Source organism: Seriola aureovittata, chromosome 13 (assembly GCF_021018895.1).
Source record: "Seriola aureovittata isolate HTS-2021-v1 ecotype China chromosome 13, ASM2101889v1, whole genome shotgun sequence".
Lineage (NCBI taxonomy): Eukaryota > Metazoa > Chordata > Actinopteri > Carangiformes > Carangidae > Seriola > Seriola aureovittata.
The window spans coordinates 24,763,671-24,835,065 of NC_079376.1; the positions used below are offsets into that span (position 1 = coordinate 24,763,671).

The 71,395-nt window shown below is 41.7% G+C and overlaps 22 non-coding genes across 22 annotated transcripts; all 22 read left to right on the forward strand.

Moving 5' to 3' along the window:
- Positions 1-26,891: 26,891 nt before the first annotated feature.
- Positions 26,892-26,964, forward strand: trnaa-agc (transfer RNA alanine (anticodon AGC)). The gene has a single exon. It is a non-coding gene; the product is annotated as a tRNA-Ala (tRNA).
- A 581-nt stretch (positions 26,965-27,545) lies between these two features.
- trnas-gcu (transfer RNA serine (anticodon GCU)) lies at positions 27,546-27,627 on the forward strand. Its single transcript has one exon. It is a non-coding gene; the product is annotated as a tRNA-Ser (tRNA).
- A 137-nt stretch (positions 27,628-27,764) lies between these two features.
- trnaa-agc (transfer RNA alanine (anticodon AGC)) lies at positions 27,765-27,837 on the forward strand. The gene has a single exon. It is a non-coding gene; the product is annotated as a tRNA-Ala (tRNA).
- A 259-nt stretch (positions 27,838-28,096) lies between these two features.
- trnaa-agc (transfer RNA alanine (anticodon AGC)) lies at positions 28,097-28,169 on the forward strand. Its single transcript has one exon. It is a non-coding gene; the product is annotated as a tRNA-Ala (tRNA).
- Positions 28,170-28,743: 574 nt separating this feature from the next.
- On the forward strand, positions 28,744-28,825 carry trnas-gcu (transfer RNA serine (anticodon GCU)). The gene has a single exon. It is a non-coding gene; the product is annotated as a tRNA-Ser (tRNA).
- A 1,116-nt stretch (positions 28,826-29,941) lies between these two features.
- Positions 29,942-30,023, forward strand: trnas-gcu (transfer RNA serine (anticodon GCU)). The gene has a single exon. It is a non-coding gene; the product is annotated as a tRNA-Ser (tRNA).
- Positions 30,024-30,160: 137 nt separating this feature from the next.
- trnaa-agc (transfer RNA alanine (anticodon AGC)) lies at positions 30,161-30,233 on the forward strand. Its single transcript has one exon. It is a non-coding gene; the product is annotated as a tRNA-Ala (tRNA).
- A 1,002-nt stretch (positions 30,234-31,235) lies between these two features.
- On the forward strand, positions 31,236-31,317 carry trnas-gcu (transfer RNA serine (anticodon GCU)). Its single transcript has one exon. It is a non-coding gene; the product is annotated as a tRNA-Ser (tRNA).
- A 137-nt stretch (positions 31,318-31,454) lies between these two features.
- trnaa-agc (transfer RNA alanine (anticodon AGC)) lies at positions 31,455-31,527 on the forward strand. The gene has a single exon. It is a non-coding gene; the product is annotated as a tRNA-Ala (tRNA).
- Positions 31,528-35,803: 4,276 nt separating this feature from the next.
- trnas-gcu (transfer RNA serine (anticodon GCU)) lies at positions 35,804-35,885 on the forward strand. The gene has a single exon. It is a non-coding gene; the product is annotated as a tRNA-Ser (tRNA).
- Positions 35,886-36,022: 137 nt separating this feature from the next.
- On the forward strand, positions 36,023-36,095 carry trnaa-agc (transfer RNA alanine (anticodon AGC)). The gene has a single exon. It is a non-coding gene; the product is annotated as a tRNA-Ala (tRNA).
- A 622-nt stretch (positions 36,096-36,717) lies between these two features.
- On the forward strand, positions 36,718-36,799 carry trnas-gcu (transfer RNA serine (anticodon GCU)). Its single transcript has one exon. It is a non-coding gene; the product is annotated as a tRNA-Ser (tRNA).
- Positions 36,800-36,936: 137 nt separating this feature from the next.
- trnaa-agc (transfer RNA alanine (anticodon AGC)) lies at positions 36,937-37,009 on the forward strand. The gene has a single exon. It is a non-coding gene; the product is annotated as a tRNA-Ala (tRNA).
- Positions 37,010-37,581: 572 nt separating this feature from the next.
- Positions 37,582-37,663, forward strand: trnas-gcu (transfer RNA serine (anticodon GCU)). Its single transcript has one exon. It is a non-coding gene; the product is annotated as a tRNA-Ser (tRNA).
- A 137-nt stretch (positions 37,664-37,800) lies between these two features.
- Positions 37,801-37,873, forward strand: trnaa-agc (transfer RNA alanine (anticodon AGC)). Its single transcript has one exon. It is a non-coding gene; the product is annotated as a tRNA-Ala (tRNA).
- Positions 37,874-38,495: 622 nt separating this feature from the next.
- Positions 38,496-38,577, forward strand: trnas-gcu (transfer RNA serine (anticodon GCU)). Its single transcript has one exon. It is a non-coding gene; the product is annotated as a tRNA-Ser (tRNA).
- A 137-nt stretch (positions 38,578-38,714) lies between these two features.
- Positions 38,715-38,787, forward strand: trnaa-agc (transfer RNA alanine (anticodon AGC)). Its single transcript has one exon. It is a non-coding gene; the product is annotated as a tRNA-Ala (tRNA).
- A 572-nt stretch (positions 38,788-39,359) lies between these two features.
- On the forward strand, positions 39,360-39,441 carry trnas-gcu (transfer RNA serine (anticodon GCU)). The gene has a single exon. It is a non-coding gene; the product is annotated as a tRNA-Ser (tRNA).
- A 137-nt stretch (positions 39,442-39,578) lies between these two features.
- Positions 39,579-39,651, forward strand: trnaa-agc (transfer RNA alanine (anticodon AGC)). The gene has a single exon. It is a non-coding gene; the product is annotated as a tRNA-Ala (tRNA).
- Positions 39,652-40,273: 622 nt separating this feature from the next.
- Positions 40,274-40,355, forward strand: trnas-gcu (transfer RNA serine (anticodon GCU)). The gene has a single exon. It is a non-coding gene; the product is annotated as a tRNA-Ser (tRNA).
- Positions 40,356-40,492: 137 nt separating this feature from the next.
- On the forward strand, positions 40,493-40,565 carry trnaa-agc (transfer RNA alanine (anticodon AGC)). The gene has a single exon. It is a non-coding gene; the product is annotated as a tRNA-Ala (tRNA).
- Positions 40,566-41,137: 572 nt separating this feature from the next.
- Positions 41,138-41,219, forward strand: trnas-gcu (transfer RNA serine (anticodon GCU)). The gene has a single exon. It is a non-coding gene; the product is annotated as a tRNA-Ser (tRNA).
- Positions 41,220-71,395: the final 30,176 nt, after the last annotated feature.

Genomic DNA, 71,395 nt, shown 5'->3' on the forward strand with positions numbered 1-71,395 from the left:
ACACCTTGAAAGAACATCAGATTTGGCACAAACATTCACCTGGACTCAAGCATGATGTCAATAGAATTTGGTGATCAAAGGATCATTTTTAGCCATTACTCAAAACTTCACACAGCAACATTTCACACAAACGGTCCATATTTTATGACTCTGGATGAGCAGGGATGTAATCTGAAACTAGTCTGAGGGGAGGAGGCAGACAATCACCAGGAGGTGATTCTAGTTTCGATAAATAATGAAAGAAAAAGTCCAAAAACTGAAAGAGATTTTTCTTCTCTCCTCTGTCATTAATCACCTGACGACCCCTCACATTTTATCTGTGTCCCTGTTTATAAAACTGTATAGAAAGTAGATCAGAACGGCTCCACCTGCAGCAGCTACAACAGTAACATGCTGCTGACACACTGATGCTTCAGTATTAATTATTATAAATCTAATGATGTCATATATAATCATATATCAGATTTTTTCTGTAATACTTTAACTACATTTTGATTCTAAGATTAATGTACTTTGACTTCAGTAGGATTTTTTATGCAGGACTGTTATTTTTACTTTGCTTTATTGGTACTTTTACTGAAGTAAAGGGTGTGAATACATCATGATCCTCATCCTCAACCTCCTCACTGCTCATTTTCCTCCCACAGTCCTCCTCACACTCTCTCATGTAACTGAGAACCCAGGCTGGATTTCCTTTAATGGGTCAAAAAAAAAAAAAAAAAAAAATCCTGAGCTGTCTCAGAGAATCTGTCCTCACACAGAGAGAGAGAGAGAGAGAGAGAGAGAGAGAGAGAGAGAGAGAGAGAGAGAGAGAGAGAGTACACTTCTCTGCCTGCTTACTGTACTATTCCTGCAGGCCTTTTTGTGGCTTTACACTGTGGTTTTGTGGCAGATTTATCTTCAGAAGACTCGGTCTACACCTTGTATATGTCTGGACCTCTGGTCAAATCCTGATTTTATAACTGTGACATCGTCTGACAAAATCACCAAACAGGTAAATTAAAGACAAATACTGAGCTGTGATTTCAGCTGGATTTACTGTAACATGATGTTTAGTCTTATTTCCTCCCTGGGAGATAATCATCTGACCCCCTGCAAAGGTCCTGACCCAGAAGTTGTCAGTCACTGGACCTATTGTGGTCCTGCAACAAAATAACTATGTTTGCCATCGTCACTTAAAGCTTTGTTTTGTCTTCTCTACCTTCCCCACCGTCATCATAAAACACCTCTGACTGCAGTAACCCGCCCAGCCCTGTTTTGACCTCCCTATTACAACAAGGTTTATGTCTCCATCTCCCCAGTGGGACTTTTAAAAGATGCTGTGAGGCTAAATGATGCTCTTATGTGGCAGCCCTGCTGCTGACTGACAGGTATACACGGCTCCACAGCTGCTGCTGCTCAGCGCTCAGAGCCAGGACAGATGTATCCAGCCCATTGGGTGGCGTAAAGTGAATGACACCAACCATCTGTCTGTGACTTCATCAGGAACACATGCTCCGGTCTCAGCTGATCTAGGATAAGTTCTTACAAGGACGGGTTACCTGTTATGGGGATAATGTCCCTGTAACATTTAGCTTAACGCAACCATTGCTTCTTTCACAGACGAGGTATTTATGTGGAAATACATCTGCCTTGTTCAACCTTAGTTAGTGCTAGTTTTATAGATACACTGCTAATTTCCACAGGCTTTGTTTTTCTGCTGAGCTAAGCTAAATGTATTTCACACTCAGAGGAACCTGGGGGACCACTTTCTAATAATCCGCCCTCTACACAGGTTTATGTTACAATGGCTTCATCAATGGTTAATAAAACATTTATTAACGATGATTTTAGTTAAATGTTTATGTCAGTAGATTCTAACCAGCTCACAATAACGACATTAGCATGCTGAGGTTTAGCTGTTTTTCTAGTTAGATGGCCAAAAAAAACATTTCTAGCTTCATGAGACCAGGACAGAAGTTCTTATTATCAGTCCTGAGAATTTCTCCACTAATATATTCAATTGTCCTCTTATTAGCGTGTAATTATATTTTACATTTCTCCTTCAAAATCTTATTCTTTTTAATGTGCTGTGTAAATTACTTTGACTTGACTCAAGCCCCTTTTCCTTTGGCATTCACTCCCGGGTCAAATAAGTAGACTTATCAGTTCCATCTCGTATCAGCAGTGATGTAAACACAACACCTGGGTGAACTCGCAGGTTTTCATCCGTTTTTCTGTGTTGTGATTAAACACACCTGTCACCTTTCCAGCACAGTTTCTGTTGAACCAGAAACACAGCGGCTACACCGCTCTCGGGGATGAAAGAGTGAGCTGCTGCCAAGAAATAAGTTTCAAAAACACACAATAACCGATTGAAGTGTCGTGTGTGTCTTCTCTCAGAAAGGCAAACTCGTCTGGCAGTGTAGAAAGAGTCAATCACATTTTTAGCGGGTTTACGTGTTAATTTTTGTATAAATTGGGTAATAATAGTTCATCTATATGATGTCACAGTTTCACAGTATTTAGCCAACAGTACGTGTTTCCATCAGCAAATGTAAAGTTAATGAAATAGTCGTTAACGTGATAAATGAAGGGCTTTATTATTTAAAACCATGTGGCATGGACCAGAAAAATCACCAGCTAAAGTGATTCTGTCTTACAAAGTTTGTAACCCAAAGGTTTTTGTCATTAATGACTTATAACTGATCTATAAAACTTAAATTAATGATTGATATAATCATTAATGAAATCAATTGTTAACTTATAAACCCTTTGTAAAGGCTGCCTCATCGTTAGTGTTAATCTTCTCACCTGAAAAACCTAGAAGCTGCATACACTTAAATACTGATGGTCATACAAATAATATTACACTACACTCAGCGAGCACTTTATTAGGAACAGCACACTAACACTGGGTAGTTCCTCCTCCTTCCTTCTTCATGTCATGGATCCACCAGATGTTGAAACTTTCCTCTGAGACTCCATGTTGACATGATGCATCACATCATTTCATCCATGCTGCCAATCTCCTGTTCTACCACACCCCAAAGGTGTTCTTCTGGATCCAGGTCTGGAGACTGGGAGGTGGTGGTGGTGGGGGGGTGGGGGGGGGGGGTGGAGGTGGTAAACTGTGAAGCCATAGAAGGATGCTGCTAAAGCTTTCTGTGAGTGTATGTTTCCATCAGTATGAGTATGGTGTTGTGTGTTGCAGCTCACCGCCTGCTGAATCGGTATCATGTATTTATATTAGTTTTATTCATACATGAAGACAAGAGAACATGTGCTGATGCAGATGTTTACATGCAAAACAATGAGGGACATGAACGCTACTTCATTCTCCGATGGAGCCGAGTGACGCGGCGCTGACAGATTGCTCACGGTGCCGTATTCGCGTTTGTCGTGAGCTTTAATGAAAAAGCACATTTTGATTTTCAATATGAAAGGCGATACGTTCAGGCTGTCAGGCAAATTGATGTGTGCAGTCAAGGGAGGCCTATACATTACATGTAAAGGATTGATGTCGCCGGAGGGGGAGGTGTGTATGGGTGTGTATGTGTGTGTGTGTGTAACGTGGGGTAAGCTGTGGACACACACTTTGCGTCCCCAGAGATGTGCGTCCAGCAGTGCTAAAAATCTGACTCAATAATAAACACAGACGAGCCTTTATCCAGCAAAGGAGAAAAGAGCAGAGCCCAGACAACATGATGACAGGTCCGTCCAACTGTTTATACGTCTAAATGCAAAGATAATGTATCCAGATACAGATCGCAAGAGGTCCACGTCTACATGTGAGCTGAGCATAATTCCTCTGACTTGCAGAGCTCCACCTCTTTCTTCTAAAGCCAAACTGCAACACAGTGCCCTGTGCGAAACCCCAAGACTACAAACCACTTGAGATCAGCATTTATAGCAGTACAGCTAACCCCCCCCCCTCTCTGTCTGACTTCACCTCCAGCTGACATGGTCTAAAATCTTTTTTTCTTGACATTAGTGTTACCACATGTCTGTGTACGTGAGGTGCTGGGCCTTTCTTGTTTTACTCCACTGACTAAAGACATATCTTATGATGACATTTGAAAGACACATTCTAACGCCCACAGTTCATTGTCTCACCGGCAGAGGATGAATTATACATTAGAGAAGTAGACAGATCACTCTCCTCACCTTCAGCCTTCAGTCCAGATCCCCCCTCAGTCTGAGAGAGGCTTCCACCGCTCACATGTGTGCAGCCTTCAAGTTCAACTGCAAGTCGGATGAGTGAGAGTCAGTCTCATGTCCGTCCACTGCTACAGTCCTCCCTTTGGATTATTCAGATAATGTGAATGCTCTGGTGCTGGTGCACAGTCCCGTGATTCCCTGTGGGACTCTGGGATCAGTCCTGGTGGGATGTCCAATCCTCAGAAAGGGAGTGAGAAAAATTGTTCTCATCTTCATTATCTGACAGTTGCTGCAGTCATTTCAGCACAAGGTCAGGAAAAATCTTCTTTTTTAAAATTCTTGAAGTCAGTTCTCACTGATTGGAGCGATTTATACTGTATTTATATACCCAGGACCTATGAGGTATGTTTGAAGTGTTGATGATCAATGTGTCCTGCAAGTCATATTCAAAAACTAGAATCACCTCATCATGGTCCTCTGCCTCCTCCACTCAGACTAGTTTCAGGTTACATCCCTGTTTATCCAGAGTCGTAGAAAATATCAACCATTTGTTTGAAATGTTGCTGTGTGAAGCCTTGAGTTAAGGCTTGTGTTTTGTGTTTCTTTGAGGTCATATTGACCTTGACCTTTGACTTTTAACCACCAAAAATCGAATCAGTTCATCCTTGTGTCCCAGTGGATATTTGTGAAATTTTGAAGAAATTCCCTCAAGGCATTAGTGAGATATGGCGTTCACAAGGCCAAAATCATGTTTAATGAGGTCACTGTGACCTCAACTATACAGACTGGAATCAGCCACCATGTGTAAGTCTTCAAATTGTAGAATATAAACTCCCACCGCTTTCCCTAATCCTCTCACCCTTGGCTGACTGGCCCCATGGAGTGCTGGGAGTTTACTCAGAGGACCCGTCAAAACCTGAGGGGCCGGTGTTGTGCCAAGCAAAATGTATACAAACATTATGAAAACCAGACCCTGGCTGTTTGGTCATCCAGCTGGCTGGTGTCATACAGCCTCTGAAACACTGAGCTGACAGGAACAGGCTGGTGTGTGATGCTGAACAAGCTGAGGTGTGAACATGTCAGGCTTGGCAGCACACAACACACACTGTGTCCTTGTCTTTCAATCAAGACCAGCTATTGATTCTTAAGACTATTGGTTCTCAAAACTGCTCTGTGTCCAGCGCTGAACACTTGAAAACTTAAACCTCTTGGGTCCATGAAATATTGACCGATGTCTGTCAGAGGTGAAGGTGGACAGGAGGTAGCCTGACTTTGATGTAGCGAGGTGCTTGTCAGACAGTGAGGGGTTTGCCGCCGCTGCCGCCTCCGTTTTTTTTTCAGTGTAAACACGGGGGAGTTCATGATGGCTCATGTGGCTTGTCTTGCAACCACGGCAACCACAGAGACTACAGCGAGGGAATCGATTCAGGAGCCGAGTTTACTGTACCTGAGTTCCCCCGAGTGAGTGACCTCTTCACCAGCAGAGGTCTATATAAAGAACTGGAGCAGTATCAGCTTCACAGCCTGATATATCTAAAGTATATAAAACTTTCTCGTGTTTAATTGTGTCACACCTGGAACCGTTGCTTCTGTGTTAAGCTACAAACCTCTCTTTAGAGTCCATGATGAGGTGCTGCCGGGTGGATAGTGGATCACAGTAACCTGTGATGAACAGGTGGGTGGGGTCAGAGGTGGATGGGAGCCGCTGCAGCGTTGTGCTCTACTGCCAAAACAGAAAACAACCAGGCCAGGCATCTCCCTGTCTGAAAAGAACCTTCAGGGAGGAGGTCAGGGTGGATGGCTTGTCGAACAGCGTTTCACTTTCTAACCCTGCCGTCTCCCAGACATCTAGACAGGCATCTGCATATTACTATAGCCTATTGTTTTCTAATGAAATTGGTCAGTTGGTCGGGTGTTGGATTTTTTTCCCATTGGCCATTGCTCTTTCAAAATGATTTGGCACAAACAGTTTCTATGATGTCATCAGCGGGCGTTTTCAGTGGATCCACAACACTTTCCGGTGACTTCATTTCCTTATAGAGTGACTGGGCCCTTTATTTACATCGACCCCAGAAGGTAACAGGTCTTTATTATTTTTCTTAACAGGTCAGTAAGAGTATTTTCTCATTTCCTGTTGTTGTCATTTCTGTTGTTTACATGCTATTTATACCTGCAAGTTTCCTTGACTTCTTGACCTTATGTTTAGTTATTCCTCTTCCTCCTTTAGCGCCAGCGGTTCATGTAGTTTATTTGCCATAATGGAGAGGAGGCTCAGTGAACTGGAAATGCTCTTCTGGCAGTTGGTTGACTGCCTGTGTAAATAGGCGTAGCCCTAACACCACGGCTCACACCACTGTTGTGCCAACACAGTTATGAAAATGAAATATGACAATGACAATAGCCTATTAAAATTGGTGACAGCACATTGCACTTTGAGAGTGTTTTCTATGAAATAGTGACATTTATAAATAAGTGTTTCAGTGCCACTATCCAGGAGGTTTATACCAAACATCTGCCTTCACCTTATTATCACGAGTAGCATTAACATAATATCAATATTTCATTTTTTTAAATATCATGGTCATCATCAATAACCAGAATAATGATGTATGATATGATTTGACTCAATATGAACAAAATTGATTTAATTTATTGAATTGAAATAATCTTGTGACATATTTTCTATGTTGACATATGCACTGTTGTATACAGTGTAATAATAATTATCCGTATTGTTATATTTGTTGTATGTTGTAAGTCTGTAATTTATTGTAGCTGCAGCCTGTATTGATCTGGATATTTTAATTTCAATGAGACTTTGAATAAACAGCCCTCTCTCATAGTAATTACATTTCTACACTCTGAAGGAGACGTAATGACAATATGTTGTTAATTTATGCATTTGGCAAGTATATATGTTAAAGTGAACGTATCAGTAAAATGGTGTGACAACCGATAGAGGCAAAAAACCTTTGTTCAAAACTCTGGCTTTTATGGTCTAATTATAATAATTGTTGATTATAAAATAAATTCTACATTCATTTCAGAAAAAAACATCCGCCAACATGCACAACCGGTTGATACATCCACACGCAGCTGTTGACCTTTGACCCAATGCCAGCATCTCGTCAGAAATTTCTGTTTAACTAGTAAACAATGCAAAAGCCTGAAACTAATGCTAGAACACCGGCTGCTCTCCTCGTTGCTGCATTGATGAGCGCACAGACACAAGGTCCAAAGCAACCTAGGAGGATGTTTCAAGTGCAGCTGCTTCAGGACCAGCTCCTGCGGAACCAGGTTGAGATTCAGAAGACGCAGAGCTACACTACAGATCTGTCAGCAGGAAACAAACCTGCATGACTGCCTGAAGTGAGTCCCAGACACTGCGGCAGAGCGTTAAACAGGACGCTGTATGTCAAGGAGGACAAGCAGCAGGAACAGTTTTCTATAAACGTGAAACTCATGTTGCTGCTGTGGAAAGACACAAAAGGCTTCATGGACATTAGAGGGGCTGAAAAAGGTGAAAATATGCTTCAGGTCACAAAGACAAACACACACAAACTGCAGTATGTGGTCACTAGGACAGACAGCATGAACAGAGGAAACTTTGCTACATTTTAAATTTAATTAAATTTAAATAATTCTAATTAAACTGATTTGTGAACATGAGCCACAGAAAAACCCCCTCGATGAGCGCTGACATTCAAAATGACCTCCTTGAATGTGCAGCATCACTTCTATGAGAAATCAGAGCAGAAGTGCACACACTCGCAGCCACTGTGCAATTTTATCTGACGAACACAAAGGCCTCTCAAAGGGGAAACTAATTGCTGTGTGTGTGTGTGTGTGTGTGTGTGTGTGTGTGAGGTCCATGTATGATGGCGCTCTGGGAGTGAAACCGCTGCAGCTGGACCCTGAATTGTGGGTGGGGTTGAGTTTTTTGGGGGGGTGGGGGGTGGGGGGAGCTGGTGCCCTTCCATGCAGGGTGTGCACAGGTTGTCACTCTGGCTGCTCGAATCTTGTGCTTTCAACAGCTTCGGTTGTCTCTGAATCTGATTGGACAATGAAAATCCAATCACAAAGCAGAGTCCAATCGGAAAGCAGGTAGTTCCGTTACCCTCGTTTTGGAGATGGACCGTGGCTCAGGTGTGTTAGCAGACACATGCAGCACATTAAGCGTTTTCTACAGCATCACCAATATATATAATATTTTCAGTTCAAGATAATTAAACCCACCTGAGGAGCTTGTCCTCGTTCAAGACCTAGGTCACAATTTGTAAGTTCAGGGTCGAACACAGTGTGGGAACTTTGAGTGCTGAGTTTTACACGGTTTTCTGCTTTGTACCTACTCACACACACACACACATCATTCGTCCACACATTTTATTCACACTGTCTCTCTCTTCCCTCTTTTCTACACATGTAGAAGTAAGTTTGAATTTCTCCTCCACATTTAATTTACAGGCTGATTTACAACTACACATCTTTTTGACCCTAATTCAAGCTCATATATCCAACTGTGAACACTTAAAGTTTTAAATCCACGGCATCATTTCACGACTGAAGCCCTTTAGCCATGTGTGGGAGTAACAAACTACATTTACTCTCGTTACTATAACAAAGTCGTTTTTTTTTTGTGTACTTGTACTTTTTAAAGGAATTTTTAAAAATCAGTAACGTTACTTGTACTGAAGAATTTCTTAACTCAAGTGTTTTACATTATTTTACATACACATTTAAAGTCAACATCGTTACAAAAGTCACATGATGAAATTATGATGAACTGCAATAAATGAAGAGTCAAATCAGCAGCTGCAGCAGAGAAGAAGCTGTTGTTGTTTTCCCACATATATCTGATCCTGCAGTACAATCTCCACCTGTGGTGACTCCAGCTTTATTGAAGTTTTTCACGGTTCTGCTCAGACTCTCACAGCTCTTGGTTCAGGGTCAGGGGAAGATCCTGGTCTGGTTTAATGCAGAAAGAGTTCAGGGACAGAACACTAGATGTGAACCCTGGTCTGACAGTTGAGAGCTGTGTGCCCGACATTCACCTCAACCACCTCCTTCTTTATTCATGACTGACTGAGGGTTCATTAGTTTCAAATAATAAATCTTTTATAAAGTGAGAATAGAAAGTCACTTTTACTGTGTATTTACAAGAGTAAATGTAAATGCATGGGGTAGTAGTAAGTGAATAACAGTGAAGCCACGCTTTAAACACAAAAATCCAAACAATAATTAGTCACTAATTGTGTCTTGACTATTTTACAGAACTAAGCCATTGAAATATCATTGAATCTAAATCTTTCAATTCACTGAAGGCCGATCTATGTGGGAGAAGAAGCCTGCAGAGTCTGTACTCTACAGACTTTCAGCAGGGACTTTGAAGAAGTTTGACAAGAAGCAACAGATTCCTCCCTGTGCAAAGAGCAGCCAGGAACGCTGCACAGCCAACTGAGTCAGTCAGTCAGTCAGTCAGTCAGTCAGTCAGTCAGTCAGTGCTGGTAATAAGCTGATGTCGGACTTCAGAGGCCGGAGGGTGCAGGATCACTATAGTCTCATGTTTTTCCATTATCAGGTTAACGGCGTGTTTTTAATCCATGCAGGTTCAGAGCTGATGGACAGGGCGGGGGCTCATGGAGCGCAGTGATTGCCTACACAGCGTGCAGCCCTAAAAATAAACCAAGACAACATGGGGGGGGGGGCGAAACCAGATAGGGGAAACCAGTCGGAAGGCCAACACAAATTAATATGAAGATAAATAAGCAGTTAGGGATGGAGGAGGCAGTTCAAGGAGCAGCATGGAGCTGGAATAATATTTTCCAAATGTCCAGTCTGGTCTCCAGCCCTGTGTTATTGCTTTCCCTCTCAGCGGGACGTGAGCGCTCTGTGATCGGGTACACAGACAGGTCTGCTGCACTGTGGCAAAGGAATTTGGCACATTCGAGAGCCATGTTTAGAGACATCTGGACAAAATGAGTCAGCTGCACAGATGCTTTTCTTCTGTCTGTTCTGCTTCATTCACACTGTGGGTAAAACAGTCCACAGCTTTCCAGCCCAGAGAAGTGGACCAATGAACGCTTATTGCAGTCATCTGTGATCCACAGCCAATCAACAATTTACACAAAGGTCATTCATCATTCGTCAGTTCGTCAAATTTTGGACAAAATCTTGAGCAATCGAAAGCAATAGAAGAAGTCGGAGTCTTAGTCTGTCAAAAGAGGGAAATCCAGCAAAACCATACAAAGGATATGAACGTACCAACCCTCACTACCTGGGTATACACAGGATGAACACACAAAATAATAGTCAAGCAAAAGTTTGAGTGTGTTTGAATGATAACTCTTCCGCAGTGAAGCTGCATAGCGTCGTCCAGGAGGCCAGAGAATCACCTCCTCCTCTTGGTGTAGTAAGGCTGCGAACTCCTGAGAGGTGCCGACTGGGATGATCTTGGATGAGGTGGACGGGTGAAGACTGGATGGCTACGGAGATGAGTGGGATCTGGGTTGCAGTGTTGAGTGCCAGGGACAGGCAGAGTGTGTGTTGGGGTATGCCTATGACGTTTTGAACTCTCCTCTATTTCTGAATCAGGGTGTGTGTGTGTGTGTGTGATGTAGGGTGCGTATTTAAGGTGCAGATTGCAACAAAGTCAATGTGTCAACTAAGGTATACGATCCAGTCCTGTGGGGGAAACCTGACTGTGTGTGTTTCATGGCAATTCTAGACATTTCTGAAATCAAAAATGCCAGCTTGCTGGTTGTGCTAGATTTAATGTCAGGGAATCACCGAGGTAATTTTGATACATCATCTGGGAACCATGAATGTAGACAACTTTCTCAATGATGATATTCACACATCCAAATGTCTCAGGTGCAGGTGTGTTGGAAAGTGTCCTTTCGGTCTTGAAAAGAAGAATATCCTGCACAGTTCTCTTGCTCAGCATCACAGTTTACTGATCATCAACATCAACATAACATTTTGTTTTCTCTAGACCTTAGGTCCCAGCCTGCTCAATCTCTCATGGGTGATGCTGGTCCTGAGGTAAGTTTTCATCAGCTTCAGCTAGTACTGATTCATGTGAATCTGCAGTACAGTACCAGCTCTCTGCTGTACTAGAGGCTCTCTGTACCCCAGTCTTTCCTTTCTAAAATTCAGCTGATCTGATGCCCCAAGTCATCAATATTTGAATGATAGGATCGAAAAATTGAAAGCAGAGCTGTGTCTTTCAGAAAGGCTTCACTGTCGGGGTTTAGAGCTGAGACGCTCCTCCTTATGTCACAGTTTGTCTTTGAAACACGTCTGTGATGCTCATTGAGCATCTGAACGAGACCAGTTTTATCTGGTTCTGATTCTCTCTGACCAACAGCAGTGCACAGCTTTCACCCAGTTTACAGCTTTGTCCTGCCTGAAGTAATTCAGTGTCTGAACTAAAGCTTCAACGAAGTCAACAGTGATGAAGACTGTGGTAGATCAGAGAGAGATTTTGTTTTTCCACACTTCAAACACTTTTCGGAGTTTAACAACATCCTCAATGAATTCAAGATCTAATGTTACGTAGAGAGATTAATTCAACATGCCCATCGTTAAATCGCTGGAGTTGTCTTGGTCCACCTTCATACATCCGTCTTTGTATAGTCAGCTATCAGGATGGACGTATGGCCCAGATGTGAACATATATATATATAGTTTGTCTAGTAAGGAGAAGAACTCCTCTGCCTCTGGGACAGCTTCAACTGTATCTACTACAACTACATTTCCACAGTGGGAATCGCAGTGGATGTAAAAGGCATATTTAGCTTGCTCTTTGATTCTACCCTGGGCCCAGAATGTTTACCACTCATGACAGCAGCACCGCCATATGCCTGGCCTGCAAGGTTATTTTTGTATTCTAGACCGTGGCGGTGTATCGTCGTAGGGATCCAGCTATGTCGAGCTACGTTGGTTCCACCTTGTAGACTCTACGGGGCCACAGGGAATTTCAAGTTTAGTGTTAAAGGGGCATTGCCCCCGGTTTTTGCCCCTCTCCAAAACCACCTATGCCTGCTGTTGACGCTATAGATTAAAGGTCAGAGGATCACCAAAGTCAGTAAGATACATACACTCTCAGGGACCTTGAATATGTGCACTAAATTTCACTGCAATCATTCAGAACCAAGATTCCTACCTCTGGGAGTCATGAATCCATATCAAGCCAAAAGGTTGGTGACATATTTCACAAAGAAATGGAACCTTTGACCTGCTGTTGGCTGTATATGTCAAATGAAAGTATTACCAAGTTAGTAGGATCCATCCTGTGTGGAACATGAATGTTGGTACCAAATTTCATGACAACCTATCCAATACCGGTGGAGAAATTTTAAATAAAATCAGAAATTGTCAACCTCATCATGGAGGTTTTTAAGGTCAGGGATCACCAGAGTCACTAGGTTACTTCCTCTGGGGAACATGGATATCTGTACTACATTTTGAATGGAAATCCATCCATTGTTGCTGGAACACTTCAGTCTGGACCAATAGACATTGCCATCCCTAGCGCTAATGACCACCTCTACTTGGTAGACCCGTCTTACAGATGCCTCTGAAAGTTTCCTAGTTCCTCACAGTGTGAGGTTTTAGTGAGGATCTGGGCCCACAAAGCAGAACACAGGAGTGATGGAAGGGAGTAGTGGAGTTGGGCATGCAGGTGTGACAAACTGACGAGACGAGATGGGGGCTGAGCGTAGAAGGCCGGCAGGGGAACGGACCTAAGGCACAGGAATAACAGGGTAAATGAGCAGTTCAGTAAGACAGAGCAAAAAGGTTTACGCTGTAGCGTAATACCGCACGATGACTCAGAACAATCTGGCGACAACTGAAGAGTTGAACCGGGCTTTATACTGCAGGCGGGTGTGGAGTTGATTGTGTGATGAACAGCAGGTGCGCATGGAGACTGGAGGGATCAGGATCTAGGAAGCCACGCCCTGACTGAAAACACACACACACACAGACACACACACACACACATATGCAAACTAGGGACAACCAACCACAAGAGGGACAGTAATACATTAGGTTAAATAACAGGGAAAGAAAAGGACCACAAGGTCCTAATCCTAACACACAGTTTGAATTGATTTAATTGACACACTAGCAACAGGCGTTCCCATGATGTACCCCTCCACGTTCCCTCACAGCCTCTGGTCTCATTACTTTACTTAAAGATAAGTCTTATTTGGATCTGCCATTTGTAGCAGAGGAGGCTATAATTCTTTCATCACTTGATAATGAAACCTACAGCACGACTGCAGGGTGCCACATACAAACATTAAGATCTGTGGAAGTCTGCAATGGTCAAGATGAGGTCTCTTCTACAGAACATGGTTTCAGGGTGATGTATGAGGGAGGGGTTGAGTTTCTTTAATAGGCAGGCATGAAAATTGTTTATCTATTGTTTGTGACAGTTAATTCTGACAAAACTGATTGGTCAGCTGGTGGTCCTGATGGCTTAATGTTCTCTCCCTGTGTTTCCTACCTGTCGCTACTTTTAAATAAAAACTGTCACAAATTAGTATCAGGAAGAATAATGGAAATAATAGAATGGTTTTGATTTCATCATCGTTTGTGGCCTCAGCACTGACGAAATGTTCCACAAGCACAAAGTGAAAATGTTGTTTCAACCTGTCATTCAGTTGTGGGCTGTATGTTCAACAGTGTTTTCATGAACCCACAGTTGTCTACTTTAAATTCTTTGTCCAGAGTAAAACCAGTGTTCAGTTTCACAGATTCTGCTTTTCCTTCTTTATTGGAATATTGTATGTTAAATCTAAGGTGTTGGCCGCGCCACAGCAAAATTATAGGATTTCAACAGTGGTTTTGACCCAGAAAAACAGAAGACAGAAGACATGTGGGATCACACAAAAAATAGCTTCGAATAAACAACCTGTGGCTGAAATAAAATGGGTTAAACAAACTGTGTTTTGACTTCTCCCCTTTTGTTTGTGTAGTGAACAAATACAGAATGTTGGAGTAAAGTACAAAGCGCTCAGGGACCCAGCTTGCGAGGCGCAGCAGGCAAAGGCAGGCAATGCTCGGGGCCCCAGGCTGATAGAGGGGCCCCTGAGGGCTGACAAACTTTTCCGCATAGCCACGTCTCAAAATGCAGCTTCCTCCCCATTAAACAACCAATGGACGATCTGCAATGAGATCTCAGTAGAAAACCTCCTTAAAAGCTACTTTATGTGTTGATGAGCACCGGCCTTACAATGAGGGTTATTTACAATGTGACGATGTTGAAGCTTTTTAGTTAGTTATTTATTTATTTTGTGGTCACGTCCCCTCGTTCCCAGAAGTCATCGGTTACTAAGACGCAGCAAACCAGATCTGATCTTGCTCACCTTGATACTTCGTCCTTATCATTCATCCGTTATCGACACTCACTCGTCACTGCGCCTCATCCGCGTGACAGTCAGTGCAGAAGCTGTGAAAAATATCTTGTGTCTCTTGTCAGTTAAAAAAAAAAAAAGCTTTGCAGTGTAAACATGTGTTTTTCTTTCATTTGATTTCCATTGACATTTATTTGTGTCTGCCTGACACACCCCTGCCCTCCCTCCCCTTTAATCATCACCCGCATCACCCCTCCCTCCATCTTCCTCGCCCAACCTGTTTTGATCCTGAGACGTGTTGTGTGATTGAGAGATTATTTCACGGTTAATGTGGCCTTTTATCAGACATCCTCCCCGGCCTGCTGTCAGCAACACACAGCCGTAGATTCTTGGCTGAGGTTCAGTCACAGACACAAACATCTCATCTCCCCTCACAACAGCACAAGCTTTCCATTTACACTCATCACATCCCAATCATGAGACAGATTAGATTCCTGTTCCTTGTGATTTTAATGGAATCCCGATCAGTTTGGTAGCTGGAGCTGATATTCTAATATACAAGAGCTTTTAATTTGCTGGTAAATGATGCAAACATGACCCGATGCCAAACATATATATTTGCATAAATGTGCTATTTTACTGTAGAGGGGAAATTATTCAGAACTACAGTAAAAGATCAATCAGAACAACATGCTAGATGCCTCGTTATAATGTTATACTCTAGGAAGCTGGGAGTCTAATTAGTCAGCGCTACTGCTGCTGCGTCGCATGGACCAGCAGAGTTTTACGGGGAACAACGCTGGGAAGTTGGAGCGAGATCTTAAAAATGCCTTCAGCAGACTCAGCATCTGTCTTTTCCCTTCAGGCCCAAGCCAGTCTTTCATTCTGAAGCCAGATCTGCAAAATGCACTAAGTTAACCACACCGTAATCAGCCCAAAACTTTCCACCAGAGCAGCGAGCGTCATCTTTCCCCCCCTCGCTCTCGTCTCTCTTCTTGGAAATTCCACCCGTATCCGCCGACTGTGGGACTGCGAGCAAGTACAACAAACACCCCGGCGGGAGAGCGGCGAGGATCTCGCATGTCCTGACTTTTAAACACACAGCCAGCCGAACGTCTGGCATAACCATTGGCCGTGTTTCATCTTCAGGATGTACGGCGAAGCGGGGATGTGAACATGATCCGCGTGCCAAACCAAATAACCACAGCACATGGTCGGCACACAGAGAGACTGAGCATGGAGGCGACTGGAACAGACAGCTGCTGGTTTCGCTGGAGCAGCTTTTGCTTCAATAGCACTTTCTATTTAATCCGAGGATGGAGGTGTGGGCATATTATGCTTGAAGCCGGGGCCAAGAGCTGGGCTCCGGGCCAGTTCAAATACAGATGTCGGCCCCACAGAGTGAGACATTTATTTGTGGACGGGGCCCTGTAGGTGGTGAGCCTTTCCCCGGGCTAACAAGGTGAATCATGGCCAGGAAAGGTGTTTTGAAAAAATCCAAGATGAAGAAAATAAAATAAGAGTCAAGAAACTTATAATGACAGTGTAATTTGATTCATGATGACTGAATTAATACATGAATGGGGACATGCTAAATATTTAAAAAAAGTGTTCCCAAACACTTCTCCTCCTCATCCCTTCAGCCTTTCCACAGTCAGGCACAGACAATGGTGTAAGTAGTGATTCATGACGCTTAAGAGCGACTGATCAAGATTTTTAAGTCAAGTGTGCATAAATTCTCCAGTATAATCCATCAGGCAGACAAAGGAGAGAAAAGCCAAACCTCCTCAAGAGCAGGGGGAGATTTATCTGCTGCTCCCGGGGTTTACTCAAACAAGGAGGGAAACCGTCGCAGCTGCAGCACACAGACGGCGGAGGATATGGGGAGCCATAGGTTTAAGCCAAATAAAACTTTACAAGTTGCCCTGCTGGCTGAGAGAGAGAGAGAGAAAGAGAGACAAGAGAGAACAGTAAACATATACTGGGAAATCAATAACCTTTAGGGTAATAACGTCTTTTTGGACATGTAAATGTCACAGGAAAGATAATATAAAGCCTGGACCCATGCGTCTGTTTTTACACCAGCATACATCACATTTACAGAGAAGATAACAGCAGTCTGGGCTTGTGTATCTCAGTGGCCAGAAGTTGCACACAAGGCAATCCGTTCCCACGATGCTTTTCCTCCGAGTTAACGGAAAAGATAGAGTTTCAAAAATTACCTGCACTCCTCTTTCTGCCGTGACTGTAATCATGGCCTCGTCCCAAAAATGCCCCAGAGGAAGGATTTCACTTCAGTCAGTTTTTTATGCCTCCATTATTTTTTGGACACGATAGCTCAGTAACGCCTTGGTGCAACTCAAATTTGGCACAAACATTCACTTGGACTCAAGAATGAAATGAGTATATTTTGGTGGTCAAAGGTCAATGTCAGTGTGACCTCACAAAACACTTATTTTTGCCGTTACTCAAGACTTCACACAGCAGCTATGAGAAAAATTTCACACAAATGGTTCATATTTTCTCTGACTGGATAAACAGGGATGAAACCTGAAACTAGTCTGAGTGGAGGAGGCAGACGACCACCAGGAGGAGGTGATTCTAGTTTTATTACTTTCTTCTCATCTGTGATGAGTTCATGGCAACACTTCCTGATGCTGAACATAAACATACATTCCTGTAAATTACAAGGTCACTTATGCTCTTAAAGGAGATTAGTGCTCGGCTTTGAATCCAGATGTGTTTGTAAGATAAAGTGTGTGTCATCAGGTCAGACAGTGTGACAGAAATAGTCTGATGATGACCATCTAGTCCTTTGGCGAATGCCTTGTTCATGCACATCAGTTGTTAGTCAACATCATCATAATCATCAGAGTAGCCGTGGTTACTTCGAACTGCATCTGACATCACAGCCCTTTTTTCAGAGACATAACTCAGTCAAATCAGAACACATCTGTTGGCAATAATGACAATATACTGCCTAGCTATAACATGTAGATACTGTGTTTATGTTATACTGTTTTAATCAAGCTTGTTTGATAGACTTTATGTGTTTTTTAATTCTACTTATATAATTAAATGAATTCCAAAAATATACCGCACAAGTTTTTTTTAAAAGATACTTTTACTAAGTTTAATTCCAGCAGCAAAAGCTGAAGCCGACACTGAAGAAGCAAAAACTGCAGTTCCTCTAATGACCACTAGAGTCTGGCTCCAACAGTGAGTCAGTCCCCATAGACTCCCATGTTAAAATGTCCAACTTTACAGCACAAATAAACATGTTTACAGCCTGGTACAAAAATCACGTGACTACTCTCTGGTTCGATTCTTACAACACTAGAATGAACCCAAACGTCTACGTTAGCATGGGTATTAATATGTCAAATTTGCACAGATCAGTTATTGCAGGTAAACTTCCTGCTTTGAGTATTTCACAAGGAACTTAAACGTGGCTAATATAAATAGAAAGACTGTGTGAATATTAACACAACACTTTAATGTTCCTCAGTGACATATACCTCTCACCACACTGGGACCTGCTGCTTCTGCCTCTCCCTCAGCTGTATCTTTACCTGTGCCTGCAGCTTCACCCACCACTGACTGGAATTGTGAACCGACTTGTCCGTTCAGTATCCACCGTGTCCACGTCTTCTTTTTTTTCTAAGTTATATGTTTTGCATTTAGATATTGGGATAGGGACAGTGAGCGAGTGACAGGAAAGTTGGAGAGAGAGAGGGGATGACATAAGATGAGATAAGTGGTACGCACTCTGCCAGTCAACGTCTTCTAATGTAATACCATGCGTCTCCCTCTTTCTCAAGTAGAGGGAATGAGTAGAAAATAGTTTAAAAAGATTTTTTAAAAAAACATACATACAAATAAAATGCCAACGAGAGTCGGCCATTAACATACCTTGGTGGTCTGCCCGAGTAAAGTCTAAATGTGGGAAACCTCACTGTCACCCCTTCAGAACATCATGTCAAACAAAGTGAGTCACTCCAGCTGCACTGTGACAGAGCTATCCAGAAACTACCTCAGATTACTGTGGTTAGCAGTGTGTGCGTTCAGGTAATGATGCTGTTTGTGCGACAGTAATTGTGTGCACAGTGGTTCAAGGTGACAGAAGCGCAAGTTTGGAAGCAGAAGCTTCTGCTAAAAGCTTCCTGGCAGCCTTGCTGTCTGAGGGCGGAGGGTGGGCTACACTAAAGGTTGTGCCTTATTCTGGTTCCTGGCAAAGTAATCGGAGCCAAGAACACATTTCCTGCCAATTGGACACATGGCCTTCAAATACAGTTCAAATAAAATATCCAAGACTTGCATTCAGGTTCTGTTGAGGGGCATGTGTGGATAAGTTTTCTGGGCACCAGCGTAAGCCAGGAGTATATTTTTCATCACCAAGGAAAACATGATGCCAGGTATACTTTTCAATATGAGCACTTCTCATTGTTTTGCTCCAGGGCACTTGGAGAGAACGAGAGACAAATGCTGGCACGGGGAAGCAGACCTCACATTGCTTCTCTTATGAGTTCACTTTTTTTCCTTTTCTCCCTCAAGGTGTCTTAGGATGGAAAATCGTATCCCTCTTATTTTACTAGGACGCCAAACACTGAAAAGCTCACACACATGCACAGCCCTGACAGCACACACTCTTTCTTCAGCACTAACAAAACACAGACTGCTGTCCCTCACACTAACAGGAGCGGTTGGACTTTATTGCTGGCGGATGAAAGTGTGTGTCACATGTAAGACTGCTGACTAATGGCATTAGTGTCTTTGGGCAGATACAGCAAAGATAACTATGAACAATGAGCTTCATGAACACAAGCGCAGGGTAAAGTGCTCTGTCCTGAGACCACATCAGCTGTATGTCTGTGAAAGGTTTGTCGACATAGATGGTAAAATTTACATCACAGCTCTTCAAGAGAGAGTCTGTTTTCTAACCTGGCAAAAATAACTGCTATAGTGAACTTCTACAATGAAGTTAGGCCCTGACATTTGGCCTTATAGCAGCAGGGTTGGGTGATGCTGTCCAGTCTTATGTCTGTCCGTCCGACTATTGTCCCAATTATTAGTGTCCGCTCAAATTAGAGACCTGACCCAAAGGTGACAGCTACGGTATATTTTTGCTTTTTTTGATCTATTACTGACTGTTCACTCACTAAGGTAACACAAAGCAGAAAAATCCTCAATTACAGTGTTAGGGTTGCCCTCTAATAATTGACCAAACATTAGTTGATTTGAAGAGTCTTAGTCGGCCAAGTTCTGATTAGATGGTTGGTTGTAGAAAAAACCTTCACGGCAACTCTGAGGGGACACACGACCTCAAATGTTGAAACACATAGTGATTGATTGATTTACTTTATTGTCCACCTCAGGTGAAATTTGTCTACATGTACATACACTCCACATAACGGAGCACACCATTAAAAACATATGACATATACAACAGAGGCAGATCGGTTACAGAAATCCTGGATTCAGTCATTTTGTGTTCCTTCATAGCGTAGGGAATAAAAGACCTTTTGTATATGCTCCAGCTGGTCCTTGGGGCCCTGAATCGCCGGACAGACAGAAGCAGCTCAAACTCTGTCAGTGTGAGGTACCTGCAGCTGTTTGTTTAGCCTCCCTGTGAACATCAAGTCTGTTACAGTAATTACACACCAGTACAAGGATTTAAAAAGGGCCGGTTGCCAGTAAGTGCCTAAATGAGACCACAGAGGTTGTCGGCGACGTTAAACGTCATCACGTCAATTATTCTGCTGATTGTATTTAGGCTTCAACAATCATAAAAGAACTGTTCATTAGTGAAGATTATCCTGCTGAACAAGAATCATAAACTGTTGTTTGTCACACAGGTTTTGTTTGTTTGTTTGTTTTTATCAATTTCCCATTAACTGTGAAAAACAAACAGATATTATGGCTTTGTGTGAGGAGCCAGCTGAGCTCCAGTAGAGTCTACAAACATGATCAGGGGCTCCTCAGGTTCTTTCGCCTCCTCTATGAGAGACAACAAGCATAACAATGCCTGCTTGCTCCCCGAGGACAGGACACTGAAACCTCAATCTGCAGGATGTGGAGCATGTATGCTGTAGCTGGAACTGAGTGTTAAGCCACTGCAGTGGCGGGATGTTCATGAATTATGATTGTGGAGGAGGCGTTCACTGACTATTCTGAATTAGCTTGTAGCTACTTTATGTGACTTCCAGTACATCCCTAATAGCAGCAGATGGAGAAATGAGATGTGTGAACATCAATCCCCTTTTAATGACATCTAAGTGAATATAAATTGTGGCTTTTATGGTGAAAGGGAAGATCAACAGTGATGGACGGTAAAAACACAAAGGCCTCTAGTGATGTTTTACTCCAAGCATCAACATCCGGGGCTGAAAAATGGAACCAACCCTGGAGAACCAAAACCAGCAGTTCCTCTAATGACCACTAGAGTCTGGCTCTAACCATGAGTCAATCCCCATAGACTCCCATGTTAAAATGTCCAACTTTAAAGGTGAAATCAACATGTTTACAGCCTGGTACATAAATAGTTTTGGTTTCTATAGTTACATTACTCCTTCATGACAAATGTTTATTTTACTCACCTGTTTACATTTTATTAAGGCTTCTTAATAAATATGAATATAATATCATTATAATATATGAATAATTAAGGGAGTGGCCGATTTGATTGGCAGGTAGGTTAGCATATGCTAGCCACAAACCGGCATGTATGAAGTCTCAGCTCCTCACACGCCCTTCCTTTTTGTCAATTTTTTGATCAGCTGGGAGTTAGGGCGGAGTCAGACACTGCCAAGATGGCGACGGTGGAGCAGCTCACTCTGAGCTTCAAAACTACTCCTCAGAAACCTGTGGGTGACATCACAGAGGCTACATCCGTCTTTATTTACAGTGTATGTTTTATTGCCACTTCTTCAGTGCTTTACAGATGCTAGTTATCTCAGCCTTAAGCAGTCAGAAATTAATGAATGGACCAGACTGACAACTGGTGTTGACAACCTTTATTACCATGAGAACACTGACATCATTAATCATTAACTATGACTAATCTTCATACAATATCATTGACAAAGAGTGGTGGCCAAAATGGAGTTTCAAAATATAAACTTTCATGAAAACGCTCCATAGAGACAAAATTACAAATGTCCCTCTTTGAACAGCTGTGCTATACATTTCTCCTCCAACAGCAACAGCCTGGACACAGCTGCTGTCTGCTGACTGTCTGTAGGAGCTCGGACAACAGACAGTGATGCACAACTTAACTGCCATACATAGTTGATCGTCAGGTCTTGTTGATTTTGAATGAGTCTCTGCAGCTAAATGTCTATCTGCAATATCTACTGATTATTAAAATGCACAACACATCATGTAGCAGATTATTTTGGGCAGTAGCAGCTGTCTAGTCCGTACCTTGTGTTGTTTGCAAAGAGGTTACAAACATTTACACGTTTATTTAAATGCTGCAGCTGCAGCTATTATAAAGACTGTGTGAGTGTAACACAGTCCAGTACAACATCAGAACCTCTGAGACCTTCAGCAAACTACAGAATAACATAGGCTGGTGGGCTCAGTCACAAAACATGCGCACGCTCATGCAGACCCTGAATGACAGGATGTTTAATGGCCAATCCCACTATTGCACAGGGGGAAGGACAGACTGGACTGAAGAGGCAGAGAGGCGAAATGCTGCCCCCTATTTACCTCCCACATTTGACCAGTTCTTCCACTTTATCCCATTAAAGAGTACCTAAAACCTAAAACACACTTTTCTCATTTGCATTTCGCCCACCTGCAAGTTGGACATTTTCTGCAAGCTTGCACCATATACGTTGGCTGCTGGATCATATGTCAACCTCACAGCCATATCTGACCAGGCTAGACTGCCCAGTAAACAAATATGAATAAACAGAGGAGCTGTGGTTTTTCTGGATAAGAAACTGTATAATATTTATATTTCTCAACTGATTTCAGTGACTAATTTTACATCAAAATGTTTATGATCTATGTAGAGTAAAAATAAAAGGTTTGTCTCTAGTTGCTTAGAATTGTGATAGTTGAGATGTGAAAGGATTTGATGAAATAGGACTTTATTGATCAAATTCAAGTGTTAAAGCAGGATCAGTGACCTCACTGAGCAGACTCTGCTGATGAAAACCTGACGATGCAATTGAAAGCTCTGGACAAAGCAAGTGTCAAATTATCAAACCGCTAATGATAATGATAATGTTCTTAAGAAAAGCTGATGCATATTGTAGCTTTAGAGACATTGTGTTCGTAAATCATGACGTCCCCTGTAAATTCCAGTCCAGTGTGAACACCTGATGCACCTCTGGCTTGAAAAGCGACAACATCTGTGTAAATGTAGAACCACGAGTTTGTATAACAGATGCATGATGCACATGGAAATATGCACCAACCTGAGAATCTACTCTTCCACTTGCTTTCCTAACTCACCCTGGGGATTTCTGTTACTGCCAAGAGTCTGGAACTGAAAGCTGATAAACTGACCTCTGATGACCCGCTCCCTGCAGTTGATCGTACAACATTGTTTAATGAGTGTTAGGAAGGAGATGTGAGGTATGCTGCAGCAGGTGGGCACCTGTCAGGGCTTATAATAGCACTTGATTAATAGGAGCTTTTTGAACATTTCGCAGCGCAAGTCTCGGGCCAGACTGATTAATGACGTATGAATTCAAATGATTTGAGGGGCCTCAGAGGGGGAAATAGCACTTCCTATAATCAGGGATATTAGGGTCATTATGTCTGATTCCTGCTCGTTTCACATTTGTCTTCAGATGATCTCTTAAATGGCCTTAGATACACACTTATACCCTTGGAAATGAATAATTAACCAATTGCTTTTGCCGCATGTGGAGTGCAATAACTGCGGAATGGACTTTAAAGGAAACTAGGGACACAGTGTCAGACATGTTTAACCAAACAGGTTTAAAGGATAATTCTGGTTTTATTACAGCTCTGTTCTTATTTGTGTGGGCTGGCATCCATTAGTTATGAAAACACTGTTCTCACTACAGTATTTGCTGAGATGTGGAAATGAAAGTTGCTAAAATGAGTTCAGAGCAAGAAACACAAGCAGTTTAGCAGTTAGAACAGGGACGACCGGAGATATACGGAAGGCCATACTTGCATCCTGTTATCTCGAGATAATGAGCCTTGTTTTCTCCTTATAATTACTTTGTTAATCAGAGATCAGATATAGATGCTAACTCCTAGTGCTGTAAACTGAAAATGTCCGGACTACGCATTGAACAACGCATCAGAGAATATTTTAATCAAGGTCTAATTCCGGCAGAAATCACACTGTGTCTTTTAATACTTAATTCGTTGTCTTCATGGTTAACGAATGATGCACGAGAGATGCAGATTATCTGGACTGATATCTGGATCTGTGACGTAGCGCATGAGGTTCAGTCAAAATCAATTTCTCCTGATAATATCTCATTATCTCGGGATGATAAAAAAAATCGTTTTATCCCATTATGTCACAAAAAATATTTTGGAGTATGATCGTTCTCTGCTTCCATAGAGAGAAAGTCAAAAATGACTGCTCTCAGTTTTACCCCTAAATGAGGTGGTTTAGATCAGTGTGAAGATCCTGAGTTACAAGTACTGAGAAAATAAGAGGGCCCACCCACGACCTCACATTTTATTTCCATCCATTCATCCCTGCAGCTCCCCACCCTGGTCAGTGTTGCTGCAGCCTCATCACATTCAAACCCACAGGGAGTTCGGTGTTTCCAGTTTACACAGTCTGCACGTCTTTCAATGTTGTGATGTGCCATAACCTATTTTGTTTAAACTTTTCAAAGCAAACTGGAGACTGTCCTCCCAAGAAGCACGAGCCCCAAACAATATCTGAGTCAGGTTTCACAAAGATAGACTGACTGTGTCTTAGATATAACAAATAGTCAGACTTCAGTTTATTTGTTGCACAAAGCAGTTTAGTTTTTTCATTATCTTAAGCTGGACTGTAGTGCGGTGAATTTTGGGGGAATTTAAAAAAAAAAAAAAAAAATGGCCGATGGAACTGCATCTTACCTCTCAGCTCTGTTTACCCCAGCAGAAAAAGTCTTTTGGAAGAACTCAACACTTACAAGGATGTTTTACTTTGGAAATTCAGCGTGAAACAAAAAATAAATAAAAATCTCCCCTCTCTTTGCTCTCTCCATAACAATTTCAGCAAACCACAAATTATAAGCCATGATTTCCTTTTTTTTGTTATTGGGTAATACTGGTCAGTGCAGGTGTCATTGATTGTTACCATGGCAACATTGACCTTAGGCCTGAGTTAGACGTTTTTGGCTTGGTCAGTCTTTACTTTGCTTACTTGCGTTCAACTAATCTATGAGCACAATTAAGACCGGACCGACACTACAGACCAGTCTGAAACCGACGCCAACATACGTTCAGAACACTTTAGTTTAATCTTTTAATCTTAATCTATATATAAATATATAAACTGCAAAACCGTCTCCTTTCTCAACTGTCTCTTGTCTGGCCTCTCAGGTCAAAGCTCAAGCTCATGGTCAAGGTCTAGCTCCCCCTAGAGGCCTGCAGCACTTCAGTTGTGTTGTCTGAATATGCAGCTCTTTTTTCTGTTGCATTTGTTTTAGTGGTTTTGTGTGTTTTTGTTGTCGCATCCTTTCTGTATTTTACAGCGTGTTTGCTGTTAATTTTGTTTTGTCTTCCTGCAGCACGTTTTTCATTTGCAACCACGTTCCCTCTGTTGTATTTGTTTTGTATTTTCGTATGTGTTTTTGAATCCGCATCATTTATGAATTTTCAGCTTGTTCCTACTATCAGAAGTGTTTCGGGCCCATCTACCACCACCTCTGAGAATGAGAAGAGACCTTCTCAGCAGAAGCCTGCACAAACTAGAAAGGGTGCCCGCTCTGACCCACCCGATGACATGATGTCAATGACGTCATGTGAAAATGGTCGATGGAAAACTGGTCGTGCAAATGTAACAACTTTTATTTTTGAGCAACCACGCCACCCCCCCAACAAGATGCCGCCATGGGTGGCTGTCCACATGTTGCTATCTAAATCCACCAATGAGGCTGGATTGGAAAACACAGGCTTTCTTTTTCTTGGCAACACAATTCTGTTGTTAGACTGGTAAAAATGTCTGAGTGTCTCTGTCACTGTGTGACGAATGAGACGTACGGTGGTCCACATCTCTGTGGGATTGTGTATACATCTTTATTTACTGCGTAGTTGTGTCATATTTCAGGCCAAAGCCTGGGGGTCTTCCCTGATCCAGGTAAGTTCCAGAGCCGGTCATGCATGAAAGATGAGAGCAGATCTGCAGGAATCTGAAACATTCACAAGGCGAGGCCGGGCTCATTTCTCTGCCGTGCATCAGGTGAATGGAGCAACATTAGACTTGTTTAGAGTGGGAACAGTAGATGCGGCAGAGAAAATAAATCCAGCGGCTGTGTGTGAGCGCAGAGACCTGCACGGTGAAGATCACCGGTTGTGACAGTGTGCTCAGTGGCGATGACTGCAGCACAGAATACAGACCTGTCACCAGATGGAAGCACATTTTTCAGCATGGTTGCCTGCGAAGGGTAGTCTCTGTGTGTGTATGTGTGTGCAAGGAAAAACATTTATATAGTTGCCATGGAGACACTGTCAGTGCACATCAGTGATGGCAGCTTCTGGTATTGCTGAACTTCAGTGTGTAGATTATGCTGTAGCCCCGCCACAATGCCATGCAGATATGATTTATGGCCATGCCACAGCAGTGCAGGAATCAAAATAAAGCCTGATAGAGTGATAACTCTGTGTTTTATGTTTAAGTGGTGACGTTAACAGATTTATTGTCAGTGATTCAGGTGCATAAAGACACAGAACAGATATCATTGGTTCCAAGAGGGGCCCTGTGAAGTGGTAAATGAAGGGGAACGAGCAGTTTTAAATCTGCTGAGTGGCAATAGCAACATGCTATCTGTGCGCTAGCTGCCATGTTGTCAAGCACAATCACTGTATAGTGTTTCAGTGCCAAAGGCAGCCATATCAAGGTAGAATAAAATGTAATGTTTCAGCAGTAATAATACCTAATGTAGAAAATATGATGATTAAAAAGTTTTACTGTTTAATAAAATTCTGAAGGATTCAAGCCAGTTGTTGAAATGCTTACTAAAGATTACTCTTTGGTTTTCAGGGTGGAGAAAAAGTATTTTTGATTTGTATTCATTAATGCGACAGCAGGCAGTCGGGATAAAGTTTTCTTTAGTCTGCAATGTTTCCATGTCAGCAAAATCAGATTCTATCCCAAATGTACCTCCTCATTGATACGCTGTGACCTGTACTTGGAAAGAATCTGGTAAAACCAAGGAGTGACAGTGCTCTACAGGGGAATTAGCTCAAATGGTAGAGCGCTCGCTTAGCATGCGAGAGGTAGTGGGATCGATGCCCACATTCTCCAATAAGCCTCTATTCTTGAAGATCAGGTATCATGTGCAAAGCAATGAGTACTCAGGTACCAGAGAGACAATGAAATGTTGTAAATCCAATATGAGGTAAAGATCAATGGTTGTGAGCCATCATCAGGCACATTAAAACTGCTCGTGGGTTTATAGTACTTAAACATGTATCATTTCAGCAAATATTTTGACATTTCCTATGACGATTGACAGTCAAACAGCATAAATATACTGGTCACGTTACATTCCTTTCCCCAAAAGAAATGCACCTATATTGAAGTCTTCTGGAGAATGCTTCACCATTTGAGCACAAATAAGTAGGGATTTAACAAGAAGCGATACTTTGGTATTTTAGTGCCAAAATTCTCATGGTGCTAGAGATGTGATTCTTCTGTAATTGATGAGGGCAGCATAATAACACTACAAGCCTTCTAGTCTGACAGACTAAATTTACTTGGCGTAAGGGCAAAATTTAACTCTCTAATGTTCCTGCACCTACGTAAAAACCTGAGCCGTTTACCCGGAAATGCTCCTGAGTTCATGACCCGGACAGGCTTTTTCCTCTGAAACTTAATAACCAGAGGACGAGGTGGCCGAGTGGTTAAGGCGATGGACTGCTAATCCATTGTGCTCTGCACGCGTGGGTTCGAATCCCATCCTCGTCGGGATACAGTTTTCTTTAGTCCACCATGTTTACATGTCAGCAAGGTCAGATTCTATCCCAAATGTTCCTCCTCATTGATACGCTATGACCTCTACTTGGAAAGAAGCTGGCAATACCAAGGAGTCACAGTACTCTACAGGGGAATTAGCTCAAATGGTAGAGCGCTCGCTTAGCATGCGAGAGGTAGTGGGATCGATGCCCACATTCTCCAGTAAACCTCTATTCTTGAAGATGAGGTATCATGTGCAAAGCAGTGAGTACTCATCCGACCGGCTTTTTCCTCTGAAACTTATTAACCAGAGGACGCTTGGGTTCGAATCCCATCCTCGTCGGGATAGAGTTTTCTTTAGTCCACAATGTTTACATGTCAGCAAGATCAGATTCTATCCCAAATGTACCTCCTCATTCATACGCTATGACCTGTACTTGGAAAGAACCTCGGAAAACCAAGTAACCGACAGTACCCTACAGGGGAATTAGCTCAAATGGTAGAGCGCTCGCTTAGCATGCGAGAGGTAGTGGGATCGATGCCCACATTCTCCAATAAGCCTCTATTCTTGAAGATGAGGTTTCATGTGCAAAGCAGTGAGTACTCAGGTAACAGAGAGACAATGAAATGCTATCATGTAAGTCCAGTATGAGGTAAAGATCAACAGTTTTGAAGGGTCATCACGCACGTTAACACTGCTCAGGGGTTTATGGTACTGTAAAAACTTACCTTTTCGTCAAATGTTTTGACATTTCCTATGAATGTCAAACAGCATCAATATGCTGGTCACGTTACATTCCTTTCCCCAAAAGAAATGCACCTATATTGAAGTCTTCTGGAGAATGCTTCACCATTTGAGCTCAAATAAGGGATTTAACAAGAAGCGATACTTTGTTATTTTAGTGCCAAAATTCTCTTGGTGCTAGAGATGTGATTCTTTTGTAATTGATGAGGTCAGCATAATAACGCTACAAGCCTTCTAGTCTGACAAACTAGATTTACTTGGCGTAAGGGCTAAATTTAACTCTCTAATGTTCCTGCACCTACGTAAAAACCTGAGCCGTTTACCCGGAAATGCTCCTGAGTTCATGACGCAGACGGCCTTTTTCCTCTAAAACTCAATCAGAGGACGAGGTGGCCGAGTGGTTAAGGCGATGGACTGCTAATCCATTGTGCTTTGCACGTGTGGGTTCGAATCCCATCCTCGTCGAGATACAATTTTCTTTCGTCCACCATGTTTACATGTCAGCAAGGTCAGATTCTATCCCAAACGTTCCTCCTCATTGATACGCTATGACCTCTACTTGGAAAGAAGCTGGCAATACCAAGGAGCTACAGTCCTCTGTAGGGGAATTAGCTCAAATGGTAGAGCGCTCGCTTAGCATGCGAGAGCTAGTGGGATCGATGCCCACATTCTCCAGTAAACCTCTATTCTTGAAGATGAGGTATCATGTGCAAAGCAGTGAGTACTCAGCCGACCGGCTTTTTCCTCTGAAACTTATTAACCAGAGGACGCTTGGGTTCTAATCCCATCCTCGTCGGTATAGAGTTTTCTTTAGTCCACAATGTTTACATGTCAGCAAGATCAGATTCTATCCCAAATGTACCTCCTCAATCATACGCTATGACCTGTACTTGGAAAGAACCTCGGAAAACCAAGTAACCGATAGTACCCTACAGGGGAATTAGCACAAATGGTAGAGCGCTCGCTTAGCATGCGAGAGGTAGTGGGATCGATGCCCACATTCTCCATTAAGCCTCTATTCTTGAAGATGAGGTTTCATGTGCAAAGCAGTGAGTACTCAGGTAACAGAGAGACAATGAAATGCTATCATGTAAGTCCAGTATGAGGTAAAGATCAACAGTTTTGAAGGGTCATCACGCACGTTAACACTGCTCAGGGGTTTATGGTACTGTAAAAACTTACCTTTTCGTCAAATGTTTTGACATTTCCTATGAATGTCAAACAGCATCAATATGCTGGTCACGTTACATTCCTTTCCCCAAAAGAAATGCACCTATATTGAAGTCTTCTGGAGAATGCTTCACCATTTGAGCTCAAATAAGGGATTTAACAAGAAGCGATACTTTGTTATTTTAGTGCCAAAATTCTCTTGGTGCTAGAGATGTGATTCTTCTGTAATTGATGAGGTCAGCATAATAACGCTGCAAGCCTTCTAGTCTGACAAACTAGATTTACTTGGCGTAAGGGCTAAATTTAACTCTCTAATGTTCCTGCACCTACGTAAAAACCTGAGCCGTTTACCCGGAAATGCTCCTGAGTTCATGACGCGGACGGCCTTTTTCCTCTGAAACTCAATCAGAGGACGAGGTGGCCGAGTGGTTAAGGCGATGGACTGCTAATCCATTGTGCTCTGCACGCGTGGGTTCGAATCCCATCCTCGTCGGGATACAATTTTCTTTCGTCCACCATGTTTACATGTCAGCAAGGTCAGATTCTATCCCAAACGTTCCTCCTCATTTATACGCTATGACCTCTACTTGGAAAGAAGCTGGCAATACCAAGGAGCTACAGTCCTCTGCAGGGGAATTAGCTCAAATGGTAGAGCGCTCGCTTAGCATGCGAGAGGTAGTGGGATCGATGCCCACATTCTCCAGTAAACCTCTATTCTTGAAGATGAGGTATCACGTGCAAAGCAGTGAGTACTCAGCCGACCGGCCTTTTCCTCTGAAACTTATTAACCAGAGGACGCGTGGGTTCTAATCCCATCCTCGTCGGTATAGAGTTTTCTTTAGTCCACAATGTTTACATGTCAGCAAGATCAGATTCTATCCCAAATGTACCTCCTCAATCATACGCTATGAACTGTACTTGGAAAGAACCTCGGAAAACCAAGTAACCGATAGTACGCTACAGGGGAATTAGCTCAAATGGTAGAGAGCTCGCTTAGCATGCGAGAGGTAGTGGGATCGATGCCCACATTCTCCATTAAGCCTCTATTCTTGAAGATGAGGTTTCATGTGCAAAGCAGTGAGTACTCAGGTAACAGAGAGACAATGAAATGCTATCATGTAAGTCCAGTATGAGGTAAAGATCAACGGTTTTGAAGGGTCATCACGCACGTTAACACTGCTCAGGGGTTTATGGTACTGTAAAAACTTACCTTTTCGTCAAATGTTTTGACATTTCCTATGAATGTCAAACAGCATCAATATGCTGGTCACGTTACATTCCTTTCCCCAAAAGAAATGCACCTATATTGAAGTCTTCTGGAGAATGCTTCACCATTTGAGCTCAAATAAGTAGGGATTTAACAAGAAGCGATACTTTGTTATTTTAGTGCCAAAATTCTCTTGGTGCTAGAGATGTGATTCTTCTGTAACTGATGAGGGCAGCATAGTAACGCTACAAGCCTTCTAGTCTGACAGACTAGATTTACTTGGCGTAAGGGCTAAATTTAACTCTCAAATGTTCCCACACCTATGTAAAAACCTGAGCCATTTACCTGGAAATGCTTCTGAGTTGATGACCCGGACAGTCCCGGCTCAAAGCCCGACTCTGTAGCCATGTAAACTCTTAGCTCTAAGCTGCTAGCCACAAACTCATGGCTCTTAGTCATGTTTGCACTTTTCGCGTCTTTTATTTTTTGGTTTTCTTAGACGAGGTGGCCGAGTAGTTAAGGCGATGGACTGCTAATCCATTGTGCATGGCACGTGTGGGTTCGAATCCCATCCTCGTCGGGATAGAGTGTTCTTTAGTCCACCATGTTTACATGTCAGCAAGATCAGATTCTATCCCAAATGTTCCTCCTCATTGATACGCTATGACCTGTACTTGGAAAGAACCTGGCAAAACCAAGGAGTCACAGTGCTCTACAGGGGAATTAGCTCAAATGGTAGAGCGCTCGCTTAGCATGCGAGAGGTAGTGGGATCGATGCCCACATTCTCCAGTAAGCCTCTATTCTTGAAGACATGGCATTGTGTGCAAAGCAGTGAGTCTTTACAGACAAGTGAGTACTCAGGTACCAGAGAGACAATAAAATGCCATCCTATGAGGTAAAGATCAATGGTTTTGACATTCCTAGGAAAAATGAGAAAGAAAAGAAGTGAACATTTTATATCCATGACTACTTGATGGATGCATTTCTTGCTGCCTGAAGACAGGTAGAAAGCTTTTCATGTTTTTAAATGTTTTGGACAGCCCATGGACGGAATTTGAACCTGCGACTTTTAAAATGCTCTATTTCGATCTGTATCAAAATCCTTAAATTTTTTATCTACATGCAAGGATCATCTGGCATCTTTTTAGAAATGTTGATATTTTCATGTTAATAAATAATTTCTTATACATATTTCTTTATATTTCATATACATATATTTCCTTTAGTGTAATGATTCTTTTTTTTCTTTTCCCACCTACCTGAAGAAAAGGACTGCACACTGCAAAGGGTTCATCGCATGACCTGGGTACCAGATCTTTGCATTGCTGACCGTCATTCTGAAAATTTTCTTCATGGATATCAGAGACCACTTCCCATATTTACAACTGGAAATTCCTCTTATATGCATGTTTGATTTTCTATGTTTCATATTTCTTTGTCTGTTATTTGTGTCTGTTATTTAACTTGTAAATGGCATACCATGTTACTATGATTGAGTGTTGTCACCATCATCATTATTATATGCATCATATTGTTATTATTATTGCTGTTGTTGTTGTTGTGCTGTTTTCAACAAACTGTCATTAAAAACACTGGTTGTAAATTGCTCTACACAAGTTTTATTTCTTTACAGAAACAGAATCAATGACAGACTTTTGAACAATGTCATTAAAAGAGAACATGAATCATATAATTAAAGCAGAACACAAAAACTTCAAATACAAATCTTTTTCCATATTTTACATTAAAAAGGATAATTTTTTAAACAATTTACAATAAAACTATTATTTACAATTAACTATTTACAAAACATTTTACATTATTATCATTATTATTGTTTAGAAAACTTTCTCATTTCCTCCAGCCATTGGTCTTTTGGCTGTGATTTAGTAATTGGGCAATACACCCTGCCATGCCACTGGCTGTGTCCAGTCTCGGCATTGCGGAACTGCCCACACTTCTTGCATGTGTTTGCCTCGACAGTTCGTCTATACGGCCTCTTTAGGGTGGCCCCGGTTTGCACTGTGGCAGGTGAACTGGATTGTGGGTTGGTGCCCTGACCAGCTGCCCCAGGAAGGACTAACTGAACCACTCCAGCTGGTGTGACAACCTGAGGTGCAAGAAACGGTCCTGGTGCTGGGGGTGTAGCAAGCAACTGCCCCATCACTTGTTCCCTTGGCAAGATGGGATGTGGGCGTGCCTGCCTCTGTTGTGCCTGGCCTGCTGTACTCGTTGGCAGCCAGTACTGATGTTCCTCCCTTGCCTGCATGGGTTCATCCGGGAGTACTCTCGCCTCCTGAAGAGGCTGTGCAGACCAAGGGAGGGCTGGAGGCAATGCAGTACCCTGGAGCAGCACAGCGAGCCCCTCCCTCTTGCTCTTGCTGTTGTGCCACATGAGTGTGTTTTGATTGACCTCAAACAACTGTATGTCTGTCCCCTGCATCACCAGAGCATTCCCAACCACAAGCTGTCTGATTCTATGGTAGTCCCTAAGAATTAAGGACCACCTTGAATCAGTGGTCTTGCCTCTCCTCAGTGGGCTTGGATGCAGATCACATAGTCTTATAAAAATGTTCTGCGCCAACGGACTGCAGTCGGGCCACTGGGCAGAGGCACTACTTGCACCTAATGTGCAACGGGTGGCGCTCTCCACACCGGGGGTCTTTGAGGGCTTCTTCAGTAACCTAAACCGGCCACTCAGAAGTCTGTCCCAATGGCGAGCTTCATAAACCACCCGCTGCTTGTCACCTTCATCCAGAGCCTGCCACAGTGAAATTATTGTGTCTGCCTGCTGGTTGCTGAGACACAGGGAGGTCAGATCCCGAAGCTCCACCAAGTACTCTGCAAGGCTGTCCACGTGCTGGCACCCAGGGATATTCTGTTCATCAACAGCCTGTGCAAATGATTAAAAAGTTTAGATAGCAATGTAAAACCTTCACTGACACTGAATTTTAATGACACTTGTGTTGTGGATTTAAGAACTACGTAAAAATATGTACTCAAAAATAGTTAAGAGTTAGGCTCATGTTCATATTCATACATTCTCAAATTAACACACTAATGCTTACCATATCTTCATCTTCAGCTTGAATATAAACTCCAGCTACAGAAGATAAAGTACAGGGCAGAGCCAGGGTGGATGGACCGGGAGCCAGGGTGGATGAGCGGGAGCCAGGGTGGATAGACCGGGAGTTGTGGAGGAGATGCTGGAGGCCAGACCTGATGTGACAGTGGAGGGACCTTGAGTCGGAGAGGCTTGAGCATGAGGGACCTCCAGCACTGTGGGATCATCTGAGATATCAGAGAATCCCTCATCTTCCTCTATTTTGTCCTCCACATCATGCTGCTCGATGAGCTGAGCCGTCTCCTCTGAATCAGGGTGCATATCCTGCAGCACCTGACCAGTCTGCTGGAACAGATACTGCACCCCGATGAGCTCTCCTGAAACAATATGCATAAAGTGATTCATTTACAAATGTTTATAAAATGAATAAAGGATTTTAAAACTGAGTTACATTACCAATAAGTTCACAAGTGCTTACCAGTGTAACAGGAGGGTGGGCAGAACTGTGGTGCCACATTCCTGCCAAACAGCTTCTGGTAATTTTTGTTCACGCAGTGAAGCAGGTCACCAGAATAGCTGCGTAGGGGAGATGGTCCAGAGGATAGGGCTGCAGCACCACGGTCCTGGTTCCACCTGTGTAGTCCTTCCAACAGGTAAATCTGGAAATTCACACTGTTGGCACTGGTCCCTAGTAATACATTATTAAAAATGTAATCATGAAATATTCTTGGATTACACAACACAAAACATGAACGAAGATGTCTAACAGAAACAAACCTGGTATGAAGCGGTTTAAGTGGAGGTGAAAAGACTCCAAAGATGTAGAGCCTCTGGCACATCTGTAGATGGGAAGGTGCACTCCTCCCTTTGTGAGCTCCCCTGTCTTGGTGTAGAGGGCAACACCTGGCAGGTCCTGGATGCACTTAACATGCTTTTTCTGGACCCTCCAGATGTGCTCCATCCTCTCACTGTTGAACAGGGGAACTCCAAGGGAGTCGTTGCCACTGCTTCCCATGCACAGCCGGAGCAGCTCCTCCAGCAGCTGATCAGTGGTCTCCTCACCACGGGTCCTCCTCCGGCAGTGGAGAGCCAGCTCCTCCCTCGAAAGGTATTTGCGGATGTCGCCATCAGCAGGGAGAGACAAGCCCTGGGACTGAAGCTGTAGTTTTTTAGCCTCGCACAACTGAGCTAAATCAGCAGCACCATGTTTACATTTCAGCAAGATCGGATTCTTTCCCAAATGTTCATCCTCATTGATACGCTGTGACCTGTACTTGGAAAGAACCTAGCAAAACCATGGAATCACCATACTCTACAGGGGAATTAGCTCAAATGGTAGAGGGCTCGCTTAGCATGCGAGAGGTAGTGGGATCGATGCCCACATTCTCCAGTAAGCCTCTGTTCTTGACGACAAAGCATCGTTTGCAAAGCAGTGAGTCTTTACACACCAGCCCAGTGGACAAATAAATGAGTACTCAGGTACTTGAGAGACAATGAAATGCCATCCTATGAGGTAAAGATCAATGGTTTTGAAGGGTCATCACGCACGGTAACACTGCTCAGGGGTTTATGGTACTGTAAAAATGTATCATTTTTGCAAACATTTTGATATTTCTTATGAAGATTGAGAGTCAAACAGCATAAATATACTGGTCACGTTACATTCCTTTCCCCAAAAGAAATGCACCTGTATTGAAGTCTTCTGCAGAATGCTTCACCGTTTGAGCTCAAATAAATATGGATTTAACAAGATCCGATAATTTGGTATTTTAGTGCCAAAATTCTCTTGATGCTAGAGATGTGATTCTTCTGTAATTGATGAGGGCAGCATAATAACGCTACAAGCCTTCTAGTCTGACAGACTAGAGTTAGTTGGCGTAAGGGCTAAATTAAGCTCTCAAATGATCCTGCACCTACGTAAAAACCTGAGCTGTTTACCCGGAAACGCTCCTGAGTTCATGACCCGCGCCGGCTTTTTCCTTTGAAACTTATTAACCAGAGGACGAGGTGGCCGAGTGGTTAAGGCGATGGACTGCTAATCCATTGTGCTCTGCACGCGTGGGTTCGAATCCCATCCTCGTCGGGATAGAGTTTTCTTTAGTTTACCATGTTTACATTTCAGCAAGATCGGATTCTTTCCCAAATGTTCATCCTCATTGATACGCTGTGACCTGTAATTGGAAAGAACCTGGCAAAACCATGGAATCACCATACTCTACAGGGGAATTAGCTCAAATGGTAGAGCGCTCGCTTAGCATGCGAGAGGTAGTGGGATCGATGCCCACATTCTCCAGTAAACCTCTATTCTTGAAGAGGAGGCATCGTGTGCAAAGCAGTGAGTCTTTACACACCAGCCCAGTGGACAAATAAATGAGTACTCAGGTACTAGAGAGACAATGAAATGCCACCCTATGAGTCCAGTATGAGGTAAAGATCAATGGTTTTGAAGGGTCATCACGCACGTTAACTGTGCTCAGTAGTTTATGGTACTGTAAAAATGTATAATTTTTGCAAACATTTTGATATTTCTTATGAAGATTGAGAGTCAAACAGCATAAATATACTGGTCACGTTACATTCCTTTCCCCAAAAGAAATGCACCTGTATTGAAGTCTTCTGCAGAATGCTTCACCGTTTGAGCTCAAATAAATATGGATTTAACAAGATCCGATAATTTGGTATTTTAGTGCCAAAATTCTCTTGATGCTAGAGATGTGATTCTTCTGTAATTGATGAGGGCAGCATAATAACGCTACAAGCCTTCTAGTCTGACAGACTAGAGTTAGTTGGCGTAAGGGCTAAATTAAGCTCTCAAATGATCCTGCACCTACGTAAAAACCTGAGCTGTTTACCCGGAAACGCTCCTGAGTTCATGACCCGCGCCGGCTTTTTCCTTTGAAACTTATTAACCAGAGGACGAGGTGGCCGAGTGGTTAAGGCGATGGACTGCTAATCCATTGTGCTCTGCACGCGTGGGTTCGAATCCCATCCTCGTCGGGATAGAGTTTTCTTTAGTTCACCATGTTTACATTTCAGCAAGATCGGATTCTTTCCCAAATGTTCATCCTCATTGATACGCTGTGACCTGTACTTGGAAAGAACCTGGCAAAACCATGGAATCACCATACTCTACAGGGGAATTAGCTCAAATGGTAGAGCGCTCGCTTAGCATGCGAGAGGTAGTGGGATCGATGCCCATATTCTCCAGTAAATCTCTATTCTTGAAGAGGACGCATTGTGTGCAAAGCAGTGAGTCATTACACACCAGCCCAGTGGACAAATAAATGAGTAATCAGGTACTAAAGAGACAATGAAATACCATCCTATGAGGTAAAGATCAATTGTTTGGAAGGGTCATCACGCACGTTAACACTGCTAAGGGGTTTATATTTCCTATGAAGATTGAGAGTCAAACAGCATAAATATACTGGTCACATTACATTCCTTTCCCCAAAAGAAATACACCTGTATTGAAGTCTTGTGGAGAATGCTTCACCATTTGAGCTCAAATAAGTAGCGATTTAACAAAAAGCGATACTATGGTATTTTAGTGCCAAAATTCTCTTGGTGCTAGAGATGTGATTCTTTTGCAATTGATGAGGGCAGCATTATAACGCTACAAGCCTTCTAGTCTGACAGACTGGACTTACTTGGCGTAAGGGCTAAATTAAGCTCTCAAATGTTTCTGCACCTACGTAAAAACCTGAGCCGTTTACCTGGAAACGCTCCTGAGTTCATGACCCTCGCCTGCTTTTTCCTTTGAAACTTATTAACCAGAGGATGAGGTGGCCGAGTGGTTAAGGCGATGGACTGCTAATCCATTGTGCTCTGCACGCGTGGGTTCGAATCCCATCCTCGTCGGGATAGAGTTTTCTTTAGTCCACCATGTTTACATGTCAGCAAGATCAGATTCTATCCCAAATGTTCCTCCTCATTGATACACTGTGACGTGTAATTGGAAAGAACCTGGCAAAACCATGGAATCACCATACTCTACAGGGGAATTAGCTCAAATGGTAGAGCGCTCGCTTAGCATGCGAGAGGTAGTGGGATCGATGCCCACATTCTCCAGTAAACCTCTATTCTTGAAGAGGAGGCATCGTGTGCAAAGCAGTGAGTCTTTACACACCAGCCCTGTGGACAAATAAATGAGTACTCAGGTACTAGAGAGACAATGAAATGCCATCCTATGAGTCCAGTATGAGGTAAAGATCAATGGTTTTGAAGGGTCATCACGCACGTTAACTGTGCTCAGTGGTTTATGGTACTGTAAAAATGTATCATTTTTGCAAACACTTTGATATTTCTTATGAAGATTGACAGTCAAACAGCATAAATATACTGGTCACGTTACATTCCTTTCCCCAAAAGAAATGCACCTGTATTGAAGTCTTCTGCAGAATGCTTCACCGTTTGAGCTCAAATAAATATGGATTTAACAAGATCCGATAATTTGGTATTTTAGTGCCAAAATTCTCTTGATGCTAGAGATGTGATTCTTCTGTAATTGATGAGGGCAGCATAATAACGCTACAAGCCTTCTAGTCTGACAGACTAGAGTTAGTTGGCGTAAGGGCTAAATTAAGCTCTCAAATGATCCTGCACCTACGTAAAAACCTGAGCTGTTTACCCGGAAACGCTCCTGAGTTCATGACCCGCGCCGGCTTTTTCCTTTGAAACTTATTAACCAGAGGACGAGGTGGCCGAGTGGTTAAGGCGATGGACTGCTAATCCATTGTGCTCTGCACGCGTGGGTTCGAATCCCATCCTCGTCGGGATAGAGTTTTCTTTAGTTCACCATGTTTACATTTCAGCAAGATCGGATTCTTTCCCAAATGTTCATCCTCATTGATACGCTGTGACCTGTACTTGGAAAGAACCTGGCAAAACCATGGAATCAGCATACTCTACAGGGGAATTAGCTCAAATGGTAGAGCGCTCGCTTAGCATGCGAGAGGTAGTGGGATCGATGCCCATATTCTCCAGTAAATCTCTATTCTTGAAGAGGACGCATTGTGTGCAAAGCAGTGAGTCATTACACACCAGCCCAGTGGACAAATAAATGAGTAATCAGGTACTAAAGAGACAATGAAATACCATCCTATGAGGTAAAGATCAATTGTTTGGAAGGGTCATCACGCACGTTAACACTGCTAAGGGGTTTATATTTCCTATGAAGATTGAGAGTCAAACAGCATAAATATACTGGTCACATTACATTCCTTTCCCCAAAAGAAATACACCTGTATTGAAGTCTTGTGGAGAATGCTTCACCATTTGAGCTCAAATAAGTAGCGATTTAACAAAAAGCGATACTATGGTATTTTAGTGCCAAAATTCTCTTGGTGCTAGAGATGTGATTCTTTTGCAATTGATGAGGGCAGCATTATAACGCTACAAGCCTTCTAGTCTGACAGACTGGACTTACTTGGCGTAAGGGCTAAATTAAGCTCTCAAATGTTTCTGCACCTACGTAAAAACCTGAGCCGTTTACCTGGAAACGCTCCTGAGTTCATGACCCTCGCCTGCTTTTTCCTTTGAAACTTATTAACCAGAGGATGAGGTGGCCGAGTGGTTAAGGCGATGGACTGCTAATCCATTGTGCTCTGCACGCGTGGGTTCGAATCCCATCCTCGTCGGGATAGAGTTTTCTTTAGTCCACCATGTTTACATGTCAGCAAGATCAGATTCTATCCCAAATGTTCCTCCTCATTGATACACTGTGACGTGTAATTGGAAAGAACCTGGCAAAACCATGGAATCACCATACTCTACAGGGGAATTAGCTCAAATGGTAGAGCGCTCGCTTAGCATGCGAGAGGTAGTGGGATCGATGCCCACATTCTCCAGTAAACCTCTATTCTTGAAGAGGAGGCATCGTGTGCAAAGCAGTGAGTCTTTACACACCAGCCCAGTGGACAAATAAATGAGTACTCAGGTACTAGAGAGACAATGAAATGCCATCCTATGAGTCCAGTATGAGGTAAAGATCAATGGTTTTGAAGGGTCATCACGCACGTTAACTGTGCTCAGTGGTTTATGGTACTGTAAAAATTTATCATTTTTGCAAACACTTTGATATTTCTTATGAAGATTGACAGTCAAACAGCATAAATATACTGGTCAAGTTACATTCCTTTCCCCAAAAGAAATGCACCTGTATTGAAGTCTTCTGGAGAATGCTTCACCGTTTGAGCTCAAATAAATATGGATTTAACAAGATCCGATAATTTGGTATTTTAGTGCCAAAATTCTCTTGATGCTAGAGATGTGATTCTTCTGTAATTGATGAGGGCAGCATAATAACGCTACAAGCCTTCTAGTCTGACAGACTAGAGTTAGTTGGCGTAAGGGCTAAATTAAGCTCTCAAATGATCCTGCACCTACGTAAAAACCTGAGCTGTTTACCCGGAAACGCTCCTGAGTTCATGACCCGCGCCGGCTTTTTCCTTTGAAACTTATTAAACAGAGGACGAGGTGGCCGAGTGGTTAAGGCGATGGACTGCTAATCCATTGTGCTCTGCACGCGTGGGTTCGAATCCCATCCTCGTCGGGATAGAGTTTTCTTTAGTCCACCATGTTTACATTTCAGCAAGATCGGATTCTTTCCCAAATGTTCATCCTCATTGATACGCTGTGACCTGTACTTGGAAAGAACCTGGCAAAACCATGGAATCAGCATACTCTACAGGGGAATTAGCTCAAATGGTAGAGCGCTCGCTTAGCATGCGAGAGGTAGTGGGATCGATGCCCATATTCTCCAGTAAATCTCTATTCTTGAAGAGGAGGCATCGTGTGCAAAGCAGTGAGTCTTTACACACCAGCCCAGTGGACAAATAAATGAGTAATCAGGTACTAAAGAGACAATGAAATACCATCCTATGAGGTAAAGATCAATTGTTTGGAAGCGTCATCACGCACGTTAACACTGCTCAGGGGTTTATATTTCCTATGAAGATTGAGAGTCAAACAGCATAAATATACTGGTCACATTACATTCCTTTCCCCAAAAGAAATGCACCTGTATTGAAGTCTTGTGGAGAATGCTTCACCATTTGAGCTCAAATAAGTAGCAATTTAACAAAAAGCGATACTATGGTATTTTAGTGCCAAAATTCTCTTGGTGCTAGAGATGTGATTCTTTTGCAATTGATGAGGGCAGCATTATAACGCTACAAGCCTTCTAGTCTGACAGACTGGACTTACTTGGCGTAAGGGCTAAATTTAACTCTCAAATGTTTCTGCACCTACGTAAAAACCTGAGCCGTTTACCTGGAAACGCTCCTGAGTTCATGACCCTCGCCTGCTTTTTCCTTTGAAACTTATTAACCAGAGGACGAGGTGGCCGAGTGGTTAAGGCGATGGACTGCTAATCCATTGTGCTCTGCACGCGTGGGTTCGAATCCCATCCTCGTCGGGATAGAGTTTTCTTTAGTCCACCATGTTTACATGTCAGCAAGATCAGATTCTATCCCAAATGTTCCTCCTCATTGATACGCTATGACCTGTACTTGGAAAGAAACTGGCAAAACCAAGGATTCACAGTACTCTACTGGGGAATTAGCTCAAATGGTAGAGCGCTCACTTAGCATGCGAGAGGTAGTGGGATCGATGTCCACATTCTCCAGTAAACCTCCGTTCTTGAAGATGAGGCATCATGTGCAAAGCAGTGAGTCTTTACACACAAGTGAGTACTCAGGTACCAGAGAGACAATGAAATGCCATAAGTCCAGTTTGAGGTTAAGATCAATGGCTGTGAAAGGTATGTTAACACTACTCAGGGCTTTATGGTACTCCACAATCAACTGTGAAAATGTTTCATTTTGGCAGTTATTTTGTCATTTCCTATGACAATTGACAGTCAAACAGCATAAATATGCTGGTCACGTTACATGTGTTTCCCCAAAACAAATGCACTTGTATTAAGGGCAGTTGTTTGAACACTTACTTAAGATTACTTGTCGGATTTCAGGGTGGAGAAAAGTGCATTTTGATTTGTAGTCATTATTAGTCATGTGACAGCAGGAAGATATATACCTTGTTATTCAATCATTATCCCCAATTATCAAAAACAGAAAAGAGGAATCTGAAGTCTTCTGGAGAGTGCTTTACCATTTGAGTTAATATCCCAGTGAGTGCTCAAAAGAGTAGGGATTTAACAAGAACCGATACTTTAAAGCTACAAGCCTTCTAGTCAGACATCAAACTTAAAGAGAAGAAGGAGGCAGGTAAAGTGAACAATGAAAACAACACGTAGAAAGCACGGCTGCAGCAAAAAGGTCCGCCATGAAGTGCGGAAAAGAAAACACATGCACACGTTATTTACTGTTGTGTACTCAGTCCGCTCACACGCCCCTGAACACCAGTGTGAGAAAGTAGTCAGCTTAGTTTAGAATGACCATTAATACTTAAGACTCTGTGGTATATAAAAGTCTCCCCTCAGGCAGAAATCAGGGAGACGCTGATGATTTTTTTTTTCTTTTAAATTCTAACTGTATCATGACCCTTATGCAAGATTCATAATATATGTATGTGGTTCTCTTGTTAAAACAATTCATGCACACATTGTATTTTTAGGCTAGTCAGTGAAACCACTGCATTACAGTTGCACTTATTAACAATTTTGTGCAAAAAACATCAATAATACCCCTTCACGAAAATCACGGTATGAAAAGAAAGTGGTCAATGTAACTACACTGACGGCACAGAGTTGTCACTTATGACAAAACTGTTATAAGTGCTGGTGTTGGTTGAAAGCTGAAGAGGCACAGATGTGGAAGTAGAGTAAAATACTGTACTGAAACAGATTGATTGTGATGTACGGTCTAAAAAAACAAAACAAAAACAATTAACAATACAATGCAATTACCTGGAAATGGCACAGCTCTGGTTTGCTCTTAGTAGCACTTAAGCTTTGCTGTCAGAGATTTTATATCTGGAGTTAATTTGATATCAGTTGGTGATGTGTTCCACAGCTAACAGCTCTTTAGATGAAATATATTCATTTTGAATTGTGGCAAGTTATTTGTTAGTTGTAATTAAGTTCTGGTATCCTAATGAGGACGACCCCTCCCACACAAAGATGGACATAGCCTCCGTGATGTTACCCACCGGTTTCGCAGGCTCTGAGTGAGCTGCTCCACCATTGCCATCTAGTCCCTGACTCCACCTACCTCCCGGCTAATCCAAAATGGACAAAGATGGAGCGTGTGCGTGTGTGGGGCTTTCAGAAGGCATAGAGGACCACCCACTGGTGGTCTTACTCTCTCTCAGTCTGGCCTGCTGCAGCCTCCTTCCTTTGTTTGGTTTGTTGCAGCAACAGCTAACGGTACAACTGTTAAAACCAAGAGCCAGAAAACCTCAAGATTTAGTAAAACAAAGTTATGTTTTGTCAAGGTTGCTAGGCGACAGGGGCAGTGCTTTGTGACGCAACAGTAAGGATGGACACAGCTGGTGAAATCCTTTGTAGGCCAGACCGTCTCATTTCAGTTCAGCCATCGCTGTCAATGAAGGCGTGGAAGATGCGGCCCCTGAATTGAGACCCAGCTTGTATTTCCATCATCATCCACGTCATGCACACCTGGCACGTGCACACACCTTTTCCTGGGCTGCTTTTTTAAAATAAATGAATACATGTATTCCTGTTTGTGCAGAGCTTCCCTGTCAAACAAATACACTGATTGAATAAAAAATCTAAATATCAGGTCAGGAGATTACGCTCTGGCGAGTGACGATGCCCTTTTAGCTTCTTAGCTAATGTTATAAGTTAATTGACTAAGGTTAGCTCTCTCCCTTTCTCACTCTTTCAGTCCTATTAAAGAAAATAAATGTTCTCTATCATGATTTATCACGGAGGGCATACAGGCTAATGTACTGGACTTAAGGGGAGACACTACAGGTGAATGTCGTAATATTTGTATCTAATAATGTTATCACTATCACCACGTTTATATGCAAACGAGGCATTATCTAATTACAATGCACCAATTTGCACACATTTGCCACGGCACTGCAGGTTCTCTTGGGCGTGTTCGGTGAACTTAGGGGAAAAATGTACGAATGCAAACAGATAGATGGTCGTAAAACACACCACCTGAATGTGTATTTGGACGTTTTGTTTCCATTAGTGTTTTTCCCTGTAGTGTCCTGTCTTAAACAGTAACTGCATCATTTTAATTGTAGGCTCTTAATTGAATAACTATTCACTCTGTTGGTTTGTTGTATGTTAATGGATCGTTATCAGTGACAACAGATACATGGTACAGACAGTCAGATGTGAGAGGAAGGAATTGCAGGTACACAGTGTAACTGAGTCATTGTCGTCACATGCAAATATAAAGTATTAGGTGCAATTCTTGAAAATCCTTAGTTCTTATGTCTCTCTCCCTGCTGCAGTCAGTTATTCTCAATATATACTAGAAACTAGCAGACTGTTAATTTTGTAGATATGTGTATTAAACATTTGTGTGAGTGTAGGGGCATTAATAAAATAAAACGGTAAGTAAGTCAGACATGCTACTATATTTAACTTTGTGTTTTAAAACAATTTTTTTAATAAATAATTATGAGAGGTGGCCTTTTTCTCACTGGAGCCCCTGCCCCCCGAAATGCCTGCGAACGTCCCTGATCCACACACTTCTAACATGACTTTTACTTCCTCATCTACATTCACACGTGACCATGCAGTTGGTTTGTTACCTCATTTATGTTGAATAAATAACTTCCTGTAGGATACATCAGTGTGCAGCCTCCTGCTTTGTTGCCAGCCTTGAGCCGGGTGGTAACTGTCTGTAGTTGTAATGCAGAAGAGTAACAAACAATAATCAAACAGGAGATGTGCACATCAAAAGACACCACTTCACCTCCACTTCTGAACACAAGGCTGAGTGTGTTTTATTTTGCTGTACTTCAGCTCTTCTCAGACTCTCCATTACTGATGGAGTGATGGATCTGAGCGCTAAGTGAGGGACTGCTGCGTAGCCGTAAAACAAGGAGAGACAATCTTCGAGGCCGTCGTTCGTCATGGAAACGTGATGAAACTCCAGCACAAAAAAAAAGATAAACACAGATGAATGAACAGGACGTACCACTCTGATGCAGTAAATCCAGCCTGATCACTGTCAGTGTGGTTACTGTCCATAGTTTTTAAATGAGGCTTTAAATCGCTGTGTGGAGCTGGTCTGAGAAATTCAAAGCAGTAGAGAGAGGTGAGGAAATGAGACTACAATTGTGTAGATGTAGTTTTCCAAGCATGTAATGTATTCATCGCTACATAAATCCTAATGATTGTCAGACATACATTCTGAATCTGAACCACATCATCACGTCTTGAGGCTGTGTATTATTTTCTACTGTATTTATGACCATTTGATGGTTACAGTGTTGATCCATTATTCAGTGTGTGGTGAATCTTTCAGCACACACACACAGCCTGTATGATGTTTACTACAGTCAGCAGCTTTGATTGACAGCTCCACACGAGGATGACAGAAACATGAGGTTGAGAAGTTACATTTATCACATGCGCCTCTCTTCTTAAACATTCATTCTTTCTAATTCACGGTGGTACGCTTTGTAATAAACGTGGAACCACAGGGATGAGGAAATCTGTTAAACTCACACACACACACACACACACACACACACACGCACATAAAGCCAATCAACACAAACATATTGAATTGACGACCTCTCATCCAACAATCCTGTGGTTCCCGCTCTTGGCAGCGGCGGCGGTGCAGGCCCTGGTCCCAGGTGTTCTCCGGGGTCGCCACAGAGGTAGCTAATAGGTGCTACATGTTGTTAGGATTGGCAGACCCTCTTCCCCAGGATCTGAGGATTTCCCACCAACACTCTCACCCCCTACCACAATCACCCAACCAGGCTGAGTAAACCTGAGCAAAGGAGGGAAAAAAAAAGAAAAAAAAAAAAACAACCCTCAGTTACAGTCCAGCCTCCATCTCCACCGCTCAGCCACCGGGCCCCTAGGCGTGTCCCTATTTCCATTATGGGCCCCCCAACTCCACCTCCACCATTCCTTTTTTTTGTATAATTACAAGCACACACACACACACACACACACACACACACACACACACTTATATATATATGTTTGTTCCCAACCCATCTTTGAAGAAGCCCCATAGGCAGATATGTGTGTTCACATATGATTGTATTTCTTCTGTCTCATACTTACCTTATCTATATGAACCCTAGGAAATGTTTTGTGATGGTGACTCTGTTGAAGGCCACAAACCGAATAAAGTTCTTCTTTTTAATACAAATGTTGCTGGAGTTTTTGGACTTTTCTCTTCTCCATGCTCCTTGGAAGTAGGTGAAGTTGTACTAGGATCACATCTCAGGATCCCCAAGGAGGAGCTGGAAGACGTTGTTGGAGAGAGGGACGTCTGGACTGCTTTACTTGATCTGCCGCCAACGCGACCTGACCTCCGATAACCATCAGACAATGGATGGATGTAAAACTGGACACCTGTGGCGTCAGCTCAACTGAAGTTATCAACTGCGCAGTCACAGCTGCAGCTTGATTTTGACCATTTAATGCTTTATCGAGCAAGTGATGTGACTCAACAAGGACGATCTCGCCACTGAGACAGGTGCACACGAGCTTCACTGTGGGCGGTGATGGTGCACATGAAAGGAACTGCCTACAGGTTGATTTCACATGTTGGAGCAACCTGTCACTGCATTAATCAAACACATTATATTTAAAAACAAATCACTATATTTCATGTTCATTTCATCAATAAACTTTAAGTTCAATAGACATTTGTCCCCTGGCTGTTTCATCTGCAGCATCATCTCCTGTGTGCTGACCCGTCCATTACCAGCTTTAATGTCTGATTTAGAGAAGAGACTGGATGTGACTGTATATACAGTCATAACTCATAACGAGACACATTCATCAAACATGTGGTGGCTCTTTGCTCTCGTGGCTGGAAATCCATTCATCATCCCATATTCACCGGGGGAGGTCATGTCAGGAAGACCTAATTTGGGTATTGATTTATGCACCGCATGCCTAATGAATGCTCTAACCTTGGCAACATATTGAAGCAGGCACAATCAGCGCCACGCAGCGGAGGGTGAATAATGCATTAACAGCTGATCAAAACAAACAGCGCTAAAAACCTGCTGTGCCAAGAGGCTGGGACCTTTGTTTCATTAGCATGCTCGCAGATGGCAAAAAAATTGCCATGTATCTTAAATGACCAATAGATTTAGAAAGCATGGACAATATCTAATATTACACTGAATCAGAAGAACTAATCGTATCATAGAAACACATTAATACCCACAGTCCTCTGCAAACATTTGACACAAGAAGGCTGATTTTTCTGATGTGTGAGGACCAGAGGGGAAACATTAGATATAAATTGAAGATTAATTAAAATCATTTCAAAGTAATATTTATTTTTTTTTTTTTTTTTTTTTGGGGGGGTGGGGGGTGGGGGGGGGCAGTTTTTGGCCTATTGAGATAGGGCCAGGAAAGTTAGGGGAGAGGGAGAGGGGATGACATGCAGCAAAAGGCCAGAGCCTAAAGCTCCATATTTATATTTTCTTCTTCTGTGTTTTATTTGAAGTGTTGATCCATAAGAAGATATATTTGTGGTTTTAAGAACCAAAAACCATCTCAATATAGTTTTACATCTCCTCTCAGGCTTCTCTCTGGAGCTCTAGTAACAACTGGTCGGTGAGCCAATAAGAAGAGAGGAGGCTCTGAGCCTTTCTTCTGATTGGCTGACTGTTTTCTGAGGGATCCAGTAAAACTAAAGCAGATTTTAGGTAAACACTCAGAGAAGCCAAATCCTGCAAGGTTGGATGTAGGTCCAGGTGGGTGGGGTTTGGGGGGTGGCTAAGAGTGGTGGCTGGTTTGTTGTGACATCACAAAGTTCCAGAAGTCCTGACGGCTGCTTTTAAGGCTCAGTTTCTGAATACAGGCTGTGTGCATTTTTCTGTGGACTCATGCTTTAATACTTTCACAGTATTAATAAAGAACCTAGACCTGATTTATAATCAAACAACACTTGGACATCTACCTATATATATCTATATATATCCATATCTATATGGACCGTTAATAATTTCGGACATGTTTTGTACATTATGTAACTTGGAGAATTTTGCTTTTTTTTCTTTACAGTTAGTCCAAATCTCTTTTTAAGAAACAGCTCTCTGCAGTGGCAGCTGGTCATTATTTATCTGTGTGGGGATACAGGCACTGAAGTTGTCTGTCTTCACATTAAAAATCTTGTTTAACTGGTGCACAACTCAATCACCAGTAAAGGGAGGTTTCCTTTAAACTAAACCAAGAATTAATCCTAAAATAAATTCTTACATGTGAGCGGTCATCTGAATTGTACTAGACAACCTCCTTTAAATCCTATCAGGGAAAAAGAACCCGTGGTTGTTTGTGCTATATGTGTGTGTGTGTGTGTGTGTGTGTGTGTGTGTGCGCACTGTCATTTGTGTGTCCATGTGTGTCCACTTCTCTCTTGCATCGCGTTGAGTCCCTGCAGCTCCTGGACAACTGTTTGTTGGCTGGATCAGACCTGTTTATCCAGATCTCAGCTGGCCATCTCCTCGCTCTGCTTTAACCCACAGTTTCACACTGAGTCTTCCGCAGCCTCCAGCTCTGCTACAGTCCACTTTACTCAAGCAGTGTGTATCCACGGTTATGGATTAAAGTGACCTACATCTCAGTTTGTGCAGGACAGTCCTCCATTTTGACAGCGTCTGCCACAACCTGCAAGAAAAGACATGTCAGAGTGTAATGACCTCATTTGAAAGGCCTGATCCAGGCTACAGCCGTGGTGAAAATTATAGTCAACCCTGAATTCCAAGCACGTAATTCAGAGTGGTCAGACAGTCCATTTACTACAACATTAGGAAACATTTGGCCTTATAGCCTTTGGAATTGTTATGTTTTTTGTTGATAAAAGCTTTTTGATGCTCTCAGTAAAACCATCATTCATTGGTTAATGCAGGTCATGTAACCACTGAAACTTCAGCACAGGTGAAGCTCCTCATTTTTAAATTTGTTTGATGAAGCAATTTAATTTCATCAAAAGCTGTCAATAACTGTTTCTGGGGAACATTTTTGTGTTTGTGTTGTTTCACTATAGTTTTTTTTTGTTGCCCAGTAACCTTGGACATTTTATTAAAATAATCGTATTATAAAAATTGGTTCATTTGCATTTCATTCTGAAGATATTGTGAATTATGTACTTGAGTGTTAATAATTTTGACCTGGACTGTATTTTTATTTTAGAAAGTTCCCTTTATTGCTATTTATTTATTTATTTATTTATTTATTTTATTTATTTTCTCCACACAACTTTAGTTTTTAAACCAGATTTTAGTAAAAGCCTCCCTGCTTCCTGATCTCCTATTTGCTCTGTTTGCTATTAATCCTTATTTTATAATATCATCATTATTATTCCTATCAAGTGGGGTTAAGTTTCCATCTTATCTTACATTAATTATTCCTATTCCTCTTCTTATCTTCATTCTTTCAATTTTCATATGAATTCCTCATTGCATGTGAAAAACACTTTGAGCTGCATGTCTTGTATGAAAGGTGATATATAGATACAGTTTATTCTTTTATTATATCATGATCATAATTCTTCTTCTTCCTCTTATTTACCACTGTGAGCAGCACTCCTGGCTTGAATAGTCAGTCAGTTTCTACACTATGTGTAGACATTTCCTACACAATAGAGGACACGGCTCTATTCTGAATCTCCATTCCCTGTGAATGTTACCCTCAATGTAAGTACAGCTCATGCATTTGTTATGGAGTGAATTTAAACTGGCAATAAAATGGAAAAACATCCCAGAGTCAATGTAACATCAGAAAGACGTTTGACTCTAAGGAATCAAGTTTCCCACAATCCTCCAGTCAACTTGCTTAAACCCTGGTGTTTTCATAATCTGGTCATTTCAAATGGCAATTCAATAATAAGCTGTTAATAAGCCATTGATTTGACTCAGTGCTTCATCGGCCGTGTACATCATCTCCAAAATAGATTTTCTCATTTATTCACTCACCATAGCCTTGTACTGTTAACACCTCTCAGCCAGAGCTGGAGGTATATTGTTTTTGGGTTGTCCGTCCATCCCTCTGTCCCATTCTCATGGGATGGGAAAAAAATGTCCATTTGGACTGAAGGACAAAGCGGTTAGATTTGACCTTACATTCTTTAGAATGCAATTTGTCAGGATCGGCCAGAAGGAATTCCTTTACTTATGGCACACTCTGACACATTTTTGGCCATAACTCACTCAATTCATTCACTAATTATGACACCATTTAATTCCATAATGATAAAATGAAGTGAAGACATTTTATATCCAAAAGGTCAAAATGTTGTAACTCCACGAGAGGGAGATTCTAGTCTTTTTTGTGTCTTCATTTTCAGTTTGTTGTGGTGTTTATTATTCATCAGTGTATCAGTTAAAACTGTGTACACCTCACATTCAGTAATTAAGATAATTAAAGAGACTTGCTTCCATAAAACAAATATCATAAACTGACCTCCCTCATGTTATTCTGCTTTATTATTATGTACAGTAATATTTCATAATCCCCTCAGAATCATTTCAGCATTTTAAATTCCTAACCTGTGCTGCAGGATATAATGCTTTCCTTTGAACATTCAGCTACCATGACCTCTGCTAGTGTGGTTATTTAAACACTGTGCTGCTGCTGCTGTTTGTGGACTGTACAGTTTCTCAGTCTTCAGTCACCTCTGGTTTTGGCTCTGCAGTCTCTCCTGGCCTTTGGGGAAGTGCACTTTAAAGAGAGGGGCTCCAGCAGATGTGGTGGTTTGTGGTTGGTCAGCATTTTCATGGTAGTGTTGGGCAGCCAGGTAGAAACCTGAGGTACAGTAGAGAGAACATCAACAGACCAAAAGCTCGTACAGTAGGTTATAAGGTCCTGGTACAAAAAGTGACATTTACCCAGAGAGTTTCAGTGTTGGTCATACAATGAACAATTATATGCTCACAACAGGAGAGGACTGTGGACAGTTTTCATATTCATACTGGAACTCTACTTTAAGCAGCAACGATTGAACACGACGGCCATATACATTCCAACACGTTGCTGTAGTAATGGAAATCACTAAGCAACATTTAACTCTAACAACGGCTATTTCAGTTCTTAAGGTAACCAAGGTCGCCCTGAACATTGCTACAATATATCTCTCAAAGGACCTGAGAGCTCTTGATATTTACTTTAGAGACAATTTTATATGAGATGAGGAGTTCGTTTAAATCCGTCTGTTACTTCAGCACCACGGACAGCGTCATGGTTTCATCAACACACAGCACAGTCAGGTTGAGGGCTGGAGAGAGAGAGGATGGAGGTTAGCAACAGTTTGTGTTAACAAAGGGGTTAACATTGCCCCCCCCCCAAAAATTACCTCCTGGAACATGATCCTGGCCTCGCTACTTACTGTGCTCACCTCTCAGCATCTCGAGCGCTGCTGGCAAAGGATGAACAAACTGGACAACTTAGCAGATATATTTGTTAATTAGCATTAAGAAATGTGCTCATAATCCATGAAACTACTAATGGTATAATTGAGTATAAATTGAATGAAAGAGTTAAATATGACAAAAAAGTATAATTACTTATTATTATAAAATCAGCCTCTGACAGTAATGTTAATGATGTTGTAACTTTATGGTCTGAGCAAGTAGCTGCTATGTGCTAATCAAAAGTATACACTGTTACTAAGCAAAGGAATTCCTGCAGTTTGATCATTTCTTTCTGTCTTTCTTGTAACAACAAAGCTAATGTTAACTGAGCTAGCTCTGCAGCATAAACTTCCAAAAAAAGCAACATGAAAAAACAGTTACAGGCATCAAACCTACTGCTCTCGTTATTTAGTTGGCTTCAAATGAGGCTGAACATTCAAACAGTTTCTCTTGACTGTCTTTTGACAATATTACATTAGTCCAATGTGGCTCAAACCTGTGGATACAATGGACTAACAAAGATGGATGAATCCTCTGTGACATCACACACAGGTTTCTGAAGAGCGGTTTTGAAGTTCAGAGTGAGCTGCTCCACAGTCACCATCTTGGCAGTGTCTGACTCTGTCCTTAAGTCCCAGCTAATCCAAAAATGGTCAAAAGGGTGGGGCATGTCTGACTTCAGTGCATGTTGGCTTGTGGCAAATATACAAAAGCTGAGAAAGGCCCTACTTGAACTTTTTTTTTTTTATCCTGTCATCTCGAGATAACGGAGATAACAGAATAATGACCCCGTTATAGTAAGATAATTATTCTGTTATCTTAACATAACGGGATAAAAAAAATATTCATGTATGGCCTTTCTTGGCTTCCATAGCGGATCCCTTCTGCTCTGTCAGAGAGGAGAGTGTTAGGTTAGGTAGCCAAGCTGAGCTGTTGGATGAGCGGTGTGTTCATTTTGCTGATTCAGTTGCTGAGTAAATGTAACCGTCTTCCTCTTCTATTCACTCTCTTCAAGCTAAATGCTCCACCATGTTCACCAGCTCGTCTCTATCGGTGTCTGCTGTTTGGGTTTATCAGAGCGACTTCACTGTAGACAGCTGCTGGAAACCAGGTCGACGAGGTCTGAACCAAAACAGTTAATGTGCTATAAAATCCAGCTGCAGAGTTGGATGATCTTTTTATGAGTAATCATTAATAGCATTAGTGCAGTTTTCAACATGCATTGTCCGTGCGACGTCCTGTGTTTGTCCTCTGCGAGGGTGTGAGACGAGGTGTGTGTATAAACACTAACGTTTCCTGCAGCCTGTCAAATTACACCTGCCTTGATTTCAGCTTAAAATAAAAGTGTTGCGCTCGGAGATTACTTGTGAAGCTCACTGAAATCGAAATTGCTTTGTTGCGTTGGCTGATGTGGACGTTTTAGAAGGTAAGTAATCAAAACCAACATAACCTTCCCCCCTCTTCCCATTTCTTCCCCAGAATTATCAATGAATTATTTATCAGGGGAACTGCTGACTCCGAAACTTCAAAGACAATTTTTTTTTTTTTTGTTTTGGAAGCGGCACCAGTCAAGCCTCATTAATTAATCAGCCGAGTCGAGGTTCATCGTCAGTGGCATGAAGGGTGCTTAGAACTCGCCACTTCTACCAGTCAGGTTAATCAATGGAGTCTGACATATTGACTACACGGTTTTCAAAGAGTACCACAGAAAGTGTATGGGCTGCCCGAGGCTCTCTCACATCAACACATATTTTGCAGTAATTTTGATTTTTTTTAATTTATTTTAGCTCTAAACACTCAGAACCAAGTGTGAAGTTATGCACCCATACATATATCAGATACAGTGGCTTCAGAAAGTATTCAGACTTCACTTTTTTTACACACTTTATTGTTGTAGATTTTAAAAGTATAAAAGTGCATTTTTCCTCATCAAGCTGCTCTCAGTAACCCATAATGACGAACTGAAAACATGTTTATAAAAGTTTTTGCAAATTTATAAAAAAAACTAAAAGAAATCTTTCATTTACAATAGTCTTCAGACTCTTTCTGTGGCTACTGTTTGCTTTGATTATCCTTGAGAACTTGACTGCAGTCCGCCTGTGAAGAACTGAATTATTTGGACATAGTTTAGAAAGGCACACCATGAAACCATGAAGTCCAGTGAACTCTCTGTAGACCTCTGTGATAAATTGTACAGCTTAGACCAGGGTATAAAACCATTTGGAAGGCTCTGAGTTTTCCCAGCAGCGCAGTGGCCTCAATAACAGTGAAATGGAAGAAGTTGAGACCCGCCAGGACTTTTCTTAGAGCTGGTTGTCCAGTCAAACCGTGTAAACAGGCGAGAAACCACTATTATCATCCAATCAGGAGAGACTCATTTGTGTTAATGAATAAACTTTTATTTTCTGGTGCAAAACAAGAGAGGAAAAGTGAGAGATGTGAGTCTTTGGCGATTAGACCCTATTGTGACGTCATCATATGTGAAAAGGGGGTTTAAACACTGGTGGTGATCCTGGAGATAGGAAGAGGAGAAGATGGAGGTCTGGATGTGATGAGAAGTGATGACTGCAGGTAGGAGGGGTGGAGGAGGCATAACGCACTGAAATGACGGCTGACAGCAGGAGGGAGGAGAAGAGATTTTAAAGTAAGACATGGACAATATGATTGTCTCGTTGAGATCGTTGCGAGATCTGATTGGTTTCTGAACACCTGAAGTCAGCTGATTACAAGGAGTTGGGTGAGAGAGGGAGAAAACGAGAAGACTACTGTATATGAAATAGTGGTCAGGGCCTTTATTTACCTCCACGTCAGAAGGTAGCAGGCCATTGTTTATTTTGAATTCCTTCTGTTTGATAAGTATTATTGGTCATATTTTAGTACAAAGCCTCGTTTTGATCCGCTCCCATTTGCCCTGTTAAACCTTAATACAAACTCATCACTTCCTGTAAGCATTCCAAATAAAAAAACAAAAAACAAAACAAAGTTGAGTGAGGTACCGCCACAGGCCGGCAGCCATCCCAAGAGGGATAAACAGGTTGCTCTCAGTTGATCATCTGATGAACCAATCGCCTGACAGTGAGCCGGTGGCTCTTTTGACAAGTCATTCTGGCCATGACAAAGAGAGAGAGAGTCTCATTACCTTCTGAGAAAAGCAAAAAAGAAGATCTGGCAAAGCCAAAGGGGACGGCCGTCCATGAGGCTACAAGGAGACAAATGAGGAAAAACACTGATATTGAGCGACACTATTCTCCTCACCTCTGCAGAAAGAATATGCAGCACAGACACACGGGAATGTTAAAGGATAGATTAAATCCTGGGTACCACGCTGGCATGGGCATCCTCCGACACCTGTAGACAGCACAAATCCAGATCCATCAGACCAGTTCTTCAGCTGTCCAGTGTTGGTGAATCTGTGTCCACTGCGGCCTGGCTGATTGGATAATTGCATGAAAAAGCAGCTGTACAGATGCTCCTATGTGCTATGTTCTTTTCAAGGTGTCTGTCTATACGTCCGTCCCATTCCTGTGGACAAGATGTGGACAGAACTTCTTCAAATTTGGCACAAATATTAACTAGAACTCAAGGTCAAACTGATTAGATTTTGGTGGTCCAAGGTCAAATGTCAAGGTCTTGTTGACCTCACAAAACACTTTTTAGCCATTGCTCAAGACTTCACACAGTAATTATGATGTAATTTAACACAAATGGTTCATATTGTATACGACTCTGGATAAACAGGGATGTAATGTGAAACTAGAGAGGACTGGGGATGGACTCAGATTATAAGATCCTGTAAAACAGGAGAAATAATGAAGCAGAGCAAACTGGCTGCCGTTCGTCTGGTCGGTCCTAACAGAATTTATTACATACATATTGTCAAATTATTTTCTTATTTTTCTCACTCATCACACATCCTCCAAAAATAAACAAATCCCATAAAAAAATAAAATGTAAAATAGGAGACTAGTCTCCCTTTACATCTCATCAATACTACAACTCATAATGAAGGGACAGTAACCCTCCTCTATATATAGCATATTAGTTCTGTCTCATTAGTCACCCACATTCCTGTTGTACTCACTTTTAACCCACTGGTTCTACATGTTCCCAGGCAACACAACAGCTAACAGTGTCATATGAGCATTCAATAGATATCTATAAGCTTGGCCTCAGACCAGTACAGCATGGATTTTCATAAACAGAACATTCATTAGCACTCGGGTTGTCAATAAACATAAAAACTGGGGTTCTACATCGGTCAGGGAGCGGCTAAATGCTAAATGCTAAATGCTAAATGAAAATACTGTTCGCCATTACTCACACTCACAACACGGCCTCCTCCAATGTCATGGAGCCGGAAGAGCCCGCGTGAGGCAGCACACAGTACCACCACTGCACAAGCGGCACATTGTAAACATATCATAAGAACACAGGAGACAGCATTTCACTGTGCTTATTTACAGATACAGTTTGTGCACATCACTAACCAGTAAAACAGGAGAAATAAAATAATGAAGCAGAGGAAACACGCTGCTGTTCGTCGGGTCGGTCTGGCCAGAATGGCAACGACAGCAGAGCAGAGGGCAGTCCTGTTTTGCAGGACTGCCCTCTGCTGCCTGGAGTAGTGTGTATATATATATAGAGTATATATATATATATATATAATATATATATATATATTATATATATATATACTCTATATATTATTACATTTTTTGTTAACACAAAAGCCTTGAAGGACTTAATTAAATCACTGTATATATTATAATGTGACCAAAATATTTTGTGTTGGTCACAGAGGCATACAACTGCAAGGTGGTAATTGTAGTTATGTTAAGGAAACTGTAACTCAGACTTTAAAAATCCTTACTTAAGGTGTTTTGTGCAACTAGCCTCTGTTTCCTCAAATAATCTGCAGTGTGATTTTCCTTTGTCTTACATTGTGTTCTGAAAAAGGTCAAATGGATCAGCAGTGTAGTTTTCTGCTCAGATAGATTAGAAACTTGAGTTAATATGTTTTTGTTTTTTTTCCAGATCAGGGAAGTGTCGAGTTATTGAATCAACAAATACCTAATAAAAAGCCATGAAAACCTCCAGGCAGGCTGAGGAAGTCAAATTGAGTTTTTAGCACCATAGCGATTTATTTCCCAGTGATTAAGGGAAAAAAAGTGAGAGGAAACAGCCTGATTTGTTCACATCTGATATAGACAAATCCATCCAAATACTTGAAAATGAATGATTCATTTTTAGTCAGTGCAGCTGGAAGCAGAAATGTAAATGCTGCCTGGTTACTGTACATCATTTTAATTAAGACGTCTCAGTTATTTAAGAGTTGGTATGTAAAGTCTCTGCTTTTATCAGCCTTGACCTGTGGGTTCTGCTCTCTGGTGCTTCAGTACGTCTTCGAAGTTGTATACCAACATTTCAACAAATAAACAAATCATATTATAAATGGGAGGCCTTCATCCACCTTCTGTCCCAGTTACGAAGCCCAAACCAATGAGTGGGCTAGCTAACCTTTACTCTGGCTGGGCAACAAAAAAATAAAAAAATCTGCTTGGATAACTCATTTCTGAAGCAAGCTAGAATTAGAGGAGAATAATGATTTAGGAAACAGATTAAAATATAACATTTAAATTCTGATGTGTTTGGGTCTCTCTGAGGTTTCCCCCACTGGCAGAGTCAGAATCAATATCAATGTCTTTGTGCGGATTGAGATGAAAACAATAAAGAGTTGTTTGTACATTCAATGGTCGATATATAATGACATTGATTTAACCATTACATTAGATTTAAGTTAAGAAATAACAGTGTTTGTGGATGGAGTATAAACACAAGTGACATTTCATTGCTCATTGTAACTGCACATCACTGCATCCCACTACTGGTCTATGAAGCTCTAAACACATCTCTGATCTACTTGTACGATATGAAACACCCAGACCCATCAGCTGATCCAGGACAGGTTCACTCAGTGTTCCCAGAACCAGAACCAAACAAGGTGAAGCAGCTTTTAGTTCCTCTGCTCCTCACCTGTGGAACCAGCTTCCTGAACACCTGAGATCTGCTGAAACCGTCTGATGTTTTTTAGCCCTGATTTAAATGAGCACAGTTTACTGCATCTTACCAATAGATCTCTGCTATTTTAATCTCATGCCATGTTTGCATGTGTTTGTTTTTAATGTCTTTTATCACTACAGCTCTTCTTTTAAAGTGGTTTCCTGAGTTTCTTACCTGATATTAGGAAAACTTGATATGACTTATTCAAATATTTTTTATTTTTTCAAATTCGTTTTTTTTAACATCATCGTAATGTTGTATTTTTAATGTATTTCCAATAATTGCTTGCTTGTGATTTTTTTTTTTTTTTTTTTTTTAGAAGAACATAAACATCCTCTGTTGTTTCTGCTGACCCGTGAAAACAGAGTTGCTCCAGTGTCTGGAAGATCCAGAGGCACAGACACCCTCAAGGCGCAGCCGAGCACGGAGCTCCAAATACAGTATATTGATCATCTGAGTGGCCTATAGAATCTCAGTGCTCCAACAACCCGAGGTATTGAATTAATTAGGGCTGTGTGAGGGGGGAAAGTGCTGCATCAACATAATTATTGAAGAAACAATTATGTTAACAGCTCTGTTACTGTGAGCACACTGACTCTGCGTTTCATTTTTCATGGACACTCTGCAAAGCGCCACAGTTTACACTTCCACAATAATCAGACACGTATAATGACCGACTCCAGTCTGTTAAAAGATAATTAAAATCTGCGCAGCTCAGCTAGAAGACACTTTGAGCTGTGTGAACAGTTTGGGAAGTTTTAGGATCCTTGCAACATGTGAGTTGCTCCAGGCCAGAATGAAACACAGTCGTATTTAATGTTATTTAATGTTAATTACATTAATTATTGTTGTAAAGCAGCTTAGTCAAAGTTTTGCCGCTCGTCTGTTTATCTTATGTTACTTTCACTTACCCTAAAACACTGTTTGTCTTACTGTATAGTCATGTACACAATATACACAGAGGTGTTTTGTTGGCATGCAGCCAGAGCGACATGTGCAGCTGTCACAGTTTATCTCACACACACCTGCAGAGAGGATACATGAACCTAAAACCAGGACCATGTGCCACAGGAAAACCCAGAGTCTGCAGGTTTTCAGTCCAGCCTGTCACCTGAACAGCTGAATTCTTCTTCTGTATTTCCAGAGGAGCTGAAAACACCTTAAAATGTTCACTTAAATAGTGAAGGATTTCCGTTTATCTTAGTCTTCAACTTCGAGGAATCACTTAAAGTCAGTTAAATGTTGCACAAAAGATCTTAGTGACTAAACTTCACAACACAAGTTCCCATCAAGACAACAGGAGGATGAAATAGTGGCACGCGTCTTTAAAATCACCTGCTTCCCGACTGATAACAGCAAGTGCTAATGGCAGCGAATGAACAATCTCCATGGAAACAGTAGAATATCTCTTTCACTGCTGCAAATGCAGAGAATAACACTTCAATTTCTCCTTAGCTGATGGAGTTACTTAGGTTTGCTTAGTTTAACCTCGACTTTTTTTCTTAACTAAGCAAACCTTTTAAGAGATTCTGTGCAACACCCTTAAGTAACTCCATCAGCTACGGAGAAATGAAAGTGTTACTCTTAAGTAGAAAACTTAAGGTGTTTTGAGCAACCGGTTGCTGCTTTTTTCTGTTATTAAAACTGTTTAGTTTTATTAAAACTGTAGATTTTTTAAAATCTTTTTATCTCATGTATTCAGGAACCAAGAAGTAACCTGTGCACTGTTTGTTTACCCGGTAAAGTGTTTGTTAAGGGAACTTCATGCTCATCGTGATCACAGGGACTCACCTACATTAATCCTGCTGCCTCCACTCACAAACCAGCTCCTCTAACCCCTCGACCTCGGCGGCCTGCAGCACAGATCCAGGTTAGTGGGTTAGCCAGATAATTTAGGGATGAACTCAGGTTTTTTCTGTATCGTGTCGCTGGCCCAGAGATGCTCACAGCTGTGATGAGCGTTCTATCATCTGCTGCATCCAGTCACACTGCATCACCTTAACTTAGGAATTCAGAGCATGCGGCCGCATTCTCATCACTCCCTTATCTATCAAGTTATCCTGATACCAAGGGAGGGGGATGAGATGCAGCTCGTCAGACATTTCCTTAATGTTAATGCATCAAAAACATAATAACTAGAGAATGTGCTCAGTACAGAGCTCTGAGACTTCTGACTTGGACTGGAACAACAAAAACCCATCAGGAGACACCATCACATAGGCCACAGCCTGTGTCACACTGTGCAAGAATCATACTGCAAACAGAGGAGAAATTAATTATAATGAACAATAGAACAATTCATGAAATAGAACAACTGGCACATTACACTGTAGTTCTGTTTTCACCTTCCTCTGTATGAGTCAGCAGCTATAGAGAGACAGTACTGCACATATTTGAATTCTAGTAGTTTTTCTTCCTTCACTGGATCTTACAGTAATAAAACTGTGTAGATCTGAGCTGATCTGACTACTTTACCTGTGAGCTGAGGGCGAATTAATAATACTTTGACTATGTTCAATCTTAGTTCAACCTCCAAAATACAGTCAGATAATCTGTGAACACTGCTTGTTTGTTTACAACTGTCTGATCGCCTGCTTGTTTCTTGCCTCAGTGGACCGTGTTGCTGTTATCATCATCACCGTGCTGCCAGAGCTCAGGAATCACGTCTCCCTCCTCCAAACTGAAGCAGGGAGTTTTCGCTGAAGGCCAGATGTCATCATGTGAGCAGCAGCGGCTCGCACGGACTCGCCTCAGTGAGCGGGCCGAGCAGCGTGATGTTAAAATCTGCTTAAAATGAATAAATGAACTTTACAGCCTTCAAACGTTTTTTTTTTCCTTCAGTTTGTAAAGCGCAGCTCGTCCCCTGGAGTGGAGTTAATATTTAAATGTGACGCGTTGCTCTGCAGAGTGATATTCACGGGACGTGCCAGATGGATACGATTACAACTTCTGTTAGTCGAACTACACAAAAAGAGAATATTGAAATCATTTCCATATCATAGCTTTCCAGCACAACTTATTACTCATACTATTCAGGTATTAGAGGGATTTTCAGACAGTAGCGTAGTTCTCTTTGTGAGCTTTTACAGAGAGCTGAGTTTCAGCTGACATGGCTGTCAGAGGCATGTGTATGTTGTGAAGAATTATCTGACATGACTGATGATTTAGAGACAGTGTCTGCAGCTTGGTGGGCTCCCTCTGAGGCGGCGTCAGCTCACACTGATTTAAAAATCAACCGGCAGAATGAAAATCGATAATCCGCCACGCTGAACTTTCACTGACACCTTTATTTATTTATTTGTCACAAACGTATGTTATCTCTGTGTCGTCCTTTAGACAGTTGTTTAGAGAAGTTCCCCTTGTTGTTGTGTTCAGAGACGCTCTGAGAGCTGACACTTGAGAACTGGTTGTCAAAAAGGTTTTTTATTTTTTTTCAGAAAAGCTGACAGAGAAAAGTCAAACGCTAAACAGACGACAGAACGGAAGAGGAAATAATAACCAAGCCACTGACACATGAGAAGTTACAGTGTCCATTAACATGTTTAATTAGTACAGTAGATAACTGTTTACATCAAACTGTCAACACAAAATCATTTCTATTACACTATTCCCTAAACAATGCTGCTCAGATCTCCATCTTCATGTTCCATCAAGCATCAACCTCTGGGGCTGAGAGATGAAGCCAACACTTTAGTGCCAAAACCTGCAGTTACTCTAACGACCACTAGAGTCTGGCTCCAACAGTGAGTCAGTCCCCATAGACTCCCATGTTAAAATGTCCAACTTTACAGCAGAAATAAACATGTTTACAGCCTGGTACAAAAACTGTTTTGGTCTCTATAAATAATTTCCTCCTTCATGACACCTGTTTATATAACTCACCTGTTTACATTTTATTAAGGCTTAAAGTTTTTTATAATTGAGGGCGTGGCCTCTTTGAGTGACAGGTGGGTGAGCGTATGCTTACCACAAACCATCATGCACTAAGTCTCAGCTCCACACACGCCCCAACTCTTTGTCCATTTTTGGATTAGCTGGGAGTTAGTGGCGGAGTCAGACACTGCCAAGGTGGCGACAATGAAGCAGCTCACTCTGAGCTTCAAAAACCGCTCTACAAAAACCTGTGGGTGACGTCACAGAGGCTACGTCCATCTTTATTTACAGTTCATGGTCCCCATCTCCAAAAACTTAATCCATCACTCAAACTTGAAACTTGGAACTAAATAATAATAACAATATAGATTATTTTAAATCTTCCCAACACCAGTGGATACACGTACACACTCACACACAGTCTAAGGGCTAAAGGGTCAAAAACACACCTTCTCTGCCTCTGTCTGCCAACAGGCCTCAGAACTGGAGACAGCCGCCGAGGAGAGATATAGATTCAGGCTGATTGACAGTGGCTAACCCCTGGGCAAGCTCTGGTTTACAGCCAGCAGTCTCTGAGAGAGACCTTTTCCATCTCCATGAGCTGCCGAGGCTGGTCTGCACATAGAGCTGTCCTTCTCATGAAACACTCAAACTGTATTTCAGACAACTCACGTGGAAGAGACATATGACAATATCAATATACAGCATTAACGCGTCCTGCATTACACCTGTCCTGGGTTTTGCCGCTCGGGTTGGATACATGTTCCCCTGCCTTGTTAGTGGAGATTGTACTTGAGGATTGAATGTAGGAAAACTAAGCATGATGTTAAGTGAGTCAGTGCAATAACAATGCAGAGATTTACATTATACTGTGTTCGAGCAATAACAACTACAATCACCTCCTGGTTGTTTCCTCCACCAACCAGTTACAGGAAATATGGTCACAGTCTCTCCTTCCTGAGTTACAATGACTAGAAGTGTTTTTGCTGAACGTTATGATGTCACAGTGAAGTTGACCTTTGACCTTCTGGATATAAAATATCATCACTTCATTTTATCACAATTTAACTAATTTGTGTTAAGTAGTATCATAATTACTTATGTGAGGTCACAGTGACCTCTGACCTTTGACCACCAAATTCTAATTAGTTCATTCTTGAGTCCAAATTAATGTTTGTGCCAGATTACATCTCTGAAGCCAAAACTGATCCTGATCCTCTCAGTAAACCCAGACCAGTACTGGACTGAGAAAGAAATTCAGCCTTGGACTGCTCATGATGCCATTACTCCACTATATCTTTACACAGAAAGTAGTTGTTTGCTGCTGTATTATATATATATATAATCTAAAAATCTCCTTTGCAGAACCTTTAACTAGATTTGTTTTAGGAAACCAATGCACCATCCACATGACCAATAAACCTGAACGCTTTACCTGAAATATACTCTCAGCACATTGAAGGTGTCTTTGTAGTTCACATATTATAGTGAAACACACGTAAACCCTCAACATCCGAAAAGCAGAAAAATAAGGTTAGCTGTTATTGATCTATAAAAAAAAATGGTGGGTGAGGGAACTTTTCAAAACGGGTTGCTTGCAACTGCATTATCAGGTGACAACAATACACCTTAACAGCAAATATATGAGAGTAAAAAAAATAGAAACTTGTCATTCTGATGGATTACCTGCCTAAACTGAAAATGAAATGAGATGAATGGATGGATGTGGAGATGCTGCCTGGAGGGTCTGAATCAGAAAACATATGATATGCTAACCTAAAGAATAAATTTTACCCTGGGATATGTGCCTGACTTATACCTGATGTCTGCCTGGATATGATCCAACCCCACAGCGCCCCTGAAGAATAAATTCATGAACTTGTGATGCCAGCAGACAGAAGAGGGGAAAAGCACAAGTTCAGGTTTGAGGACCAGCAGATCTTTTTGCATTGTAGCTGTCAAAAAAAACAAAATAATTTTTTTTTTCTTTTACAGTCAGACCAAAAATGAAAACACAGATGGAATACAGCAACCACAAACTCCTCCACCCATCACCAGCGCTCTCTCTCTAGTGTGCCGAGTGCTGCATTAGCTGATTGTTAGCCTCTGCTGCGGCTGAGGAGGCTTTTTAAAGCTGACAGAGCACCATTTGGGAAAAGAAAAAAGAAGCCCTTTAAAGAGATTTCAAAAGCTCTAAAACTGTGCATAGAATCTGTAACAATGTGCTGCTGCACCATCATGAGAGTGGGTTCTCGCACATTATCTCATTAGAGTGAGAAGTGCTGCTCTATGCTGTAAAGTCCCATATGTATCTCATGCAAGTGTACCCTATTATAGTGATGTGATTCCCTGCCACCTCTGCTTCACGTCACAGAGAGCTGCGAGAAATATTCCGGCTTCACCGTCCCGCTGCCGGGAAACGCTTCTGGCTCCCTGATTATGCTGTTTGCTTCAGACATGGCTGCTTAAGTAATTCCTGCCCTCTGAAGGCTGATAATGATGAACATGCTTTCAGCCCGCGCGGGAATCTCAACGGTATTTGCAATCTAAACACTTCATCTGCTCAACAGAAAAAAAAAAAAAAAAAAAGAAGATGATTAATGGCTCCACTCTTGAACGTTGTGCAGAGGCAGGTGGATGTGCATGAAGAGAAATGACACCTGCAGAGCCCCGCGCTCGCTGCGAGGTAGAGCTTCTTCACGCCACATCGAGGCGGTTCACGGATTAGACTGTGGTGGTGTGAGAAATCCAGTTCATCAGCTCTGCCTCCATTCCTCTGGACTGTGCAAAGCCTGGTAATAATGATAAAAGATGCTTAGCCCATGTACTGTGTCGTACTTCATCTGGTGGTCAAGGACCGCCGGGAATTCATATGACAGCAGATGGTTGAGATCTATGTTAGATGACCGGGGAATGAACACACACACACACCACATCCATGTAATGTACAGTTTGGTATTCATATGAGCTACATTAGGCTCACAGAAGGGCGAGGTCACGCAATTGTGAATTCCAGTTTATGTTCTTATTTCTCATCTCGTATTAATCCCCTCATTTATATATTTAAACCTTGAAGATCATTGAAGGGAAACCTGAACCACAGTGATGTCGAGATGCACCGAAATACACAGTTAAAATTCAAAAGAGGACAATACTCAGTGAAATCACCTCCACACTGAGGTGAGGTTTAGTTTTTGGTGCACAAAAACTAAAGTGAGATTTTCCAGGTTGAGAGTAACTTTGAAGGACTTTGAAGTATTAGACAATTAGTAGACTTTGGTATGGTCCCGTGGTCCAGTCCAGCATAGATGTTATATCGGGGGATGAATGTCCAACAAGCGCTTTATTGATGAAAAGTTATAGGTGTTAATCAGAGAGGACCAACCAGCTTTGTTCTACAGAGTAAAGTTGTGAGTGTCGGAGGGATCTCTGCTAATGAATCTGAGGCAGAGTGATAAACTGAGTCCGGGGGTTTGAGGGAGGAAGCTGCAGCACGTCTGTAGATAATGCCATCATAATCTAAGACTGATAGAAAGACTGCCTCAACTGTACTTTTCCCACAATGCAAATGGAAGCTGGATCTGTTTCTGAGTTTTTGCTGCAGTTTGGTGATGAGATTTTAAAATATGATGTTTAAACGTAAATGAGTCATCAAGCAACATACTCCAATTAATGCTGTGAAGTTTTATATAGACATTCATGTCTCGAGAGGATGAACCCTAATGACCTGGTGATCTTCTCCTCGGGCACCGCCTTTAACTACAAATGATTGGTTTTCAGTAAAATGTCGCAATAACTATTGAATATATTGTCATGAAATTTTGTACACACGTTCATTTTCTCCAGAGGATGAACTGTAATGCATTAAATGCTCTTCTCTCTCAGAACACAGGTCTGTCTATCTGTCCTTTTTGGGGAAGTTTCTCCTGATCCAGTTTGAGGGTCTAAGGACAGAGGATGTCTTAACGCTGCACATATTGCTCAGCACTTTGAGGTTAATTTGTGATTTGTGATATTGGGCTGGATACACAGAGTCTGCCTTGACTTGACCAGACAGCTCAAAGGTAAGTTAGGTCAGAGTTAGAGAGTGGTGCAGATTTAAGAGAGGCTGATACCCACTGCAGTGTCTAATGAGACAGGAATGTTAAGTACACAACTCTAGTGTGTAGCCATGTACCCCTGTGACATGTCTTTGGAAAGCTAAGAGTCATGTGTTTCCACTGTTGCAAACATTTCAAGATACAGTCATACCAACGGGTACAATCAACGCCTCTGTCAGACCAACAACTAACACACAAACTATTAAAAAATTATTCAGGCAACTCACCTTTGAAGTCTCATACTCCACCGATTGTTAAAACTCAGAAAAGGGACAAGACAAAAAGGGTCTTGTAATGTTGGCAAAGGTCCAGTTAATCCAGTCCAGTAAAGTGAGCCAACTTGTATCAAGATACAGCTTAATCATACTGTACTTAAAGACATTTTTACTTAAATTAGAATTATTTTTCCTTGTTTTTAGTCCATAATTTGCTACAATTAAGGAAAAACAAGAATTATTTACTTACATTTAGTATATTTACCTTATTATTGGACTGCATTAACTTCAATTTCAAGTAATTTAATCTAAAAATAAGCATTTTCAGTTTATTTTAACACTTTTGAATAAGTATCTGGGACTGCTTAATTCTAGATTTTAAAATCTTATTTCAAGATTTCTTATCAAGTAAAATTAACTTGCTGCATGGACAGATAATTTCACTAGTTTTAAGTAGATTTCTCCTCAAATTTAGTGCTTATATCTTATATTCAGTCTAGCCTTTTTTGCAGTGTACACACGGACCGCTGCTGCAATATTTCAAATGACCTGGTGGATTTCCACAATTTTCATTCATGCGTCTTGAACGCATGAATGAAAGTTTTGATACTTAACATAATATTGATTAGTACATATTTGTTTTAATGAAATGTCACAAAGGGACTTTTCATTTCCAATGTTCCTTGTGGGTACAATGACATCATTTTCATCAGTCTAAGGAAACAATAGGTTTTCAAAGGGAGAATGTTTTTTTTATTTGTTTTTTTCCCCCCTAAAGCTGGCCATCCGGTCTTCTTTAAATAGTTTGGTTAAACTGTTTAACAGAGCTCTGACATGACGCTCTGTGACCTTGTGTTATCAATATTTGAACAATCAACCTCTTTGCTGAGCCACATCACACGCTTGGCCGGCAGCAAGAGAAATGAAGTGAGCGACTTCAGGCTCAGACAAGCTGCTCAAACCTATTCTTGGATCTGATATGAATAGAAAATATTGTTGCAATAAAAATCATTTGGTTTTGCTTTACACAGAACTGTGGCAATATTTTTACTTCCAATATGAATTGAATGCTGTGTTCATTATTCAGCCTAAGACCAAAGGTTACACACATTAGCCTCTGAGAGTATGAATGTATCCTGGTTGTGGGAATACAGTGTGCTCAGTGAATGCCATTAGATTAGGACATCTTTTGCTCAGTGGTGATAATCTGTCCTGAGGGTGGTATTTAGACAAAGTGCCAAAATTTGTCCAAAAAGGAAAAGATTAATTTCTTTATATGTATAATTCAGTTGGTGGCAAGAAGCAGAAAAAGGGTTTACTGTCCTAGAGACAGTGAAATCAGCACCATGTGTGATGCAGGAAATACAGAACATGTGCAGAAAGCAAACACAAGCCCATCATTCGGAGAATGATACTGGCCGATGAAAAAGTAAACTCATGTCACAGTGATTTTACGTGGACTGACCTCTCCAAAATAAAACTAAATATAGGACTGTATAGAGAAGGTGAAAATCATTAGAATCTCATAAACTTTGAGAAAGGAAAAGAAACTTGAAGGAAATTTAACAGGTGATAAATCTAGTGTTTATAATAAATGTTCCTATATTCCTTCTTTATGAAGTCTCTGATAAGCCATGTGACAAAGTGGATGAGAACACATCATTTGTCCCCAATGTTGCCAGAACGTTACTTGTTTCCACCATAGTTTAATCATTAACCAAGAATTTGCAGATGCACAACTATCCCGGGTTTGTTTGTGTATTGTGTTTTGTTTGGTTACAGTTCACACATCATCATTACTTCTGGCTAAAATAAAACACGGTCAACTATTGTTAAGTTAAGGTATTGTTTATTGGTACAGTTCCACAAATTAATGGTTTTCTTTGTTACTTACCATGCACCATACGCTCCAGGGAGTAAAGGAGGAAGTGCCTAAACACTTCCTGTATTTATACACTGGGCACATCATCAGTGATATCGATGGGGTAAACAGAGAGTGGGGGGAAGTGAGTAGGGAAAGTGGACTAATTGAGTGTTTCTTTAGTGAATATTTAGTTTGAGTCATTTATGAAAGGAGGTAAAGGGGCCGTTTAGGAAGCTTATTGAAAAGCATTAACTTTGTCATACCCCTGTTTTCAAGAAATATGGATGGCAGATACGGTACAGTCCAGGTTGGCTCCAGTTGCTAGAAGGAGCTATTTAAGCAGTTGGTTGTAGGTGCTGGCAAGGGGAGAGCATGAGTGTATCTGTGTGCAAGTTTAGTTTAAATTAAGTTCAAGTTCTTAATGTAAATAAATCACACCTTGGAAAATGGTGCTGATGTTCATCTATTCTTTGCTCTACTCTTTGGGTGATGACAATGATTGTTGCCAAAACCTATCATGGTGGTATTAGTCCCACATTGTTGTTTTAGTCTGTTCTCAGGCGGGCTTACTGCCAGCTGTCAGATATTCCTCTGAGAACATCACTTCCAGGCCAGGTTCCAGGTGTCGATCCAGTCCAGGACCCAACTGCTGGCTAAGTTCTCTCAGGGCACGGGTCCAAACCAAAGGAAAAAAAAAACCAGATAAATCTTTGCTTTTCAGCTCTGGTCCTTTTCTTTGTTCACACTATCTTTTCACAAACATTTCACAACATGTGGACTTGAGGAGCGAGGAATTGAACCACCAGTCTTCTGATGTGAGGGCGACCTGCCCTTGAGCAACGCTTCCTACACAGAACACAATCAGAAGATAGATTAAAGATAGATTTAGCTTTCGAATTCATTTTGAAATCCCATTGGATGGCCCACACCAGACACTGACTGGAACTGGGCTGTACTAGAACCTTTTCAGGTGGCCTCATTCTGGTAATTTGGTCCACACCATAGTCTGATTGACTGGTTTCACACCAGCCTGAACAGACTGCACCAAGCACACAGGAATTCATTGGAACCGAATCAAACAGGTTAGGTGTGAAAGCCCTAGATCGTTTGTTCCAGATCTTTGCTAGCCTGGTTTCCATCACAGTGTTGTGCTAAATAGAAGCGATTATTTTAGAAAAGTTGACAGAAAACAATAGTGAATGGTCTGTATTTCCTTTGAGAGATGTCATGTGAATAAAGCTGGGTTTTCTCCTCTCATGATATCTCATGACAACAGATTTTCCAGCATCTGCCTCTCGGTTCGGAACTGACTCCCTGGGGCCTGATGTGGCAGACTTGAGTCCAAAAGAAGTGTTTCTAAGGATGTAATTCATCTAAATCATACACAGGCGATCAAGAATATCTTATATTATATGAGGTTAGAAAAAATGAGGCACACACTGCGATTCCAGATTCCATAAAATCTGGAGACCTTTTCTGAGATGTTTAGCAGAAGAGGTGGAGTTCCACAAGAAACCTTAGTGCAAATGTTATAGGATAACGGTCTTGTCTAAGTATCGGACATCCGACTCTGATGGACCCTGAGAACCAGGATTGTCTCTCTTGAACTGAGCTATACATTTTTTTGCGACCTTTGAGAGTTTTTTCGTGTTTAACTTACTTACTTCTGAGATTAAGTTTATCAACCAGTGAGCAGAGTTCTGATATTTAACTTCGGTTCGGTCTTGAATGTTTAGGTGAACGAGTGCAGGTCGATGCGTTGTGGTTGTCATGATTCTGTTTGCTCTCATAAATCTGATCTTATCCTAAATGATACGTAGGAAATCGCTGCTCCTGAGTGAGCGGTGCACTGAGTGAACTGTACATGGTGTACATGCATCATTAAATCATGAGCCCTGCTGTGTTGGAACACTGGAAATGTTGAATCACTCTTCCATATGTAAAACCCACTGGTTTCAGAGAGGAAAAACAGGGTGAACATGTTCTCCTCAAGCTCACCCCATGCATAACATATGTCTCCTGATGTGCAGGATTTGGAGACTCAACCACAGATCATCTTCTTCCACAAAACACGCTGTAAAATAATAGAGGTAGAGAGGCCAAGTCTTTAAACCAGGAAGCAAATGAACTCCTGTGGGGGTTGGAGCAGCTACAACATGACAAAAAGACACTGGGTTTAGCCAGCTACAATTTCACATGGATATACAGTTTCTATAAACACATCGTTCACACAGAGCTGTTGAAACATGGACATTTGATTTATACAAGTTGTCAGGCTATCAGAAACTGCAGGAAACACTGTCTGACAGAGTCAAAAGAGCCAAGCTGGGATTAAGAGGCTGTTGCCCCCCTCCCACTCGTCTCCCAGTCAGAGGTGGGTTATTAGAATGTAGCCCACCACGTCGGCTTGTCTTGGCTTACACATACCACTGGCATTTCCTCCTCCACATCCAGTGACCGCTGTGCAGTTTTCCTCTCTGAGGGCTTTTATTTTGGGCCCAGAGCCAAGAGCTTACATTAAAGTGCACTGACTCCCATACTGTTCCATGTTAAGGTTAATAGTAACTCTATTTAGGATAAGCTCCAAGGGCAGCGCGATCGAATATGTGGCAATCACTGTTATTCATATCCACTCGTGCTGAGTGCTGTAAGGTCAAGGAAACACTCAGAGGGCTGTACTTGGCAAATGTCAGCCAATAATAATAAGGATGTATGTGGAGAGAAAAGTCTGACGGACTGAGATCAGGGGAGACAAGTTATGAAAGATGAAAATAGCTTGTGGAAATTTACATTTTTGGCAAACCAAGAAAAAGCAGCATCATGTTTCTGAGAGCTGAAACGCAGAGCGCAGTCGGCTCGTGATGATGGGACAGGTCATCACTGAACACGTGTCGTTCTGGGTCAGGGCTGTTCAAGTGTTGATGAAGCTCGGCACTTTTGCATTTTGTAGATGGTCACAGATAATCATTACTCAGCACTACAAAATACCTCACCTCCTCTTTTTCTCTCAACAACCTGGTCTCCAGCAGCAGCTGTTTACACTGAACGAGCTCTCATAACCTAGCAGCAAACACACTTAGAGACACTGTTAGAGACGCAGTTGAACACAGTGGAGCATTTAGCAGCTGACGAGCGGCTCAGACTCCATATGCAAATGTAATATATGTACATATATTGAATTTCCATATATGAAATATATGTACATATAAAATTAAAACACTTATATAACAATATGTAACAATTTTCCTTCATTGACATATATGTTAAGCCCATATAAATATTTATGTTTATGTATGTATGCTTATATTATAGACATATGTTACATAAATATACATCCATCCCAAAGCTTGTTGATGTTATATTATAGGAGAGACATGATTAAGATTAATGAGAAATGAATTAAAATAAACAATCACGTAGAATTTTTAAATGTATGTTGTTTTTAATAGACACAACATGTTACACCATATAAAAATTCATCATATATATATTTTAAATATATGTAAATATACAAATTTTACTATGGGTATTTAATCTATGTTATAAATTTATATCTTCATGTATCCCGAGGATGTATATATGTGATAATAATATATCCCCTTAGAGGTGACAAATATATGGCAACATCACTCTTGATATAGAGACTGGGCTATTTCATAAGTGGACCAGAAACTTGACTCCTAATGAATTCAGTGTGTCTGCCATCAGGTCGCCCCAAAGGACGTGTGAACGCAACAATGGCTGACGCTCTTGTCAAGGGACAACCACCACCACCTGCTCCCCACAAAAAACAAGATATTTATCAGGACAAAGTCACCCGCAGATTTCTGAGTAGCTGTTTTAAAGCTCAGAGGGAGCTGCTCCACCGTCGCCATCTTAGCAGTGTCTGACTCCGCCCCTAACTCCCAGCTAATCCATAAATGGGCAAAGAGGAGGAGTGTGTGGAGCTGAGACTTCAGCGCGTAAACAGGTGTCA